This window comes from Fringilla coelebs (genome assembly GCF_963513975.1).
Source record: "Fringilla coelebs genome assembly, chromosome: 14".
NCBI classification, from domain to species: domain Eukaryota; kingdom Metazoa; phylum Chordata; class Aves; order Passeriformes; family Fringillidae; genus Fringilla; species Fringilla coelebs.
In genome coordinates, this window is record NC_140040.1 from 19,988,890 (window position 1) to 20,059,967 (window position 71,078).

The 71,078-nt window shown below is 46.5% G+C and overlaps 1 protein-coding gene across 1 annotated transcript; it reads right to left on the reverse strand.

Annotated features, from left to right (window-relative positions):
- Positions 1-701: 701 nt before the first annotated feature.
- On the reverse strand, positions 702-27,937 carry CDH5 (cadherin 5). Its single transcript, XM_084215027.1, has 12 exons — positions 27,778-27,937; positions 13,138-13,339; positions 11,187-11,475; positions 10,983-11,099; positions 10,145-10,309; positions 9,587-9,774; positions 7,600-7,853; positions 6,881-7,023; positions 6,218-6,342; positions 4,713-4,821; positions 4,110-4,355; positions 702-3,345 (listed from the first exon to the last, which is right to left on the reverse strand). Exons 2-12 carry the CDS (start codon positions 13,324-13,326, stop codon positions 2,852-2,854), a joined length of 2,319 nt encoding a protein of 772 aa, XP_084071153.1. The 5' UTR covers positions 13,327-13,339; positions 27,778-27,937; the 3' UTR covers positions 702-2,851.
- Positions 27,938-71,078: the final 43,141 nt, after the last annotated feature.

The following is a 71,078-nucleotide window of genomic DNA, read 5'->3' on the forward strand; positions in this document are numbered from 1 at the left end:
CTGTACAGGTTCTGCACAGGTTCAGGTTCTGCAAAGGTTCTGCACAGGTTCTGGTTCTGCACAGGTTCTGCACAGGTTCAGGTTCTGCACAGGTTCTGCACAGGTTCTGCACAGGTTCTGTACAGGTTCAGGTTCTGCATAGGTTCAGGTTCTGCCGAGGTTCTGCCCAGGTTCTGCACAGGTTGTGTACAGGTTCTGTACAGGTTCTGCACAGGTTCTGCACGGGTTCTGGTTCTGCCCAAGTTCTGGTTCTGTACAAGTTCTGGTTCTGCCCAGGTTCTGCCCAGGTTCTGCCCAGGTTCTGCCCAGGCTCTGCTCCCTGCTGCAGTCTGGGGAGCAGGACAGGGTGGGTCTGGCCAGGCTCAGCCCCTGCTGCCCTGGACCCCATTCCCAAATCCCCTGGGGCTGCCCTGCCCAGGGCTGTGCCAGCGTGGCTGGGGCTCCCTGTCCCATGCAGGAGAGCAGGGCAGGAGCTGGGGGGGTCAGAGCCACGCTGATTCCTGGCTGCTGGCACCCCAGGGCTCTGCTGGGACTGCTCTGTGCCTGCAGATGTGCCCGGGGAGGAGAGCACTGCCTCCACAGCAGGGTCTGGGTCAGCTGGTGCCTGGGCTGGGCTCACTGCAGGGCTTTATGGCTGGGCTCACCGCGGCACAAAGCCTGGTGTTGTCTGCTGAGTGGAACTCGTTAATGCACAGAAAATCCAAACTTGAGATTGGCTTTTATGTAGTAAAAAAACAACATCATACAGTACAGGAATATAAAAAGAAACCGTCCAGTGCAAACATCATAGGCATTGGGAATGGATACAGTGTTCCTTAAAATAACTTTAAAAAATCAGGCTTAAAACCAGCAATTCCAGGTAATAGAATATGGCTGATACCTACCAAAGTACTTGAATTACTGCACTAAATAATTTCCTAACTAACTTTACCTGCTGATAGCCAATACCACAGGTACTGACAAAATCATTAAACTGTAAGTATTATTAGTTAGCATTCTTTATAATACACAAATATGTGGAACCCCTAGAGCACATACTGCTGGCTGGATTAAGCTAAACACAATGAGCCCATTCAAAATAAAACCAAGGCTGTCACCCCAAAATGTACTTTTTAAAAACAAAGGGTAAGACCTAAGGCTGATTTGCCCAATGGAAAGAATTCTCCTCAGTTTTCCTTTCGTTCATATTTGAAAATTTGAGTGATTACGTTGTTGATGTTGTATTAATGTCCAGCCAAGTCTTGTATTGGACTTCTTACAGCGGTGAGGAGCAGTGTGAGACCATTATTGTGCATTGTTATTTCCTGCCAAGAAAACATTTCAGGGGAAGGGAGTGTGAATAGTGTGAATTGGAGATGATGTGAACAAGTAAAAAGGAAATTGGAGAGGTTCCACTATACTTGTTTAAGGAAAAAAAAAAAAAAAGATTTAGTATTATTTGGTTAGCTACCAGATTTAAATAATCAAATCAACTAAACTAATACATACAGCTCCAGCACAGATCCTGCACAGTGGAGGATCTGTGGAGTAGGGCTCTGTTCCTGTTGGAGGCAACAGGACTCTGCACTGCTGGAAGCCAGAGACAGGCCATGGTCCCAAGGGACCTGCTTTTCCCAAAATGTGTTTGGCTGGGTCCCTTCCAATGTGGGAAGTTTCATTCTGGTCATTCTGTGGCTCTTCACAGGTGGGAAACTGAGCACAGTGCCTTTCCAGAGACGTGGTGGCTGCAGCTCCAAACCTGCCTTACATTTGTGGTGCTTTTAAGCAGCCCAGTCTGTGGGTGTGTAGCATTCTGGTATGGGAGTCTACAGTATTTTCCTAGGTGGAAAATACTCCTTTTACAGTACCTGCTTAGAAAAAAAGCACAACGGTTTCACAGTAATGAGGCCCTTCATTTTTTGTCCCTGAAAAAATGCTATTGCTTTAATAATGCTGAATAAACCCCCTATTCAACCTCTTTAGAAATCTAGAGAGACCTGTATTTCCATCTAGAGAGATTTACAGTGTTGGAGTCTTGACATTCCCCTGATCTCCACATTTCCTGCCCTCCAGGACATGTTCCATTGAGTAACACTGAGATCCTATTTACAGAGAGAAAAAACAATTTTGCTGCTAGCTAGAGCAAATTCTAGCACGCCAGAAATGTGCCCGAAATTGTCATCAGGCTGTTAAAAATGACAGATGAAACCAGATTGTGTGTCTAAAAATCCTGTCTAATTTTATCTTGAGTAACTCATAGATGTAGTAGAAGGCCATAAAGCAAAAATAATTAATAGAAGGGGAAAAAAGGAAAAAAATAATGCCTCTTTTTGAAAGTGATGGAATAATTTCTAATACTAAGTGATAGACCATATGTTCCTCCTCTCTGCTGCTGGGTGAGCATAAGTGTGGAATATCAATAAAGATGTTACAAGAGGGGCAGGCAAAGCAGCCAGCTGGAGATCCAGGGGGGCTAAAACATCCCTTCCCAATGGCACTGAGCCTCTCTCTCCCAGCAGAGGGTGACCTTGGATGCACGTGGATGGAAACAGCACGGGAGGAGAGGACTGAGGGAGAAACTGGGGACAAAACCAGGAGAAGTGGGGAAGAGGGGGAGAGGAGGCGTGTTCTGGAAGACTTGAGCAGATCAGTGAGCAGGAATTTTGGGGCAAAAAATGAATGTTAGTGCGGGCAGTAGTGCTGGGGGAAGTTAATATAGGTGATCTCTGTGTGTCTTTTTGACCCTACTGCAGGTGTTTTCCATGCCTGTTTGAAATCCTTGAGGGAAGAGCTGTGAGTTCCTCTTTGGCCGCTGGCAGTCTCTTGGTGTCGATCTGTAGCGGGAGGGAGAAAACTCATGGCTAGTTTGAGCTTAATACACGAAATCTTCACTCGGCTCTGATCCATACAGCTCAGCTAACATCTTGAACCTGGGTCCCCAGTCATTGAGAAAGTCATAGTCAATGTCTGAGTCTGAGGAGCCCGAGCCCAGAGAGCTGAGCGACTCCGCGATGGACTCGGCGCCTTCGTAGCCGTAGATGTGCAGGGTGTCGTAGGGCAGCAGATCCCTGTCGTTGTCAGCCTCGTCCTTCTTCACCTCAATCATCATCTCCATGCCCCCAGCTCCAGGGGGGATGTTCCCAGGAGGTTTCTGGACCTGTGCATACGGAGAGGGAGCGGGCTCTGCCTTGAGGCCGTTCTTGCGGACGGAGTTGAGCACGGACACGTCGTAGCTGGTGGTGTCCATCTCGCCGCCGCCCTCCTCGTCGTAGGTGACCAGCTGCTCGTGGATCTCTGCCACGCTCCTCCCCAGCCCACTCAGGTCCTTCTTGTGCCTCCTTCTCAGCAGAATCAGCAACACGATCACTGCAAAGGAAACTCAGATGAGCGCGTGTGAATACAGAAGTAAGGCACTAAAGCAAATTGCAATTAAGATATGTAACCTAGTCTGAAGGTTTTGGGGGGGTTTTTTTGAGTGTTTTTTGAACACATATTTATTTAAAAAATTTCTGTTTAACTGTAGGATCTGTTGAAGGAGTTCAGTCTGGACAGAGATTGTCCCCCTGACTCTTGAGCTGGAATCACAAGTACAAATACATGGTGTCACAAGGTCATTGAATCAGCTACTGCCTTGAACTCTTAATGCCAAGCATCAGATGCTGCTTATATGGTACTTGCAAAACAGGCCAGCTCTCAGGCAAGGAAAAGGTACTCAGCCTTCTCTGATGGATTTCAAATGCAGCAAACAGGTACTGGTCTGCTGATTTGTTACAAATGTATTTATGTTCACTGTACTGCTTCAAGGGTTTCCAGACTAGTTCCTGCCATAGGAACCAGGAATCCTGTTGTTATTACCCCAGCCCAAATTTCCTATTTTATAGCTGTGCATGAGGCTGGTACCAGTAAATCAAGTATATTATACATGTGTGCAGTAGCCTTTCTACAGGGGCAAACAGCTTTGCAGCTGAAGCTGTTCTAACAGGTCAGGGAGGAAGAGTACATGAGATGAACCAAACAGGTACAGCATTTCTGGTTTTGTGACCATTTCATAGCCACATAGCTTTTGTAGATCTCAACAAAACAATCCTCACACTGCACTGCAGAGAACATTCCAAAAGTCAGATACTCACCAATGATTGTGAAGATGCAGATAAAAATTGCCACCAGAGCCTGTATGCTGACGCCAACCTGCTTTGCCCTCTCCTCGCAGAAGGTGAAGTTGCCTTTCTCGTTGCACTTGCAGACACTGATGAGCAGGGTGTTTGTGCTGGTGAGGTCAGGGTCACCATTGTCTGAGATGAGGACAGGCAGGTAGTGGAATTTGGCAAGCTCCCGATTGAACTGCCCGTATTTGACAGTGATGTTAGCCGTGTTGTCTGGAAGAAGCAAGGACAGCCCATTAGGGGACAATCTCCACCAGAAGTAAGGACATCCCATGAGGTGACAATCTCCACCAGAAGTAAGGACATCCCATTAGGTGACAATCTCCACCAGACTGTCCTCACAGGTTACCAGTCAGCCTCTTCCCCTTAGACAGTGCCAGCCTTTCGGGAACCCAGTGAAACTTTGGTTTCATTAAACATAGATTTTTTTTTTTCAATATGTTGAGCCTTTAAAAATAAAGAGTTACTTAGCTCAGCTAGACCAACCACAGTCAGTGCTGCAGGTTTTCTTCCCTGAGCCCTGGGGCCCTGCTCTGGCAGCTGAGGAAGGGCATTGCAGGGATAGCCTACCGTAGTTCTCAATCAGGGAGAAGTTGCTGTCTTCTGTGGCCAGTGAGTATCTGAAGAAACCTCTGGGTGATGTTTCATCCTTGTCAACAGCTGAAATCCTGACAATCACCTGCAAGGATGGAAGAGGTCACAGTTTGCAGTGTGCATTGCCCCCAGTGATAAAGCATGTGGAGTGTTTGAGCTGGGCTGTGTTTCAGGGCGGGACACAGACATCCCAGGGTACTCCTCTTCAAGTTTTTTCAGTTTCAGTTTTTTTTTTGTGGGTCTTCAAAAAGACCAGTTTTGCCTCTTCAAATTTTGTGTAATGAAAGCATGAAAAAAGCCTCATTTTTAAAGACATGTGGCTTGTTGAAGTGTCTAAAATGGTGTCTTTGAAAGTCTCCAGCCTACTCTGAGGTGTGCCTGTCCTTCTTGGAATGCCTTTGAGACTGCCATGCCTGAAGGACACGCTTGGGCTTTGAAATCTTCAACCCGATGTACATTAGATGCATAATATACAAAAAAATGTGTCTGATTATGTCCCAAAGGTATTTTATAAATTAAACTAAAGGGGAAATTAATACCTTGCGTGTTCTATCAGATAGTTCAGGCAGTGACAAAATGTCCTGGTTCTGGCCAGGAAAGAGTTAATTTTTTTTTTCCAGTAGCTGGAAGGGGGCACAATGGTTATTCTTGAACACCTCATGTCGTTTCTGGGAGAGGAAAGGGACTCTCTTCCTGGAGAAGGGGTTCCTTCTGTTTGAGCAGGTGTGGTGGGATAATGCTGCTGCTGAGCCAGAGGGAGCACGTTGGGTGGTGTGGCTGCTCTGCACTCTCTCTATGTTTTTCTGTATATATATTTCTGTTATTTATATTTTTGCTATTACTGTTCATTTTCTTATCTCATTGCTGTTTCCAGTAAATTGTTCTTATCTCAGCCCATGATCTTTCCCTTTTGTGCCTCCAGTTCTCCTCTCCATCCTAAATACACTAAACTGGGGAGTACCTCCCCTAAACCATGACTCAAAGTGTCTTAATCAAACAAATATTACAGTATGGGCTGAACACTTGTGTCTGAGGCCAAACAAATAAATCCAAAATACCAATACTGTGCCAAGTTGTGACAATTTGGATGTGCAGATCTGTGCACTCTGTGACTACAAAATAATGTTCCATGCAGCCATGTTTCTCTTACTAGTTTGGAGTGGTTTCCTCCTCAGTATCACATTCAAGCATCTGTGTGACAGAACTGAGTTGCTGATTCTTGCTGTGCAAAGCTTGACTGTCCTTCATGGCTCAACTGTTAATACACAGATGTGAGAGCCTGGGGGAGAGGAGCATTGCAGCCCATGTGTGCAAGCAGATAAAAGTCAATATTCCAACAGTGCAATATCCTTAAGAGATATTCCTGATGTTTTGGAGTAATTGGGTGTTTTGGCATGGAAACCTAGACTCACTTTTATTTAAAGACATCCTGTATTTGAGCTGACAAGCAGTAATTCAGGGAACCGCTCTCCCTGTCTCACCTTTCCAGGCGCAGCATTTTCACACACTCGGGGTTCCTCAGGAGAAACAAGCTCTGGAGCGTTATCATTCACATCATCCACGATGACGTGGACGTGGGCGTGGGACTCCCTGTCGGCAAGGCGGCCTGGAATGACAGCAGGGCACAGCTCACAGCCTGGAGGCCAGGCTGGCTGAACTCCCACCCCACACCTGCTGCCCCCTTCTGTGCCTCCCGCATGAGGAAGATTTTCCAGCTCCATCATAACTGAAACTTTTCCTCTGAGATGTAGATATTTTCCTAAAACCTCTCGTAGTGGTTAAATCATCAAGGATTTTTTCAGGAGTAAAATGACAGTAGATTATGGCTTTCCTGATTCGCCCCACTGCATGCCATCGTTCTCTGGCACTAAAGCAGCAGGCACAGAACATGTCTCTATTGTGAAATATCAAACCAAGATGGGACTGGCCTGCCCCACTCCCTGGAGCTGAGCAAAGCCAGGGGTCAAATCTTAAAATGATCTCTGACCTGTTGGATTGGGAAGATGATGATGCAAACCTTGAAGCACTCCTTTCGTTCCTGGCTCAGCAGGAACAGGCTGTCAGGTTGTGCCTTTCCTTTTTGACAGCCCTGCTGGAAAGGTATACCTGGATTTCTTTCAAACTGGGAAAGGGGTGGCACTTACCATCTTCAAGGATCTCCACAGCTGCCACAGTGATGTTGTATGAGGAGCTGAATTCTCTGTCCAGAGGCTTGGGAAGTTGAATAACTCCATTATTGGATACCCTGACGTAGTCTCCATTAGGATTTGCTCTACGCTGAATATATCTGGATTTTGTTTAAAACAAGATATATCAATGCACGGCTGGTAATGCTGTGTTTCATTTCATTCCTTCTCAGAGGAAGGTCAGAGAGTTCTTGTGTGACAAATTACATTAATATCTTGACCAGGAGGGCTGAGAATATTGCCCTAAAACTATGCAAGCTGTGAGAGTGAAATCCATCTGTTGGAAGAGTTTCTGTGTTATGGTATTTTGCTCTTTCAGAAATCTATTCGCTAAACACATGATTGAGAGAGCTCTTACAATAAAAACATTAATTATAACCAGGTAAAAATATCCAAGTTTATATTTTTTTCCCTAAATGGGCAAATGTTTTATCAGTAAGTCCATGTGTTAATGACATGGGTAGATGAAATTTATATTCAGCTTTTGGTGAGCATATATATCCATGGCTGCAGTGCTGGAAAAATTGAATTGGATTTTTTTTTTGTTTTGTTTTGTTTTGTTTGGCATACAGTTTCTAAAAAAATAGGGCCAAAGTCTGGGTTCTTTGTCAAACTCTTGGTGCTGTTAATGGATTCTGCACTTTCAAATAGAACTGCTAAAGCTGGTGCTGTCTCACCTGATTTTCCGTTTAGCCGCGTCGGGGTCCTCGGCGTGAACCGAGCCGAGAGTTTTCACCTCGGCGTGGTTTTCCCTCACTCTGAACTCGTAGGGGAGTCTGCTGAAGACAGGGGGCTCGTCCACGTCCGTGACCTCGATGACGACGGCCGCCACGCTCCGCGGATTGCCGGGCTTGAACACCCGCAGGTTGACGGTGGGGTCGGTGGCCTCGATGTCAAACCTGTATTCTGACACTGTTTCGAAGTCCAGGGGCTAAAACCAAAAAAGACAGTTACAGGTATTCTTTCTTTGGTGATGTCTAAGCAAACTTTCCATTGGCTCTCTGTGCAGATTTAAGGTCTGTGCTCTTATTCTTGTTTGGCAATGTTACCAAATTTCATCTTGGCTGGACCCGTGGGAGAGCATTTCCCAGCTGAACTTCTCTATCATAGTGTGGCTAAGGTACCTCTGGTGTAGAACAGATTCATCCAGTAGTTTAAGTTTGGCAAAATAATTTTATTTTGGGTTAAATAATTGTCTTTTTATAATGCTGTAACTACCAAAACTTGGTGAGCACCTGTCCCCCAAAGGCTGGGGAAGAGATTCTCCTCTCGGCTGTGCTTTGTGTTCTGAAGGCTCTCAAGGCAGATTGCAGATCTGCACTGGCTGACAGCTGGGGCTTTCAGTGAGAAATGACATCCTCTTCCCTGTTTTCCCCTTGCCTGAGACTACAAAAGGAATCACACAATGGGAGGAAGGCCAGGAGCTCAGGCAGTAAGAAATTCTTCTTTCAAAGTTTCCTTTGTTCTACCACCTGAGATTCTAAAAGTGCTGAGATACACAGCAGTTATGGTGACTCTTGTTTTCCTCTTTGGGTAGACATTGCAAGGGGAAGTGATGGGACTTTTCCAGCAGCTGACATTTTATCTAACATGGCTGTGTATTTAAAATTATGATGTGTGTATGGCCAAAATCAGATTGAGAACAGGGTGAACTTTGCCCACTGTGTGCTGGAGGAAGAGCTGGTTCCAAATCCCTCTGGGAGGGTGTGTGGGGTCTGTGGCTGCTCCTCCTCTGGGCAGGCACTGCATTCCCCAGCTCCTGGGAAGTTGGGGAAGAGCTGCACCTGCTGAAGGAGAGCTGCTCATACCCAGTGTGACCACAGCCAAGGATTTGACTGCCAGTCTTGAAATCCTTGGTACTGTTTTTCCTGAAAGTTTTCTCTTCTTAATGACATTTTTAGTCTTAGCAGTTACAGAGAGGCATTTGGAAGGGAAAAACACATTCCTGTCAATCTGAGGATTACAGGAGCTGATTTATAGCCCTTTCTCCTCTTTTTTTTTTTAAGAGCAAGTCAATGAAATCAATGAAGTCTTGGTTTGGCAATGCTCTGCAGCAGTCCCTTGGTACAAATCATGTGGGTTTGAGAATTAAAGAAAAACAAAGAACAGACCCTAATAAAGGCTTTGGAGAGTCTTAAAAACATAAGAAATTAGTGGTGAAGCTCTTAAAAAAATGCTTTTTCCTCACCCTGAGAAAAGTAAGGGAACTGTGGCTCAGATTGGAGCAAATGCCAAACTGCAAAGAGACTTTTAGAAAGGAGGTCAGGTGGACTTGTTCACATTTTCTGCTTTGGTTTCAGGTGGGCTTCAGAAGGGAAGGATTCTTTGGCTTGGCCAGTTGGTTCAACTCTTAAATCACTGTCTCTTTGAAGCATCCAACCACTTGAAGTTTGAGAGGAACCCAAAACACCTAACCTGAATATCTGACACAGCCCCCACTGCCCTCTGCAGTAATTCTGGAGTTTTTCAGGTCTGGAGGTTGAAAAGGACTAGAAATCACCAGCTCTTCTTCTCCCAGAGCTCGGAGAACTGGTGTTCAGGATCAATATATTTAATGCTGACTTTCCTGTGTTTCCAGTTTTTCCTGCTGCTAGTCCTAAACCAAAAAATCACTTGTTACACATGGAAAACCACAATAATCATCTTTGTTATGGGGAAAAGTACCTTCTTTGGCCTAATGATTCCTTCATTTGTGTATGGGTTTGCTACAATGTCAAAGGTGTCCCTGAACTCTCCTTTGACAAAGCTGTATCTTGTATTTCTGTGCTGTGGTTCATCAATATCTTCTACTTTGACTCTGCCAACTTCTCCTCCTACTGAAACGTTTTCAGGAACTTTAAAGTGAAATGATGCTGTTAAAAAAAAGAAAAATACATAAGGACTGTGTACATGGAAGTTGGGACTCAGTTAAAACTGTTCTTACTTGACAGATGCACATAAAAATATTTCATTGAGAATTTAGCATTGTATATCTCTAAGACACGTGAAAGCATAAATAATACCCCAAATTGTCAAGATCTTTAGCAAAGGGATGAAATTAATACTGATTTTTGTTTTCTGCTCAGGAAAAGTGGCTCTGGCTGAAACACAGAAGAGCTTCTGAACATGTCAAGTTCTTTTGGCCATTTTTAAGGGAAGCTGAACTGTGCAGGACCGTGAGCTGAACTGGTTGTGCTGTGGCAGCCCTTGGCTGCAGGGGGTTCAGGGGCTCGTGGCACTCACAGTGCTTGAACTCTGGGGAGTTGTCGTTGATGTCAGACAAAGTGATGATCACTGTGGCTGTGCTGGAATCCCCAGAGAAACCCGGAGCATCTTTGGCTTGAACAACAATCTCATACGTGGACTTGGTCTCTCTGTCTAAATTAGGCTCTTTTATATAAATCACACCTGTGAAAAAATAATATTGGATGCAATTAGATTTTGCAGCACGTCCAACATCTCAATTTTGGTGGCAAACTTTTAACTTTTTTTATCTCCATGCATTCAGCTTTAAGTACCAATTTTACAGTGGTATTTTTCAAGAAATGTTAGAAATTTTTCTGCAAGATGGAATATTTAGGAGAGCTGGTGCAGAATATTCCTCTTAATGGATCTTTAACCTCTTTACCTGCGTTCTTTGCTCTAGCAAACTAGTGTGGTTACAAGAGATACTAACATTGGTTTTAAAACTGGGCAAAATTTAAGCTAGAAAGTTTAGGAAAGCAAATGATTATTGATTACTGAATGCTGCTTCAGAATTTGTGTATTCCCTTTTCATGTTTGGTCACTGGAACAGTATCTATGCTAAACTGAAAACATCTTTCCATAGCTGGGAAAAAAATGACCTTTTATCTTCTCATTGTGTTCATGGCAGCTGATATCCTGGTTTTATGAGTTCATTTCCAGATGCAGACAGTGGCATTGTGGAGTGTGAATGAAAAACCTTTTTAATCATGTTTAAAATGATATTTTTGAATGATTATTCCTCTTTCCCAGAATGAAAAAAGCAGCATTAAAACTGTGTTTTCTTCAAAGGGTAGGGTATGGACAAAGTGTAAGGACATTTGTGTGTCTGACTTACCCGAGTCATCAATGGTGAAATATTCTCCTCCCTTGGTGACCTCGTAGGTCACGGTGGCATGACCTGACACCGTGGGGTCATCAGCATCCACAGCTGTCACTTTGGTGACTGAGGTTCCTAGAGAAGGATATTCAAGGTGCATATTAATACAAGAGGTGCTTTCCAAGGCCAGCCCCGAGGGGAGGTGAGTGCTGGAGGACATACCCACTGGGGACATTTCTGGGACGGAGCCGTTGAACACCTTCTGCACGAAGACGGGCGCGTTGTCGTTGATGTCGTACACCTTGATGAGGAACCTGGAGGGGCGCTCCAGGGACCTGTTGTTCGTCCTGTCGATGATGAGGGCTGTCAGCTCGTACTCTGCCTTCTTCTCCCTGTCCAGCCTCTCGAAGGCGTAGACGTCCCCCGTGGTCTCCTCCACCTTGAAGATGGTGTTGGCGAACTCGCCCTCGATGATGTACTTGGCGTTCTTGTTGCTCACGCTGGACGTGATCTGGGAGCAAAGGGTCGTTCAGGGAGGGCAGGTGGGGCCTGGCAGCTCTCTGTCCTCTGTGGGGTGCAGCACTCTGTCCTGGAGGATTCACACAGCCAGGAATTCCTCATCCCGCTGAGAACCCTCAGGACTTTTGCAGCACCACAGCAGGAGCAGGATTGTGGGATCACACTTGCACCCACACTGAAACTTGCTTGCTTATACAGGACAAACCTTTTTAAAAATCATTCCTCTTGTTGCCTAAAGCTTTAAATTGTTCATGCAGCCAACACTTACAAATAATTAACTGCATTATGTCTAAAATAACATGAGCCACCTTCAGCCTGAGTTACTTTTGTTTGCAACTTTCTGGACCTGCCAGGGGTTTTTGCTCAGTTTCACAGGATTACAGGATGAAATCTGTATTCACAGCTCCTGACATTATTCAGCATTAGCCTCTATTCCTTAGCATTTAGCAGAATTCCTGCCACAGCAGACAGCTTTCTTGTGCTCAGTCACATACAGTCCCTTAACAGGCAGTCTTCAGGCTCATGGCATGACAGGAAGGTTACATTTCTACCCCATAGATTTTAAAATTTAAGGTTATTTGCAGTGAAAAAGGGATGTAAGAAGAGGAATGAGAATGAGCATTAATCAGTTCTAAAATATAATTTAATCCAATTCTAAATGCTTTTGCACACGAGTTGATCTGCAGATAATAATTCCTTTTCTATACCCTCACACATACAGGGACACTCCTAGAAGATTTAAACCCCAATTTTCCATGCTCTATATCAGTATTATTAATTCAGCCAGTTAATTATTGCTGGGTTTGACCATTTCCATCCTTTTGTTACTGATGTTATTATAAATGTCACCTGTTGGGTGTTCAGGATTTGATTTATCCTGTGATTGTCATTTACTGTTGAGCATTGTTTAAATTTTGGTTTTCTCTTTTGAAATGTGTCATTAATATTTCCACCCCTCATTCCTTAATCATGCCTCTGGCAGCTGGGGCTGCTGGGGAGCAGTTCCCAGCTCTGGAGATGCCATGTGAGAGACAACCCCACCCTTGTGCTGCAGTGCTCCTGTGCATCCCTGTGAGAGGCTGCCCTGGGACACCCTTCCCTGGCCATGTGCAGCTGATGGCAGGCTTTATGAGCACTGCCCTGAGGAAAAGGAGTTTGCAAGCAGGTCAAAGCCCGTTAGTTTCTTTGCTTTCGCATTGTGCAACAATATTTTTGGTTGTGTAACAGTATTTCGAAACGTAGCACTCCTGTTCTGAGTGCAAGCTGAGAGATGTAAAATGTTGGTTTTTTTATTTGCTGATCTCTGAGGTTTCTGAAAGAATCTTGTGCTGCCAGAAAAATCCTGACATGCATCAGTCACCAGACTTCCTTCCTAACAATGCACCTGCAGGTAATGTGGCTGTTCCTGCATTTGGAATCTCCAGAGCTGCTATTCCCTTAAATTTACTTGTGTTCTTCAAAGGAATTAAAATTCCAATGGCACTGTTCTTCATTTACTCTCTGCCCACATTTTGAAGATTTTAACATGTTAATATGTAGGTATTAAGTCCCATTTCTATTTATTTTCATTTCTCCTGCCTAGACTGCAAACAAATACTGCTTTTCAAGATCCTCATGGGCTATTTTTAGTCATTGCTGACAGGTTGCTGCTTACCTTGCCCACATGGTGTGGCAAAGGTGTGTCAAGCTCTTCTTGGATGTGCAGCTGGTTCCATATCCAGTCTCTCTTCTGGCGTTTGTGGCTGGCATCATTTGAACAAAGGCTTTGGGTTGATTTCTGACTTCTTCCATCAGCAAATACTGGGGCCAAGAACAACGAGAAAAGTAGAATAAGGTGGCTCATCTTCTTCTGTAGCCTAGAAATTAATACAGAAATGCAAGAATATAAATAACAACAGAATCAGATCCAGCAGAGGGAGCACACGTGGAAGTGCAAATGGACATCCCTTCTGCAGGGAAGTCTGACCACTTGGTTCATTTGCCCCAGCACCAAAATTTGAAGGCTTCTTCCTTCTATGAAATAGTTTTAGCAGGATGAAAGCTGTAAAAAAACACCACAAAGTGTTTCAATCCAATAAACAGTGAGCTTTGGATGCTGGTGTGAGAGCCAGCATCCCCTGAGTGCCTGTCACTGCTCTGAGGAGCACGTTCAGAGCTGAGCTCCCCGTGGTGCCCAGGGCAGCCAGGGCTCAGCTCCAGGTAACTCCCCTGGAAATGGAATGCTCAGGCCTGACACAAAATATGCTGTAGTCAATATCTGCCTATGGAAAAGATTGATTTAGAATAAAATCTGGTTTTTTTTTTTTTTTTTGTGGAAGAAGTTCTTAGTGGGAAATTTTCAATCCCTTCCAAGTACAATACAGTAAATTATCTTTCTTTAAGGGCTCATCTATTGATTCAACTCCTTGTCTTCTGAAGCTTTTGGAGACTCACATAAAGTTCCTTTATCCCTTATTTCCAGACTTTAACATCTACAAAATGAGAATTTGTGAAATGATTTTCAGGTGAAACCATATTTTTGCATCCTGTGTTAATATCAGCAAACTTTAGGCCTGACTTTCATATCAGAGGAGTTATTTTAATGTTATCAAAGCTGATTCATTTTCTTCCTAAATTTCCCATTCCCAATATAAAGGACTGTCAGGGAACTTTAACACTCAAGTAATCAGACTTTAAATTGCACATAAATGACTTTCCATTAGCTTTTAGGAGCTGTCAGCATGCACATCAAAAATAAACCCACTAATTGTGATGAGAAGTTGACATCACACAGGCTGCTGGATGAGAGATTAAATTAATATTTTCATCAGGAAGGTGCTGAGACGTTTCCAAAATTACTCTTTGGCAACCAGGCAATCAGTGTTATCCCATGGTGCAGCATCAATGTCAGTAAAAAAGATTTTATTTACCATGAAATGTTTCTCTGCTGTACTTTTCTCTCTCTCACATTGTTGTATGTAACCTGAGGAATGTTCCTCCTTTGTGGCTGGGTAGGAAGTGAAGAAGGTGCCTTTGAATTTGCTTTTTGGTAGATAAGCTGTGTTTGAGACAGTTTTCTGGATTCAAACAAAGATTTTTGATTTAACTAGGTTTTTCTACTCTATGCCCTTATCTTGACTTTGAATATTTTTACAAGAAATGAGTATAATTTAGTTGTTTTTCTATACTTTATTTGTGTAGATGGACGTTTTACAACTGGAAACTGGAAGGCAGCGATATGATTCTGCTGTGATTGCAAAAGTCTGACTTTTATCCATAAAACCACAAAACACAATGACCAAAGGAGGCCTTTGGCTGATGCCAGCCAGCACAGGCTGTGGTTTGGCCAAAGAGCAGACTGAAGTGTTTAAAGAGCCTTTTTCTCTGGTTCCTGTGCTGAGGGGAGCTCTCCTGTAGTGCTGAGCTGCTGCCTGGAAGTTTTAAAACAGAAAGTGCTGACTGAATCTATTGACATGAATGTGCATTTCAGCTGGAATTTAGCTGCCCCTTTCACTCAGCATGTCCATCTTCGTGTTTGTAGATTTTAAGGAGGCTTCAATTCCTTTAACCCCTGATTAATGGATCCCTTGCTCATATTTGTCCAACCTCCCTGGAGGTGGAGGCTTCCTTTGGCAGCAGTTTGGAGTCCTTGGCTGCCCTCTGGCACAGCAGCTCAAACACAGACAGAGCTGGGAGAGCCTCCTGCAAAAACTCATCTCTGCTTCACCTTTGGCAACTTCCAAGCTGCTCATTTTGGGAAAATGACAGTGCACCCTGGAGCTCTGTGCTTGCTCCTCTGCAGGGACATGGGAGTGCCTTGCCTCGTAGGTCAGGCTGGCCCTGAGGACCCTTTCCCCAGGGCACCATGCCCACTTTCCACATTAAATATGATGAATCTTAGGATTCAGATTTATTAGGTACCCAGGAATTTACCTTGGTCTACTATTAATTTCCTTTTGCCATTTTTGCGATACCTCTGCCAGTCTCTGTCTGCAGCTCCTTGATCCAATCTCTTCACAGGAGCAGACTCCATAATCTAGCCCAAGATAATTTTCCATTGCAGAAAGCTGTCAAAGCCCTCTGTCTGGGCATCCTGGTCAAAACACAACTGCCAGCTCACCTTTCTTAATAGAGCACTCAAAATAATACAGAATAAAACAAACGACAGTATCGAAAGAGCACCTTGTTTGTTTTTGGTTTGTTTGTTTGTTTTTTAAGGCATCACACCCACAGAAGGAATTTAATTATAAAACTCCCCTCTCTCTACTTATGAAGAACTTTTTTCCTTCATTCTGATTCACTGGAATGTGTCTGAATGCTTTCCATTCTGTATTTATTGGGAAGAAATTCTTCTCTTTAAGTTGTAATTCGGGATGCTCAGGAATGCCCTTCCCTGGCGGCGCACACTGAGCAGAGCCCTGTGAGCCCTGCTGCCATGGGGGCTCCCTCCTGCTGCCCAGGCCCCTTTCCCTGGCTGCCAGCTCCTGGCAAGCTGTGCCAAATGCTCTTTTCTGACAGTTTTCCTCCCCAGCAGCTCCCACCCCAAGTGGCAGAGGCAGCAGCAGAAGGGGACATTGCCATGCCTGAGCATCCCCACGGAGCCAGCAGCAAGAATGCTTCTGAGGGATAACAGGGGTTGTTAACAGGTAGGATCAGCTTTCCCTCTTTTTCCTGTAGGGATCAGCTTTTCCTTTCTTCTGTGTCTGGGGGGCAGCCAGGACTGAGGGATGGGGATCAGGTGCATCCCAGTTTCCAGCCTGGTGGGATTGCAGGTGGATTTCTGGGATGCTGCCACGAGTCCCTGCCCTGCTCTGCCCCCACACAGCCCCTTATCCTCCATCCCTGGCTCATTAGCCCAACAGCTCCAGCCTCTTTCAGTCTAATCAGGCACCATAAATCCTCCTGAAAGTTAGCAGGGAGTGGTTTATTCAAGCAGCTGAGTTTCTTGCTTTGCTCTTAAATTTTCTTCCAGCAAATGATGGGTTCTCCCACCCATATTATTCATTTTATGTGTTGAATTATTTTAGTGAATAACTCTTGGTCTGCAGGGTACTATAGACAGTTAACTGAGAAATTCTGGTATTCAAAGTGATTTGTGTGACACATGACTCATGTAGTGCAGTTTCTTCTTCCAGACTGGGAGTAATTATTAAAAAATGTCGGGTGGAGATACAGACAATACTGTACTAATTAAAAGTTTGCATTTTACAGGTTGTTTTGGCAAGTAATCAACTGTAAAGGTGATGAACAGCTGGTATAAATACAGTCTCCACGTAATGAAACCACATTGGATGAAATATTCTTATGAATATTTGTGTGGGTTTTTTTTTTTTCTGCTACTTGCCTCTCACCTAGTTTACTTCTAACTCTAAAAGTGTCTATTAATCCTTATGCAAGGTTAGTAGTTTAGCTGGTAAAGAAATTTGTTCTCGTATGTTAAACAAAAGTTAAACCAGGCTTCTGTACAGAGATTTTAGGATACGAGGGACAGTTGCCTCTGAAATGATTTATTTTCCTGGCTAGTCATACTAAAACCTTATACTTATCTTTGAGAATTTTTCAGCATCCAAAAAACCCCAAATGGATAATGCAGAGTGGTGATAATGAACATTCTGAGAGAGAAATTTGCTAAAAGTGGCTGTCATACACAAGAAAACCAACACATTTTAAAAGGGTCCTGTCCGTGCTGTTGAGATAATTTGCATAACTGATTGAGAGAAAGGCTGCAAACGAAAGATTATTTTCTCTTAGTGGAATCTGAATTATTCCAGTAAGAATCTAAATGATTCATCTAAATGAAAATGAAAAACCCCATACAAAGAAATTAGTCTTTCTTGGAGCAAACGGCGCTGAAAAATTATTTTTCAGATGGAAATAATATACTTTGATTCACTATCTAAACACCTCCAGAATTGCTGTGCTCAGTGAAACCATGGCAGGGACAGAGAGCAGCACCTGACCTGGTCTCAGGGAGCAGAATGACTGCACAGCCTGGCCATGCAGAATGCATTTCAACATTAATTTCTCATCTATAGGGTGGGTAAGACCAAAAGTAAATGTGTGGCTGCAGCAAGACCTCAGGAACAGCGAGTTGACACCCCAAACACAGGAGGGGATAAATGATCCTTTTCCTTTGCAGTGCTGTAGTTTTGTGAGCAGGCAGAACATTTTTAAAAGAAAACAGCCTTGGCAATACTTAATGCAGCCTTTCAGGGGCCACAGAGGGCCGTGCAAACCTGGGCTGACCAAGCTGCTGGTGACAGCCCTGCAGGCAGACAAACCCACTGTCTGCTCCAGAGGGGCACTGGGGCACCCAGCACTGTGTCCGTGGTGTCCTGGCAGGGACCAGGGCCAGCAGGGACAGCGCTCCCAGGGTCTGCTGTCCCCTTCCCCCAGCTCAGAACTCTGCCCATGGCTGTGCCCAGCGCCCAGGGGAGCAGCAGGACGTGTCCCACTGTGTCCCTGCTCTGTCCCTGCTGAGTCCCCACTGTGTCCCTGCTGTGTCCCATTGTGTCCCTGCTGTGTCCCCACTGTGTCCTTGCTGAGTCCCCACTGTGTCCCTGCTGTGTCCCTGCTGTGTCTCTGCTGTGTTCCCACTGTGTCCCCACTGTGTCCCCACTGTGTTCCCACTGTGTCCCCACTGTGTCCTCACTGTGTCCCCACTGTGTCCCAGCTGTGTCCCCACTGTGTCCCAGCTGTGTCCTTGCTGAGTCCCCACTGTGTCCTCACTGTGTCCTTAGCTATGTCCCCACTCTGTCCCCACTCTGTCCCCACTGTGTCCCCACTGTGTCCCCACTGTGTCCCCACTGTGTCCCCACTCTGTCCCACTGTGTCCCCACTCTGTCCCCGCTGTCTTGTTACCTCTGCTCCCGTTCCCCTCCGTGCTGCTGCTGCCGGGGCTCCCGTGGGACAGGAGCTGAGGGCACCCGGTGACAGCAGGAACTGGGGAGCTCCTCAACCCCCAGTGACACTGAGCACAGCTGCCTGAGGAAATTGTGCAGTTTTGACTCAGAGGAATCGTTTTTTTTGGTTTTTTTTTGTTTTTTTCCATTTTCGGATGTGCCGTGTGGCGGGGCAGAACTCGGTGTTTCTGCTCTGTCACATGCCCCAGCCAGGCACAGCAGTGTTCTTTCCTGAGAACACTCTGCTGCTGGTTCCTTGTCAGGTTGTTGAGCTGATTTCAGCAGGCCTCGTGCCTGACTACCTGGGGCTGGAGTTTTGATTGTCCTTGTGTTGATTCTGTGGATGTGAGAAGTGATTTCCACTGATGACTAAATGGTCTGGAGTGCAAATGCCTGCCTGGAACTGATTGGAAAAATGTCATTTTCTACTTGGGATAGTACCTTTGAATGAACAGACACTTGAGCTGAAGCAAACTTTCTTCTTTAAAAATACCAGTGCTGTGAGAGCACTCATGCTGCATTTGGTGCTGCTCAGTTCTTGGTGTTAATGCTGCAGCAGTGTAAAAACACAGGTGAGGACATAATTCAGCACTTCTCATTTGGGCTCCTCATATTTTCTTTCCAGGAAAAAGGAGAATGAATTCTGAAAAAGCTTTGTGATTTAAGCTTCAAGTTTCTGGTAGGCCTGGGGGCAATTTATTAATGATTGTTTTTCCCTCTCTGTTCAGCTCACCAGAAAGTTTCTCCTGGATGATGCAAAATACAACTTCACCTCCTGGGTGGATGGAGTCCTCAGCTAAGACAGATTTCTCTTTTGGAAATGAAGAAATTTGACTTTAAAAGACCTGTAAATACTTGCTTTGTGTACATTAAATGCTTATTGCCTTGTTGGAAAGCAGGCAGCCAAACTGTGCTCCAAGTCTTTCTGTTATCTCAGATACAGAACTGGGAAGAAAATGAGGGAAGCAAGACCTGCTATGGTGGGTTTTTTTCGATTTTTTTCCACTTATTTTTATCCTCCTTTTCTTTTTTTTTTTTTTTCTTTTCTTTTTAAAGAAGCAAAGCCACTTTCCAAGTTAGTGAGTGACAGCCTGTGCCCTAAAGATGGGTGAGCAGCAAAAATGGATCTGCCCAGGAGTCCCCCCAGAGATCCTGACAGCCCTGCCTGTGTTTCAGTTTAAAGTGCTGGTTTAAAGGGCTGCAGGGAATCCTGAGAGAAGGCAGAGTGGGAGCTGAAAATCACAAATGTGTGGTCCAGGAAGATTTTGGTTGTAAACAGAAAGAGTGAGGAAGGAAGATCCCTTCTGTTCCTTGCTGATAAATCTGACTGAGTTGAGAGGGTCCTGTCAGACAGTGAAGCACCAAGGCCCAAAATCTCAAAGGTGGAGGGACTTTTAGCCTCTGCTGGTCTCTCTCAATTTCTAGTTAACCTTTTCTTAGTATGCATTTTCTAAAAGCTTTCAAAAGCATATTTGCAGTTTGGAGGGCGCTGTCTGTGCTCCTACCTGATTTGTATCTGATATGAATGGATACAATTATTTACTGAATGTGTGTTTCTGGTGTAGGTTCACATTCAATTTCCTGTTCACAAATACACATTTGCTTGGCTTAGATCTTGATTTCCCTTTACATAACACCTGCACAGCTCAGAATCAGCTCTGAAATTGGCTTCTGTTAGAATTCAAGAAAACCTCAAAGAATCTCTGCTCCTGGGGATATTTGGGGGAGATGGGCTGATAGATTGTGCCTGGTTGTCCTGTATAAGGTACCTATAGCCTTTTGTGGATAGTTTAATTTAAATATGTTTGGGGATATGAAACTCTTCTGTTTGTGAAAATGAATCCCTTGCATGATCTAATAAAAGAAGACCTGGAGAGTCTGGATAAAAGTGTGCAACTTCCACATAGGTCAAGAAAATCTAGGACTTGTTTTTCTGGGTCATGTCAAAAATCTTACCCAGGAAAATGAGCCACCCCAGAGGGGCTGCTCCTCCAGGTTATGTGCACAAGCTTTGATTCCTATTCTCATTTTTAATCAAATAATTTTCCTGCCAATCTGTAGGGATCTGGACAACACCAATAAGTGGTGTTGTCCACTCATAAAGCCTTTTACTTCAGGTACAAATATGTCAGTCCAAAATACAAAATACAACAAGCACAGTGCCCAGCATAAACACAGCTGCTGAAATATTTGTGATTAAATTGTTAAACCAATTTTTGGTTTTGTTTCATAGCAAATAAAAATATCATCATCATCAGAACATTTTGGCTTTCCCTAAGTTGTTGACAGCATCAATCCCATGGAGTTTAAGGTCCCAACCTCCTCTGCTGTGGCTTTTTACAGCCTCTGCTCCCTGGGAGCAGGCTTGTGAGGGCTGAGTGAGGAGCAGGGGTGTTCTGGTGTTAGGGAATGTGCTCCAACCCACAGGCAGAGTTTGGGGGCTGGCACAGAACATTCTCACCTCATCATCACTGTCACACAGATTCTGTGCTCTCTGGTTTAGAGCACTCCATTTATTACAATCAGAAATCCCACAATAGCTGTGGCTGCTATGATTTATTTACTTGGCAGATGTTGCAGGGGTGAAACAAACCATCAAATGACAGAAAATTTGCTCTTGGCCACATGTCTGGTGGTGACAGTTGTCAAGTGCTTTTGAAGCCAGAGCCATTGTGGGGGTTAACTCTGGGTTAAGCGCAGCCCTTCTGCTCTGAAGTGAGCTGATAAGATGGGTGGGATCACCCTGCACACATAGTTTGGAACTGCAGACATTTCCCTCTCTAAATTCCTTGTCCAAGATAAAGGGGAAGCTATCTCCCATCTGGATTAATTATTGATAAAGGCAGATGTTGAAAACAGTGATGAAGTGCCAGCGTTGCAGGCAGGCAAAGAACTTATTCCCTTCCTTGCATCCAAAAGCAGATTCCAGGGATGATCAGGGCTACTCCCCCTGGGCAGGGGCTCTCTCTCAGTCTCAGTGACATATTTGCCTGGCTGTAGATCCAGCTTTTTTCCCCTGCTTCCTCTGAGCCAATTTCCTCTTGCTCATCCCAAACTGAGGTGGCTCAGTGGGACAGAGAGAGGTGCAGGATTTTCCCTGAGCCCCCCTCATCCCCAGCATCCCCCCTCTGATGCTGTTTGAGGACAAGAGAAACCTCCAAAAATTATTTGTTCATTCCAGTGCAGAAGCAGAATAGTTTGGGCATCTTGGAGGTGCTTGGGATCACTGACAAGATTCCTGCAGCCTCTCTGACCCTACAATAAATGATGTGCACCTTTCAGACTGGCTCTGTTGTGGTGCTTCCCCTGGTTAGCTCAGAGCTGGAGCTGCCACTGGGTGTGCCAGAGTTTGGCCAAGCTGAAAGAATACAAGGTACATATAAGAATAATGTATTGAACAGTTTTCTCTATTTTTTTCCCTTTGCTTCCACACAAATCCTTAATATCAGAGAGATCTCCTGGCACAGAGCCCCAGCTGAGTCCCCTCATTAAGGAAAAGTCCCTCTCCTTTGAGGAACCACTTGTTTTAAAAGCACAATGCAGCTGTGTTTACAGCAGGTAAGATTTTCTTTCCATGTTTTTCTTTAACAAAAGCTCAGGAGCAGAAGCAGCTGTGTGGCACAGGAGCAGGGTGCCCAGGTGCCCAGAGCTGATATTTACTGCCCTGACAGTGATCTGCAGCAGAGAAACCCTGCTCAGCTGCCTGTGTGTGCTCATCCCCTTCTCCAGAACGTTCTCTGGGGTAGCTGAATGCATTAGTATTTCCTCTGGAAATTAACATTGTGGCAGATAAAGAAAGCATGCACATATACATAAATCTCTTGTTTTCTGTCTGGGCAAGAGGCTGAAAAAACCAGGGTGTGTCTGGATAGATTTTGTTTAGTGTTCTGTATTTTCCTCCCTTTTTAGAATGTCTCATTCAAATGTCAGTTCATTCTTCTTTATTTCCTGCCCTTATCCAGCAGATCCAGCAGATTGTAGACCGGGCTTAATTAACTTTAAGACCTTTTATGTCCATCCCTATAGTTACAGTCCCTTCCTGGAACACTTCCATTGTATTATCTCCATGTGTTGTGAGATGATGCAAATGATATTATTACTGCCCTTGTGAATTTACAATGAGTCTTCCAATAGTTTTAGTTACAGCTTAGCTCTCGTCAGGAAAATTCCATCTTTAAATCAAAATAAAACTAGGGCAGCAAATTTCCTCTTTAATGTGCTGATAAAGGAAAGCTGGAGAGCCTGAAAATTCAGGCCCCAGACACAGGAAAGCTTAAAGAGAGGAGGAAAGCTGTTGTAAGCTGTGTGACTCTCTTCTGTCACACAGAAGATTTGTGGATTTGTTTCTTGGTGGGAGTGGTTGTGATTTAACAGAGATATTTCTTAAGCTGAGGTGGAACCTATTTTTTCTCTTCAGAGTCTGTATAAGTGGAACATTTATTTCTAATCACAGCCACTGAAAAGCCCTTCTGGGGTGAATAAACCCTTTCTCTTCATCTGAAGAAGCTGCAGGTCAGTCCAAATTTGGCAGGTGATGCAGCTCATCACTTCACAGCAGGGAAATGAGAAAATATATTCCACAGGGAAATGAGAAAATGTATTCCACAGGGAAATGTGTCCCTTTCTTCCTGTTTGGGACCGAAGTCGTGTCCAAGTGCAACTCAGTAATTCAGAATCTGTTCTAATCCTAATCTTTTTCCAAAGCTGCTGCTGGCAAGTCCAGGGTACAAAGCAAAGGTGTTTGTGAAATGCACAGAGGATGGAGCTCTGGGACAGTTCTGTCCCTGTGGAGCTCACATTTTCTCTGTAAATGAACCCACTGCCAAAAGCATTCCAGCTCTCCTGCTTTCTGCCCTGCCTTCCTCATCTGTGTGCTGGGGAAGTGCCTGGAGTGCCCTGACCCCCTGAATGATGCTAAAATGTGCCATCATTGTTTATGCTTTAATGAGAGCCTACTCAATTAACAGCACTGAGCAAACAGCCAATATACACAAATTCATTGTAGCTTTGGGCTCCTTGAGGAGGTGCTGAAAACTCTGATACATTATTATCAATATTGATTGCTTGGCCTAATCCTAACATAGAATCACAGAATTGTTCAAGTTGGAAAAGGCCTTTAAGCTCATCAAGTCAGGAGTAAACTGATTTTTTTGCAGACAAATCATTTATATCTGAAAGACAATGACAGCAAAAGCCAGAGAGAGAATGCAAATCCCTTCTGAATTCAGGTCTAGGGCTGGAGGTGGAGGCAGGGACTGTCCCAGAACAGAAAGGAGAAGCCAACTACAGCTCTGTGCTGGGGGATTGATGGAGCTGAGCCCATCCCAGGAGCCTTCCCCATCAATGGCAGGATTTCCTATCACTGGCAGGGCAGCAGCAGCAGCCTTGCTCTCCCCAGGCTGACACTGCAAGGCAGGCTTTGTGCTCCTGGAGGGCTCCCAGGGCACAGATTCACAGCGATAGCATCGCCAAAGGAAGGGGAAAAGGAAGACTGGAGCTACCAGAGCATGGCTCAGAAACACGGACAAAGGCAGGAGAAGGAATGGGGTGGAAGTGGAATTTCCCTTCCCACTGTCCTGCACAATGAGGCCAAGGGCCCCCCTTGTCCCTTGTCCCCTGTCCCTTGTCCCCTGTCCCTGCTGAGCTCTGCCAGGTGTCAGGGCACCTGCAGGTGGGGCTGGGAGGGATGGGGATGCAGGGAAGGGACAAGGGCAGAGGTGCCACTGCTGCTCTGTGGCTTTGTACCACAAGTGGGACACAAACAGAGGCCTCTGCTGCCTCCAGCTGTGGCACAGGATGGGGGAAGTGGACAGGAACAGAAGGGGACAATAACAGTGGCATCTTTGGGTTTCAAAAATGAGGAATTGAAAACATTTTTGCCTTTTTGCCCACCTCTAACTACGATGGTGCTCTGTAAGTCCTTGCAGTTCAGGTAGCAATGTGGGGGCAGAAGAACACACTTTTCTCTCTGCTGCTCTTTGGGAAGGCACCTGTGCCATTTCCCAGTTTGTGCAGGTAACCCTGTGCCATTTCCCAGTTTGTGCAGGTAACCCTGTGCCATTTCCCAGTTCGTGCTGGCCTTTCTCTAAAATATCTGTCATTTTTCACCATAACTTCTGGACTTTTGTGGCTAATACTTGACACAGCTTTCAAATGCAGCTGCTAATCTAGTGTAAGAGTTTTGCTCTCACACAAAAATACTTGTCTGGAGAAAAGCCTTCCAGAGTGTCTGTTCAGCTCTTGACTGCTGGTCTGTTCTCAGAGCACCCAAACTGAAGTGTAGGCAGTGCCATGGAGGGACAGGCTGCCCTTGTGCCCTTCTCCTGTCTTTGCCAGCCCTGGAAATCCTGTGAACACCCTAATTATCACCTGGGAGGGCTGGGCCCCAAATCTCCCTGCCTGCCCCACAGATGTGTGCAGCAGCACAGGCACAGGTCAGACCCATGGCACAAACCACTTCCCTTTCAGGAGATGACAGAGCTAACTTAACACATTCAGCAGAAGCTTGCATTCAAAATACAGCCAGTTCCATTCTTATTGACAGATCAGAAATTCTGGTGCAGATGAGTGAAAATCAAATGAAAGGGGCCAATTTGTATTCCTGCACTCAAGAACTGCAAACAGGTTCTTCTCAATTTTTTATTGGTTTTTCATATTCCAAGGCCAGGCTCACTGCAGAATTCAGGGGGTGCAGTGGTGTGGTGAGGAATTCACTCTGTGCAGGTCTCTGGGGCAGCTCAGGTGGAGTCCTGGGGGTGGTTGGAGCCCCAGGAAAGGGCCCAGCAAAGGGCACAGGGAGTGGGGCACAGCCAGAGAGAACAGGGAGAGCCGGGCTTGGGCACCCCTGGACTGGGAGGGGATAAAAGCCCAGGGGCTCCTTGGCTGGATCCCTCCTGGGAGGCAGCAGCTGGGGCTGTTCTGTGCTCCTGCACTGGGAATAAATCCTTTATGGAATGGGACTGCCATGGGAGAGCTGGGCTGGGGCTGGGATGGGATCCTGCTGGGGCAGAGGGTTTGTGTAGGGACCTGCTGGGTCTGGGGCTGGGAAGGGGCTGCAGCCCCAGCAGGGACAGCCTGGGCTGGGCTGGGGCTGCCTGAGCCCCCCTGGATGGCAGCACAGGGGAGTGCCCTGGTGTGCCTTCATTTCCAAACCAGGGCCATCAAAGTAATTTCGTGCCCAAGAAATTTCTCACAAAGGGAACCTCTTATTTTCTTCTTGGCACCAACATTGGAACCTCTGAATTAAACTTGTAGAATCTGAGCAAAACCTGCAACTCTGATGGACAATGAAGATTCCTTACAGAAAGCTCAGGTGCCAGAAATAATCAGATTATGTGAACCTCTGCTCTTTGAGAAAACAAAAAGTATTCTCTGGCCTGATTTAATCCTGTAGTTCTGTAGACACATACCCAGAGAAGAAAATAGAGTTTTATGAATTTTTTTCTGTTTAAATTTGAAATATTAATTGAATGAATTGATTTATGGAGGGACAGTGAAGTCCTTTGTTCCATACGTGCTGTTTTCAGAGCAGTTCCTGAGCCATGTCCTGTGATGTTTATCCTGTTTTCAGAGCAGTTTCCCTCAGCAGAGGCAGGATGTGAGGCAAAGCTGGCAGCAGAGCTGTTAACTCTGCCCTACCCGTGTGCCCCACATCTTGTGAGCTGCACCCTGCTCAGGGACTCAATTTCAGTGTTCACATTTGTTTTAAGAATGTTTAAAGAACAATTTTATGGTCTTCTGTTAACGAGCTAAGCTTTGGGAAATGCTTCCTGTTGCATTGTAGTGCAGCTGTAGCAGTGTGAAAAATAACCCAGGTTTGGGGCTTTGTGGGAAAAGCAGGAATGATTTTTTAATTGAGTTTATCCTTTGCTTTCAAATTAATTTGTTTCATTACTTGTAAATTCCCATTCTTCTCTCTAGCATACTGTACCATTTAAGGCTTTCCTATGCTCAATGCATCCTGTGTCCTTTTCTCCCCTGGGTCACCCCTTATTTAAGGATAAAAAGCACCTCCTGGAGATACCAGAGATAAATTTCAAGTCAGCATTTCTGTGATTTGTTTCTGGTATATGGGTTGTTGTTACCAGGCACAAATTAACCTAAGATGAGAAGCTTTTGTAAATCATTGGAGCATCCTTGCTTTTGTCTAATATATTTTCCTGCATGAACATCTATAATACTGTGTGCTTTTACAAATGCTGATCTGATGATTTATATTCACAGGAGGCAGGGACACATTGATTAACTCTACCTTTGTTAACTGCAGGAACAGCCAGCTTGGAATGTTTTTGGGAGCTGAGAATGGAGGGGATTTTCCCACAGAAATTCATCTTCTTCCCTATCTTTTTTTCCTTGCATTTCTTTCCTTCCTTTATCTTTATTACAGTGTGACAGCCAGCACAGTGAGGTGCTGTGCACACTGACAGTCCCACTATTGCAGAATAGATTTCTTACAGAAAAACCACTATCACTTCATCTCTTATGCATAAATGCTTTGTCTCTGCAAGCTGCACAGCGAGCTTGTTAGTTCAGGGACCTGCTACACCTGCTCTAGGACAAGATAAAAGCCTTTTCAAACAACTTTTTGTGTCGAGCCACTGCTCATAAAATAACCCATCAGAAAAAAGATGGGTCTTTTTGAACCATTGAGATCAAGGAACCTCTGGAATAGGAATTGCTGGTCTTTTAGAACAGGGTCTGTAAAACCTGGCACTCCAGAGTTAGGGACACTTTAAACTTGGGAATTCAGAGACCAAACCACTGACCTGGGTTTGTATAAACTCCCCTCTCAGTTTTTAACAGATATGCCAGAGCTGGCCAGGGCACACGGTGGCTGTCCCCTCTTGGCCCTGGGCACAGGAAAGCCACCCACCTTACAGACAGACCCCCAATCCACCCCACTTCAATGAAACATTTGCATCAAATCCCAGCCCAGAGCACCTCTGCTCACTGCAAACAGCCCTGGGGCTGCACCTGTCCACAGCAGGAGGGAAATCCCTCCTTAAAGGCTTTGCAGGGGCAACTGGCAGCACGATCTCCACCTCTTTGCCATTATGAATGAACATTGCCATCAATATTCATTGCCATGAATATTACAAACCAACACTCAAAAAACCCCCATGAAATGTCTCTTTTTAAAAAAAATAATCTGGGAATATGGTGGTATAGCCCACCAAAATCCAGAGATTTTTCTCTTCCAGTGTCAATTATAAACAGCTCTGCTGTTTGTACTTGGTGTGGGTGCCATCAGTGTAAGGCCCAAAGGATTTGGTAGATATGTATAAATTTCATAGCCCTTTTGCTGGTATTCCTTTAACTATTTCAGACATTAAAGAAATAATCTGAGTGGAGGTAAAAAACCCTCTGAAATGAACTTGATGGCTGAAGGACAGAAAATAACATTTGTCTCTTACCAGAGTCTGAGGTGGCCGAGCTTCGGTCCGGTGCCAAACCAGGCAAACTGAACCCAACAGAATCCCAAAATGTTAGGCAGAATTCAAAAAATGAAGATCAAATAGAAAAATCCACTTCTCTTTTTGTGAAGCAATACTGGGAGTGTTCAGCTCTCCAGTCTCCAAGGTTTTCCAGCTGGGAGTCAGCCTTTCCCATCCTGCATCCCGGCATCCTGTTATTGTTCCAAGCCTTAGTAACCCAGGGAGAAAAGGGAGTGGAGGAAACAAGATAAACTTAGCCTTATTATTGCTCTATCTACTTATTTGTTGCTGACTCTAATGAGGGGACTGAATGAAAGGAAACTGGCTCTGAAACACCAGAGCTGGTCTGTTATTTGGGATGGTTTTAGAGTTTTAGCAGGAACTTTTGGTGACTGACACTTGATCAGCACAGACTGTGTCTGCTTTGCACAAACAGGACTTTCAAAGCAGTTTGGAAGTGTCCCACCTATAGGAATTTTTATACCTGGAAACCAAAAAGGTAGAGCCCTCCTGTTAATGAGACTGGACTCCTACTAAGCTCTGCCAGTGCTGGTGCAAAGATGAAATTTCACAGTATTTTTCACGAGTAAAGTGAAGAGCTGAGGAGCAAGGCAGTGTAGGTAGGCCTTCCAGAAGGAGAAAATGTTCATAGCATCTTGATTATGGTGAGTTTGAAGTCTGGAGGCCACTCAGGAGGGGAAACTTCAGTGTTAAACTGAACACAAGGGTGTAGCTCTTGGCATTGTGCACTACAAATGAAAGAGGATTTTTTTCACTAAATAACGCAGAAGAAAACTGAGAAGTGCAGGGCTTACTCAAAACACACTCTTTGGAACCACTTATAATAAATGTAGGCAAATGTTCAATGTATCCTAAGTATGACTTTAGTAATTTTAATTGTTGAATTAAATTTTAAATATTATTCCACAGTTAAATACTCTCTCGCCCCTATTTGTCATTACAGTCCAGCACAGGTGGTGGGATTGATTTCCTGCCTTGCCAGAAGGCTGAGGTTGGTCAGACTGTTTCACTTTTTCTGGTGTACAGCAGTGAAGATGAATGGCTTCTGAAGGAATTTGTTACATTAATTATTAAAAAAAAAAGGAGACATTTTTCAAAGTCCTGTGTAAGGAGCTCAGAGAGCCCAGTTTCCCTGCAGGAAAATGAGCTGTTAAAAAGCTGTGTCACTGCTGGGAGGGGAGCAGGGAGATGCTGATAGGGCTTTTCCAGCCCTCTGTCAGGATGCAGCTCCCTGATAACCTGGTGCCCACAGCAGGCTGGGGGCTCCAAGGACTGACCCTCACCATGGCTCCACCTGCATTCCAGCCCCTTGTGCCTCTGCTGTCCCCATGAGGGGCTGGGACTGAGGGTGGCATTCAGGAGAGGAGGGAAGGGAATCATCCCTCTGCTCAGAGGGAAGGGAGGAGACCCCAGAGCTCTCTCTGTGTGCCCTGAGGCCCCACCTCAGGCTGTCCAGGTCGGTTTCAGTGCCTGCTAAATTACCTTCCTATTATCTGATTTGCTTCATCTCCCCCTAAAAGTTCAAGGTAAGAAGTGAAAAAGTTTCTTTACACATGCTCTGCTCCAGAGCTCGATAGAAAACTGAAAACCTTTTGTAAGTTTAAGAGGAAAATAATTCCACTGAAATTTTAGAGACCTGATTTACCATCTAAGACCTTCCTATGATGCTTTACAGAGTTCATCTCTGCTGAACTGGCTCTTTAGGTTTCCTTTCTGGCTGTGAGGAGAGGTCCACTGAGATTCCATGGAAAGCAGAACCAGCTCTTGCAGCCCTCTCCCAGCAGCAGCAGAACTGATGGCTCAGGGTGCCCTGTGCCCTCTGGCTGATCCCAGACATTTGCTCTGCTGTTCCTCCTGCAGTGAAAGCCACCATGTGAAAGTTTTAAATGCTGGCAAACAGGATTTCTTGTAGATCTCAGACTTTCTGACTTTTTCATTGTGGCCAAATCATAAGACTTTGGAAAAATTCCTTGGTGGCTCATGCCTTTTACAATCCAGAGGATAACGTTTCAAAAACATTATCAGTTCACACTAAGTTCTGCTAATGAGAAAAATCCTTTGCATGATCAGACAACACTGTCAGACAAAATTACCTGTTATTATTGCAGAGTCCAGCTGGTGGAATTGATGGGAACAGGTAAAAAGTGAATTAGCACTCACTGTCTGTGTGACTCACGGATGGGGATGGTGGCAGAGCAAAAGGAGTGGTAATTTTTTGCTTTTCATTTCATGGTGTTTTCCTGCCATTGCTGTCTCCAGATGACACCAGCCCCTTTTCTGTTCAACTCTGCTGGATGAGTTTTCTTCCATGTTATATCCAGCTGTCCTTACTGGATCATTTGCTTCTTTCCAGTGCTTTTCCCACAGATGTTCATTATCTGCTGCTTTGGGGCTCTGTGGCACCTGGGTCAGACATGTCTGGTTTAGATCAGCATCTCTTTCTGTGAAACTTTGAGTTCAGCCTGTGTTTTTGAAATGCAGTCTGAGCAATTTGCCAGACTAGAAAAATTTAAAATAGCCCTCCCTCTCTTGAATGATGGGGTAGAACTCAAGTTTGATTTACAGGTGCATAGTTTGAATTTGACATTCCTGGAATCTGAAGTAGTAATTGTCATCTTGCTACTGCTGAGAGGAATAATGTGTTATAATGGGCAGAAGCACAGCCCTCACTCACCGCATTAAATCTGTTCCATCTGGCTGTGCTCCCTGTGCACAGACACCCGGGGGGTTTGTGTAAGTTGCTGGGTTGATGGGTGCACAGAATGAATGTCAGATTAAAGCACCTTTCTTAAGGATTAGATTTTATCTGTGGCTGAGGAGGTTGATCAGGAGCTCCAGGTTCTCTGCTTGCTGTGTACCCAGCAGAGCAGCTGACTTGTAGTTACAGCTGGTTTCAGGTTTGCTGTGTTGTTGTTCACTGTCTCATCTGATCAGTGCTCTGGGAAGTTCTCCTCAAAGAATTCATGGAAAACACAGTTGTAGGAACAGATTCATTGCTTTCCTAACCAGCACAAGTCCCAGCAAAGTGGATAAAGCAACCCTGTACTTTTCACCAAGTGAGAGTTTTCCTTTTCTTCACAAGAAATTTGAGTTATGGTGAAATTCCATGTGATAAATAAGCCCTTCTTGATAAGCACAGTCATCAAAACCAGAGACAGCTATTTACACATCTGCAACTAATAATCTTTTAATTCTCATCCTACTATCTGACTCTCACTGGGGAAGGGCTTTACCCTTGCCAGTACAGCCCAAGAATGCTTTTGTAACAGTTTATAAAAGTCAGATTTAGTAGTCTGTCCTGCTAAACCCAGCATGTCACAGGCACTGTGCAAGGGAAGGGGTTCAAGGTTGGGAATTTGGGCACAGCAGTGACACTGTCAGGATTTTTCTGACCAGTTAGAAAATGGAGTAGGGGAGAGCACAGGCTTTCCTTCAGTTACAAAAATAAACCCCAAATGCTAATTTCCAGCAGCTCAGCTAATCAGTGCAAAATCCCTCCCATCTGAAATGTGCAATTGTGTCTGATGGCTGTCTTCAGCCTCTCTGGAAGAACCATTACCTGAAGGTTAAAAAATAACAATTCCTGCTCTGTGTGGAAGGCATAATCTCTGCAGCACGTTGTGTTGTTATTTCTGGGTCTTTAATCAGGGCAGTGCAGTGCTTTTAGTCATTTCCACTTGGTCACTGGTTTCCTTTCTGTCACAGCCTGAGGTGTGCATCCTGGAGCCCCTCTGACTCAGCTTCCTCTGGTCAGGCTTCTTAAACAAAGCAATGGAACTCTGATTTGTTTTTGATTTAAGGTGTATTTAAAAAAAAACTGAGGAATTTCAGTTAAAGCTGGTGGAATTGGGGTGTGTTAGCATCAGCTGAGCTGTTTTCCAGAGCACTGTTCTGGCTGTACCACACTCGTTTCACTAGAGCAGATCTCTCCTGGAAGGGTCAGTCCATGCTCCTTAATGAGACCTTTGGCTTCATAAAGACTAATGACTACAGGCGTTTTTCTTAAATTGTTCAGCAGGGAAAGGTCCCAGCTGATCTTGTTGCCTTGTTTGGAAATGCCAGGGAAGAATAGATGGCACAAAATGCTCCCATATTGAGCTAACACTCTGAGCAGAAGCCATCAAATGGAACTGTGTCAGCCCTGAGCTGAAGGGAGGAATCTGGGATCCTTTTGATGTGCTCATGAAGGAACAGTGCACAGGGGTTGGATCAACAGGCTGACACTGGCTAACACTAACCTTTACACAGCTTCCAGGTGCAAGAGCAGGTCAAGTGTAGAGGTGTGAAACTGATACAAAGTTTTCCACAAATGTTTTTGATTAACAATCTTCATTTCAGTGATTTTTTTTTCACCTGATGAACATGCCTGTTTTAATTGGAATGCCCCTTAAAATAGAAACCCAAACCAAGGCAATCTGTTCCTAAACAAGAGCAATGATCATTGCCACCTTTCATTCCTGAGCTCTGTTGTTTGGTTGCTGAAGCAGCCCAGCTTTCAGCTCTGACTGCTGATGGCAATGGGAGGCTCCTCTTTTGGTGTACAAGAGGCTCTCTCTGCTATGCAAGATCTGAAAGCAGAGGAGCCTCCATCCATCCTCATTTCTGGTGAAGTCTGCAGTGCAAACATTCTGATGTGGGTGGCATTAATTTAAACAACCCCAGAGGCAGAGTGTGCAGGGGATGGTGTGGAGCTCCTGAGCTGCTGAGGTTCCCCTCTGTGAGCCCCACCTGGGGCTGCTCCAACCCCTGTGCTCGTGTCCTGGCTGTGAGGGATCAGAGCCAGGGGTTTGATGGCCTCTTCCCTTCTCTTCCTGCACTGTTTACACAACTGTTTGCCCATCCTGGCCCTGGCTCTCCCATGGCATTCTGCCCATTAATGGCTCAGCCTGCAAGCTCCTGGCTTCAGCACTGGGGGACCAGGGGCAGAGGTCCCTGCACTCAGCACTACTGGCTCTTGGGTTGTCCTGCTGTTAAATGTCTGCTAGAAAGCTCTACAACAGAAAAAGATTTTTAACTGGCTGAAATAATGTTGATTTTTCTTTCAAAGAAGTCTGAGAGCTAATTTTTATGCCTCTCACTGTTCTATGAGAGCTTCAGGGGGCATAAAAAGTCAGATTATTGCTTGAACTGCAACCTATATACTAAATAACAATTCCAGGCAGAGGAGAGCTGTCATCCCAAAAGCTGCAGCACACGAATAGCTCTGCTGTGCTGGGATTCATGTGGCTACTCAAGTGCAGAAGCAGTTTTATCTTGAGAGGAAGATTTTACAGTAGTGGGGTGAAAAGAGCAGGGTGCCACTACAGGCAGGTCACGCACTTTGCTGGGTTTGCTTTCAGGGCTGCTGCTCACCCCCCTGTCCCTCCCTCTGAGCTGTGTCCACTTGTAAACTGCCAGAGAAGGGATGTGGCTCGCTGGGGCTTTGTTCCAGGGAGTGCCCAGAAGCAGATCCTGAAGGGCAGTGCTGTGTGCAGGACGTGACATGACCCACGTCTCAAATGTGCCCCTTGAAGCCTCCAGGTTTTCCTCCCTGTGAGCTGCCTGAGCCCTGCTGATCCAATCTCCATGTGTGCATTCCAAGTGAAGTGATGGCACTGAGGCTGCTGGGTCCTGCTCACAGCTCATCCTCCTCCCCTGGTGGGGCCACACGGGGCTGGAACACAAAACACACACAAACACACAAAACCACAAAAACACACAAAACCACACACACATACAAACACACAAAAACACACACACACAAACACACAGAAACACACAAACACACACAAACACACACACACACAAACACACAGACACACACAAATCCACACACAGACACAGAGTCACAGAGTCAGCCTTTGAGATTATTGAGTCCAGCCTGTGACTCAACACCACCCTGTCACCCACACCAAGGCACCAAGTGCCACATCCAGTCTCTCCTTTAACACCTCCAGGGACAGTGACTCACCCACCTCCCTGGGCAGCCCATTCCAATGCCCAGTCTCCCTTTCTGTGTAGAATTTCTTCCTAATGTCCAGCCTAAACCTCTCCTGGTGCAGCTGAAGGCTGTGTCCTTTTGTCCTGTCACTGTTCCCTGGGAGAAGAGCCTGAACCCCTCCTGGCTGCCCCCTCCTGCCAGGGAGTGCAGAGAGTGATGGGGTCTCCTCTCCTCCAGGATAAACACCCCCAGCTCCTTCAGGGGTTCCTCACAGGATTTGTGTTCCAGACCCCTCTCCAGTCTTGCTGCTCTTCTCTGGATGCATTTGAGCGTCTCAACGTCCTTCCCAGCCTGAGGGTCCAGACTGGACTCAGCACTCCAGGTGTGCCCTCCCCAGTGCAGAGTGCAGGGGCAGAGTGACCTCCCTGCTCCTGCTGGCCACACCATTCCTGATCCAGGCCAGGAGCCCTTGGCCTTCCTGACCACCAGGGCACACTGCTGGCTCATGGTCAGCCTTCACACACTCACACTCCCACACTCACACTCACACTCACACTCACACTCACACACACCTGCCTGCCCCGCTGTGCCAGCCCAGCCGGTGTCACCTCGCTGTGCCCACCTCTCTCTGCCATGTGTTCCCTGTGTTTCCCTGGCTGGGAATGGCTGGGACACCCTGTGATCCGTGTGGGAGCTGGGCTGGGCAGTGCCAGCTGTGGGCTGCAGCTGCACACAGACCCTGTGAGACCCCAGGGGCTCTCCCCACTCACCCCACTCCCAGGGTGTGCCGCCCTTCTCCCATGGGCACGGGGTTCCAGATGGGTTTGTGTTGCCCAAAGGCCCCTGGGGTTAGGGAAGGAGGTGATGTTCCTTCCCCAAGGCTGCTGGAGGTGATGTGAGGCTGTTGGAGGTGATGTGCCATCTCCAGAGCTGCTGGAGGTGATGTTCCTTCCCCAAGGCTGTTGGAGGTGATGTGCCTTCTCCAGAGCTGTTGGAGGTGATGTGCCTTCCCAAAGGCTGTTGGAGGTGATGTTTCTTCCCCAAGGCTGTTGGAGGTGATGTGCCATCTCCAGAGCTGTTGGAGGTGATGTGCCTTCTCCAGAGCTGTTGGAGGTGATGTGCCTTCCCCAAAGCTGTTGGAGGTGATGTGCCATCTCCAGAGCTGCTGGAGGAGCTGAGCACTCGCCAAAAGCAGAGTGGAGAGAACTGCTCTGGATGAATCCTCGCCCAGGGCTGGAGTGTGAGAGCCAAGGCACTAATGCCTTGTAAATTGGTTCAGTGACTTTTACTCATTTATTACACTCCTTTTAGCACACCCCAGGCTCAGGCTGCCAGTCCTGCTCCTGCTGCCAAGCCCTGTGCAAGTGCAGATGGTTCAGGAGTCCCACTGCCACCCCCTGTGCATTGTCCCTGTGCTGCAGTGGGCACTGTGCCTCTTCAGCCACTGAGTGGATGTGTGAGAGCTCCTAATGGCTTGGAAACCAGTCAGGGTGGATTTCTCCCCCCAGCCATCTGTGTGCAGGCTTTGCCTTTATTTAAACTCTGCAGGCTCTGATGTCTCCTCTGCAGTGAGGCTGCTCTGATTTGTGCTGCTCTGAATTTAGCTGTTGCACTGCAATGTGGAATATAAAAGTTTCAGGCTTTCCCTAGAACTGATAAAATAGCATTTGATTTTTGATGCTGTGTTTATAATTGCATCAAAAGCTTCCTAGCTTTCAAGCCCAGGGGCAGTGCAAATCAGGTGGCAACCTGAGTATTTGGGGTTTGGGTATTGCAGTTTGGAATTCTGGCATGAGGACGTACCCTGTGAATAGCCAGGGAAAGCAGTGACAGGCCTTGGAGGGGTCAGTCTATAAAATGCCAGATTTCAGTGGCTGATCTTTGCAATGAACTGGAAAAATTATTTTTAATCTCCTGTTTACCTGTGAATTGCTCAGTTTGAGGTGTGGGGCTGCTCCCCCCAGCATTTCTGAGCTGTGAGGATCTCACTGCAGCTCTGCAAACCGAGGGAGAAATACAGGATGAAAAATGGGGAATGAATAATGAAAAAATGCAAGCTTTAGGAACTAATGATTCTTACTGAAATATGTCTGCCCTGGACAGTTTTCTTTTGCTGATATTTCATCTTGACCATACAAATGTTTACGCTGTGCCCTGTGCACTTTCACAGAGATTAAAAAGAACGAGAGCTGGTTCCTTACATCCAAACAGAATCTCAAAGGAGAGAACATGTATATTTAAAAGCACAATGGAAAATTTAATGCAGTTAAATCCTGGCTTTGACTTCTCAGGATTTACATTAATTTTGGAAATTCAGAGAAAAGGAAAATGATTGATCTTGCTAGTTTGCTAGGATTGTGCACGAACAGCTCTGTTAGGATCTGTCTTCCTGACTGCTCCTGAAAAAGTGTGTGGCAAAATTAACTTATTCTGTAATGATGTATTTACAGTAAAAAAGAGGAAAGAGAAATGTTTGTGAATTACTTCAAGCAGACTTGCAGCCATTTTGCCTTGTCCCCAGTTTAATGCAGCAGAAAATGATTTCTGATTTAACTTTAATAATCTGCTTTGAAGAGAAAGCATAATTTTAAAACAGTTGCTTTTCAAAATCCCCCACCTTTTATACATTATTTGCACATTGAGTGCAGTATTTTTTAATAGGCTTTGAGTACCTATGAAATAAAAGGGGTGGTAATTCATATTATTTATCCTGCAGAATAACTCTGAGCCTCCTCTGAAGGGCTCCTGAGGTTCAACCAGAGCGACAGGACCTGAATTCAGGGGGATGGGGTGGCTCAGCCAGAGCAGCTCTGACCCAGACCTTGACCCTGCCCTTCCCTCAAACCCAGGTTTTGTGGCTGCTCCTGTGCTCTGAAGCTCAGGAGTCCCTGTGAACACGAGGATGTGGATTTTGGTGTGAACTAGCTGGGTCCTGGTGCTCTTTTCCCTCAAAGCAGGGTAGGGCAGAATTGGTTATTTCAGCTGGAAGGGACCTGCCAGGATCATCTCTCTCTGGCCTCTGCAAGGCTGGGCTGAGTGCTCGTCACAAAAACTTTCTTAAGACACTTCCCGTGTTTCCTGCCCGTGTCCAGATGGCAAAGGAAGGGGCTCTCTGGAAGGGTTTTGTTGTTTCCTCTCGTGGCCTTGGCCGGCAGCTGCAGGTGCGCGGCAGCACAATGGCAAACGCCTTCTGCGTGCTTCCCTCCCATCTTCAGAGGCTGCCTTGGGGAGGCTGGCACGGAAAAGGAGACATTCCCACCATCCCTGAGGGGTGCACAGAGCAAAGGAGAGCACAGGAGGTCTGAAATGTGAGCGTTAAACCCCGGCCATTCCAAAGTGGCAGAGGATGCTGTGAGTCAGCAGCCGGGAATGTGCTCTTGGCTGGGGGATGCTCTTTGGTGCCTCTTCCAACTGGGTGTGGAGGGAAATCCAGAGTGTGGGCCCAGAGAGTGTCAGAGGAGTGGGAGTGAGCCTGGCTGCCTGGCATTTCACTGTCTGGAGGATGCCCAGCAAGGGACAGCCTGTCTGCTGTGAAAATGCAGGAGCACATCTGTGTGTTTGTGTCACACGCGCTCTCTGCCTGTCACAGCAAAGATTTGCTGTCCTGTCTCACCTGGAGGAAAAAAATTAAAATATTGCTATCATTACAAAGAGGAGATTTGTTTTCACAGTCCCATTGAGACTAACTGGATGGGTACCCAATGGCTGCCTTTGTGGGCAGGATGAGGAATTTAATACTCTACAGGAAAGCTTGTAACAAAGTCAAGTTTCTTTTGATAAATCCCTTTATTGGGGCAGACTTGATCTCTGATTATTACACACATGCAAATATAAGCAGCTTTCACCAAAGCTGTCAACAACAGTTGTGTAAATCTTGCATTTTACAATTATTATTATTGTTGATAATAATAATAATATTTGGACATATAATTGTACTTCTTAGAACAACAATAATTGGACATTTTAATGGTAATTGACCAGAGCAGGTGTCTTGAGTTATATGTGAAAGTATTATTATTATTGTTACTATTATTATTATCATTATCATTATCATTATTATTATTATTATTATTATTATTATTACTGTTACTGCTACTACTACTACTACTACTACTACTACTACTACTACTAATAATAATAATAATAATAATTCTAGGATTAGTAGTATTTTGATTTGACAGCCTGGAAGTAGAGGAAAACGAAGAGCAACTGTAGCCACCAAATTGGGCTATTCAGTAAGGGCTGAATGCATCACAAATCAGGCAAATGAGAAATTCCAGGTTTTGTTTTGGCTTTCCAGACAAGAGACCAGCTAGTACATGACAAATGGAGCCTGCTCTGTTGTGTGCCCTGTAAACAGAGATGCACAAATAGAGTTTGCATCATAAATTGGCCGTTTGTGGAACGAAAAGAATTCAGAGGTGGAACAATTTTTGCTTCATTCTGCTGCTGCTGGAGGGTCAGAGGCAGTCTTGCTCTGCAGAGGTTGTGTCTGGCAGAGGAGCAGTGTGGCTGCACGCAGCTCTGTGGGTCAGGGGTAGCCAAGGGCCTGGGGGGCTGCAGAGGCTGGTAGTGGTGGGACATGCTGGTTGGAAGGGAATTGCTGGAATTAAACAGGTGCTGAAGGCTGGATGATCGCAGATATTCCTGTCACAAAGCTGACAATTTGTGTTTTCTGTTGCTGTTTGGGGATTCTCTTCTCACCCCCTCATTTTTCAGCCAGTACACTGCATTTCTTCCTTTTTCCTGCACTCAGCATCCTTGTCCTGTTCTTCCTGCAGCTCCTCAGGTTTTACTCTTGCCCAGTTTGCCCCTGTGGCACCTCCAGGCAGCTCTGTTCTGCAGAACTGTGCCCTCAAACCTCTGCAGAGCAGGAGGGAGCAGCCCCTGCCATGGGGCCAGGGAATGTTGGCTGATTGAATCCAGCTTTCCTGCTTCCCTCATTTTCCTCAGCCACAATAGATACGGCCTGCTCAGTGCCAAAAATATTTCCTGCTGGGATGTGCATGCCAAAAGCCTCCTGGCTGAAGGGCAGGGTAGGCTCTGGTCCCTGTGCTCTGTGTTTCAGGGCTAAACCACCTCTTTTCAGCTTCACCCCAGCTGCAAAGGTGCAGTGCCTGAAGCGATGGGGGAACCTGCTGGGACCATTGCTGGGGAAGTTTATGGTGATGGCCAGGATGGACCAGGGCCCTGTTGGGCTGAACATTGTGCAAATTAATTCTCCAGGCCAGCCTTGGCCTACAGAGTGCTCATTTCTCCTTCTCAAGGCATTGGAGGCAATAGGGCAACATTTTGATCAATTTAGCCTGCTGTAGCTTAATTAAGTTTTAAAAGTGATTTGATGTTAAATTCTGTGACTGAACGCTGCTGAAAGGGTTGTCAAGCACTGGAACTGAGGAACTGGAGTTGTAGCCTGGAGCAAAGGAGGCTCAGGGGGCCCTTGTGGCTCTGCACAGCTCCTGCCAGGAGGGGACAGCCGGGGGGTCGGGCTGTGCTCCAGGGAACAGGGACAGGAGCAGAGGGAACGGCCCCAGGCTGGGCCAGGGCAGGCTCAGGGTGGGCACAGCAGGAATTTCCCCATGGAAAGGGGGCTCAGGCCTCGGCAGGGGCTGCCCAGGGAGGGTTGGAGTGCCCGTCCCTGCAGGTGTCACCTGGAGGTGGCACTCAGGGCTCTGGGCACAGGGTGGGCATCGGGCACAGCTGGCACTCCCTGGGCTGGGAGGGCTTTTCCAGCCTAAATGATTTTGGGACTCTGAACAGGCTGCTCAGGCCAGAGCTGGAGTCCCCATCCCTGGAGGAATTAACAGCCATGAGGATGTGGCTGGTGGAGACATGGTGGCCTTGGCAGTGCTGGAATGGTCGGACGTGGTGGTCTCAGACCTTTTCCAACCTAAACAATTCTATGATTCTGTGAAACAAATCTGTCTGTGAAAAGCTCAAATGTTATTTCCTACTGATTTTCTTTCCTGGCTTTTGTGAATCACATTTCTTCAAGGATGGATTAGGCTTTTCATTTTGGATCCTAATGTGTGACACAGAATTGTACAACAATACAACTTGCTGTGTGCCCCATGGTGGGAAGAATCATCCCATTTCCTTGAATAGTATTGCTGGAATGAGTCAGGTAATCTGAATTCTGGCTTTAATCTTGGAGGTTGATGTGACTTGGAAGTGTATCTTTTGGAAGCAGTAAGAACTACAATGGTGATTTTAAAGGCTTTTATTACCACTTAAAATCAACTGCTGCTTTCATTTTCTGGAAAGCAGAAGCTGACTTCTGGTTTTGAATGGATTGGTAACATTTTGCTCTGTGCATTATGTAGTGTGAGCTGCTTTCTGATGTATAAATGATACAAACACACAAAGAACTCCATCAGCAGCCAAAGAGAGCAAACCACACCAGGGCTCTGCTGGGGTGTGTTCAGTGACCCTCCATGGCCCCTCAGGGCTGTCGTGTGTGTGCTTCTGCCAGGGGCTGCTGCCTCCATCCTCCTCTGCTTGCAGGGATGTGCAAGGGCCAAAGGAGCTCTGAAACTCAGCAGAGCAAAGTCAGGAACAGCCCACATGCAGCTGGGAGCGGGGTGCTCTGCTCCCTGCTGGCCTCCCTGTCACTGTCACTGTCCCTGTCCAGCCACAGTGACACTGGTTTGGCTCTGCTGGTGCTGGGCAGATCCTGTGTCCCAGCTAGGATCTCCCAAGGCATTTTTTGCATGTGCTCACTTACTGGATTAATTATTATATGTCTTGTCCCCTCTCCTTTGTCACAAGAGGAGATTTTTACTGAAGAGAAAATGACCAACTCATTTTTCAGCTCTCTGGAGACATTCAGTGACACCCACCCATCGTGGTGAAGGGACACAACCTGGGTGCCACTCATGCTCTCAAGCACACTTTGAATGGAATAATAGGTGGGAAAGGGAATTCTGTCTGAATGCAGTAGCTCTGGTGTGTTTTCACCCATCTATGCTTCTGTTGAAAGGATTTCCGCTGCTGCAAAGCTTGGGACAGGAAGCACCTTGTGTTTGCACTTTGCTGAGAGAGGGCAGAGACTGAGGTGGAGTGGCAAACTTGTACCTTTGTAGTGGGGCTTTTCTCTTTTGGAACTGTTGGGGTTTTTTTTCCATGCCTCAACACTGGCTATTGGGGAAACAAAGCAGAATGCAAGGAAAGGGAGAAAGTTGTTTTTCTGGGTTAGTGTAGAATTGTAATTCTAATGCATTTTAGAACCAGGAGGTCTTGGAGGAGATCCAAGATACCCCTTCCTGTGTTTATCAGCTTCCTCCAACAGATAAGGGTTGTGTCCCCCTTGCCCATATCTGCAGCCCCCTCCTGAGGAGCTGTTGCCTCAAGATATGGCAATCACCCTGTGTGCTGATAGGAGTTCAGTGGGCACACCCCTTCTGCCTGGTTAGTGCCTCCTCTGGGACTGTGACATCTGTCTCTCCTCATGTCTGTATTTAATGACAGCTTAAAAAAATTATCAGCGTTGGACCATTAAAATCAGTGATGCTAGATTAAATAACAGATTATGTAGGTTAGTGATACATGAAAATCAACAGCAGCAGAAAGATTTCATCTCTAGGGCTTAATTTTTTTCTATGCCAGTGGCTCAGCAAAGCTTCTAGGGCTGAATTCCAAACGTGTTCTGTGATTTTGTTGGTCATTAAGAGCCTGAGTTCTAAACAGTGGGTTTGTTTATGTGCACACAGGGCAGTAGTGATTACCCCTAGAGATGAAAACCCTGAGCTGTGTGACCAGTCCCAAACCCTCAGCTGGACTGCCAAGAGCCAAATCTTCGATGGCCAGGGCATTTCTAGTAAAAATGTATTTCTGTACCATGCAAAGGCAGAGCCTGTTATTAATTTAATCTGATTTTAAGAGGAGATTTCCTCAGTTTTTACATTTAGTCCACCTTGGGAGTAGCTTCGTTATTTAATGTGCATTTTTTACATCCTAATTATTTTTGGTTGTAACATGCATAGTGAGTGATGAGATGTATCTTATAAAGATGTGCACAACTCTGCTTGCAAAGAAAGCTGGTCTTGCTTTCTAAAAGATCTTCTTTGGCAGTAATTTGGGGGAACCATGAGGGTGAGCGTTCATACAGAGAATATATATGGAGAAAAGTCACTGTCTATTAAAAGTGATGTGAAAATTACTTGGAATAGTTTCTGTCTGTGCTGTTGTGTTCATTGTGCAGACAGTATCAATCCAAGCTGGCTGAGGAGCAGTTTTCTTTTTTTCTTTCCTGATGCCTTCCCTCAGCAAGGATAAGAGAAAAGTTTGAAATTTTTGGGCCATATTCCAGATTAATATGAGTGAATCTTAATGCAGGATAACAACTGGAACATCAGTTGAGATTCCAGAGATTTTGAGAGGGAGGTGCAGTGAGCTGCTTGCTGCAAAGTTTTGGGTTTGATAAGGGAGGTTTTTGTGCATTTCTCTGGACTCTTCCCCAGTACTGCCCCAGGCCTGCTTTCAGCAGAGTTTTCCCTTTCACACATGCTGTTTTGTGCTGACCAGCTCTCATTCCAGTGCTTAAAAAATGTACCCCACCTAGTGTGAGGAATGAATCAGCTTTAAAGGACAGGAGGAAAAACACATTGAATCCATCACCAGGCAGAATCTCCTGGGAAGCAAGAGTTCAGGAAGGATGCAAGAATGTGACCTGAAAGCCAAAGTAATCCTAAACACACTTTTTTAACCTTGAGAGCATAACATTTAGGGTTGTTTGGTGGATGGTTATCTGTGGCCAGAGGCTACTGAATTTTTAAGCAGAGCAGAGTGGCCGTGAGAGTTGTTACTGGGGGAGCTCAGCCCTGAAGATTGAAACCAGGGCTGCAGCTTCAGACCTGCACTGGTGGCCTTTTCAATGAAGGAAGGGACACCAGGGTGTGTGGCACTGGAGCTGCTGCCTTTCCAGGGAAAGGGGGCTCCTTGGGCTGTTGGAGTTTTCCATGGGGAGCCAAGAGAGCCTGGGGCTGGCATCCCTGAAACATTCAGAAGCTCAGTTGCAATTCAGGCCTCACATTAAGGTAAATAAATTTGTCCCTTTGCCCAACACCAGGCTTGCTTAATGTGGAAAGAAGAAGGCGCTGTTACAGTACGAAATTCTGTGTAGTCAGAATGATATTTAAAAAGATTAAAATAGTCCATCAGGAGGTATCACAGTAAAATCTGGAAAATGACATCATGTTTTACCCTTGCTAGAGCTAGTTCTGGCGCCCTGAGTAATTTTGAGCAGGCTCATTACAAGTCCCATGTAGTTGTGACTGTTCAGGAAGCTCAAGAAAGTAATTTTCCATCTGAGAAATTACATGGCTTGGCCCCAAAATGCTCTTTGCTGCTGTTAACATAAAGCTCTGATGGTCTGGATTGCTGACTGCTAAATCACTGTAGCTCTGTCATCTTTACTGATGGATTTACTATTAATGTGACAGTTAAATGACACATTAAATATTATAGCCATTATTTCTTATTTCATTATTCTTTTAAAATATAGTCTGGCTTATTAAGGGTAATTTTACTGCAGCCAGACTTGTGTAACACATGATGCCAATATAAATGGCTCTGCTGCAGGTGAAACAGGGCTCTTAGTGGGGTCAAGATGTATAAAGTTTAGCTAGCTGTCAGTTTTTATGGATCTGCTGTGAAATACTCATGCCCCCAGAAAGGCAGCCCTTCAAGAGAGAACACAATTTACTGCTTAAAAAAACTGTTACCAGAATATGGCAATGCTATCCTTAATACTGGGGACTTGAGAATCTGAAAATGAAAATGTGGTGGGTTTGCAAAGGTATGGGCAGAATTATATTCCTGTTAGGAAATCAAATGGATGTGATAGAAGATTTACCCCAGAAATAATCACAAACCCCACACAACAGCACTGGTAAAGGAATGCTTTTGCAGAGGACATAGGATTAGCATAGTTGTTATCACAAATATTATTTCAGTTCTAAGAAGGAATAAGCATAACTCAAACCCATCAGATTTTGAGTAGTTAGGTGTGACATTTCTGACATTAATTCTTGTCCTCTTTTAGCGATGCCACCACAGTAACTCCTAAATAACATGTAAAAACACCAAGAGCTTAAGTCTCACAACACAACAAGGAAGTAGATAAATAGTAACAGTCTTGAAATTTCCATTTGGACTGAGAACAGCTCAGTATTGACTGCAAAGGGGCTTGGGAAGGACCAGACTGAAAGACCAGAGAATGAGGTATTTTAATGTTTCTGAAAGAGCCTGAATTTGTATGTTGGGTTGAAATGAAGGAAATCAAATAAATCCAGATCTCTGTGCCTATAAGGAAAATTAAATTAAATTAAATTAAATTAAATTAATTAATTTGACAAAAATGTTTTTCTGAAGTGAATTCCATGACAAAAATTAAAAAAGCTGTAGTTGCTTATTTCTTTAAGAAACCAAGTATGCATTTTGGGCAATGGCTCTTTGCCTCAATCAGTTATTCCATTTTGAGGTCAGGCTGCTTTTACATTATCCTCACCTCTAAAACATAATGTGAAATACAGACAGTCATAAATTGCCTCTTGTAGCACGAGAAATAAAAATGTAATGGATTCCCATTGGATTATGAACGGCTGTGCTAGGAAGACCTTCATAATTTTGTGGCTTTACCACATATGAATTATAGGCATGATCTCTCACCAGCAGGATGCATATAAATATCTGTAATGATTGTGCATTCATTTATGTGTTCTCCATTATGCTTGTAATGTGCCTGAGGGTAGAAATTACAGCCTGGAGCTGACAGCAGAGTTCAGCAGGAAAATATTCCTGGCGTTTGTGCCACAGTGACTGGTGCTGGAAGGAGAAGCCTTTCACTGGCATCTTGCCCCCTCTCTGGAGAGCTACCCTGCCCTCCCAGGGGCTGTGGGCTCTGCACAGGGGGAAGAGCAGCTGTGAGGATCAGTGAGCAGGCAGCACTCATTGATCTGCTCACCCCACCTGTGCCAATGGCCTGAGGATGTTTAAAGAACATGGTGACACTTCCCAGCACTTTGGCTTTTCCATTTGGGTTTCATGGTTTTTTTGCAGAAGCGAGTGTTTGCTGAGTCTGAAAAGTAAAAAATGAACAAAATTAGAAGATTTCCCAAGCAGAGTCTCATCCCTGCCTGCTCTCCATGGGCTGCCCCTGGGGGCAGCTCGAGGCTGCTGAAGGGTTTCACTGGACCTGGGGAGCAGCTTGGTGGTGTTTATGAGCTTGTCACTGCTTTGGGAATGTCTCCTGGTGTAATTCAAGCACAGCACCGTCCCTGTAGCTGCCAGTGCTAACAGAGACCACCAAAATGTTACACTGCTGGAGCCTCTCCACCTCATCATTCTGACACATCCCATTGCTCCTCTTATGACCTAATTTAGGGGAGACATGCTTGCCTCTCCTGTGCTTCCTGCACGTGGAAGCTCAATGATTCCTGCCACGTGTGCTACAACTGCTGACTAAAATACAGGAGCCTCCTCTCTGCTCTCTCTGTGCACCTCTCTCATTAGCACCAGCTCCTGTGACACCTCAAGAGGAGACAACACTGAACAAAGAGTATTAAAAATGATTTCTTAAAGGTTCTCCATCTAACAAAAATGCTGCCCCAAAGAGAGGCAGGAAATGGGGTTCCAGCCATGCCAGCAGTGCTGGGTTTGCCTGGGCTCCTGGCTGCAGATCCAGCTTCTCCCGTGCTGGCTGCTGAGTTCTGACAGTTCTTTCTGCTCCAAATGATCCAAACCGTTTCTGCAAGTTGGCAAGAGGAGTTTCTGGGTCCAGCACCACAGGACTATGGGGTTTTCAGTGTGATTCCTGCTCTTGTTTATTGAGCTTCCTTTAATGGCCTCAGTATCTTTGGAGCCATTGAGAGATCTGGTTAAATGACAGAGAAGAATGTATTGTATTTCCAGTCTACTGAAAGGTTTGTTCCAATATGGAAACCTTGAATTGCTCTAGTTGTAAGCACATAAAAATGTTCCTATTGGGCCTACAAAAGGGTGTGCAGTGGGCACTGCTGGTCTGGAAACTCAAGACACCTTGAGACTCTCAGATCGGGGCTTATGTTTTATTCCAAGTTCTTTGTCCAGCCTCCACTGTCTGAGGATTTATGTAATGCAGTTACCCATGGAGTTATTTAAAAGCATCTTCTGTTGCAAATCTCCCTAAAAGGATTCTGCAAGTGCTGTACTTAATTATTTCAAAGAATGGAAATGACCTTTAATATGTTCTCCTGCATTAACCTTCTTGCCTGCAGTAAATAAGACGGTGCAAAGTATCATTTTCATGTACTAGGCATTGCATTAAACAAAGAGATAAATGAATATTTCTACAGGTTGTACTATATAAGCCTGTTACAGGAGGTTGCTGCTCTAGTAATCTGGATAATGCTTTTTGCTTACTTTTGTGCATGTTACTGGCAATTCTTTGGATCATATAAACTGCATGTCCTCCACAGCTAAGATGGGCAATCATTTATTACTTCTACTGACAACAAAAATTATTATCAGGATTTGCTGGGAGGGATTGTGAACCACAATTTGATGGTAAATCTATTTTTTTTAAGAAATATGCTGGGTTCAGTTTTACTCTAGGACAAAGTATGATTTTTTACATTTGAGATCAAATATAATCTTAGTTTTAGAGAAAGAGGTATAAAGGGGTTTTTAATCTGTTTTCTCCAATGCCAACTCCAACCCAACAATTTCTCCATTTGAATTCCCAACCATTACAGGTCCTGCTGTTTCCACGGACTGACATTTCTCTGCTTCACTGCAGAGAACCACAACACTCAATTCATTTAGCAATTTTAATTTATGTCATTACTCAGACCTTCTTAAAGAGTATAGAAAGGCTCTAACCCTTAATTTTTTCCCCTGGGAATGATTATTGTTAATATTACAGCTGAGACCAGAAGACAGGCTTTTGAAAGCTGTCCCCGTCCCTGGGGATTGGTGGGCACAAAAGATGTGGTGCACAGGCTCCTGCTGAGCACACCAGGATGGCTGTGTCTGCTCCCTGGAAGCTGCCCAGGTCCCTGGAATTGCACTGGGCAGCACACAGGGACCTGGGCTGTGCCACGTTAGGGGGGGAGCATTTGAGTGCAGGAATGAAGCAGCTGCAGGTGCAGTTTTCAGCTAAAACCACAGAAGCTGCAGGTACAATGGGCTGGCCACAGGCTCGTAAGTAACTGCCACAGTTAATAAAGTCTGTGGCTGGGCAAGTATCCATCCATCCATCCATCCATCTATCCATCCATCCACTCATCCCTCCCTCATCCCACAGTTAATAAAGTCTTTGGCTGGGCAGATATCCATCCATCCGTCCATCCATCCATCCATCCATCCATCCGTCCGTCCATCCATCCATCATCCATCCATCCATCATTCATCCATCCATCCATCCATCCATCCATCCATCCATCCATCATCCATCCGTCCATCCATCCATCCATCCATCCATCATCCATCCATCCATCCATCCATCCATCCATCATCCATCCGTCCATCCATCCATCCATCCATCCATCCATCCATCATCCATCCATCCACCATCCATCCATCCATCATCCATCCATCCATCATCCATCCATCATCCATCCATCCATCCATCCATCCATCCATCCATCCATCTATCATCCATCCATCCATCCATCCATCCATCCATCCATCCATCCATCCCTCATCCATCCATCCATCCATCCATCCATCCATCCATCCATCCCTCATCCATCCATTCATCATCCATCCATCCATCCATCCATCCATCATCCATCCGTCCATCCATCCATCCATCCATCCATCCATCCATCCATCATCCATCCATCCACCATCCATCCATCCATCATCCATCCATCCATCATCCATCCATCCATCCATCCATCCATCCATCCATCCATCATCCATCCATCCATCCATCCATCCATCCATCCATCCATCCATCCACATGGCTCATGGACAGTGTCCTCCCAAGCACAGGCTCCAGAGCTCCTGCAATCTGTGTCCCTCAGGATGCTGCAGTGCTGTGGATCTGTCCCATTCCACGCTCAAGGCCTCCCCAAAGAACCCCAGTTACCTCTGGCTGATTCATTGGGAAATCCCTGAGTTGGACTTCCCAGAGCTGCTAAGTGGAAGTGAGCAGCCCTGTGTTCCCCCAGAGTGTTCCACCTCCCAGATGAGGAACTGCTCCCCCAGAAGTTTTGGTGAGGTGTTAAAGCAGGGCAAGGAAGGCAGAACTGGGAGCTGGAGTTCCCCCTGTGCAGGATCACTCAAGTAAATCACTTCCCCAGGCTGGGAAAACACCACTAGCCCTTAGAGAGGGTCAGTTAAATGGCCATGAGTGACTGAGCACTAGCTTTGTGTGAGCACACTTGGTACCATTTCAAGTCATGAATTCAAGTGCATGCTAATCCATCTAATGCATTAAATTGATAGTTTTTGGAGTCTGGATTTCAGAAATAACTCTGTCATGGAAATTAAATGGTACCCAGAGAGAGTTTTTCTCTATTGCAGCTATAACTAAAGATTTTTTTTAACTGTCTCTGTCATTCTTAGCTAAAAAAATCAGCCCCAAACCCAAATAAATAATCAAGTACCTTAGAAGTAAGAAAAACCTCCATGTAAATGAATACTTTCTGAAACCTTTGCTAAATGTTACTCAGTTAAAATTTGAGAAATAAAGCTGTCAGCCCAGTAATTTTGACTGCAAAATGATGCAGTCCTCGCTGGTTTAAATGCTGGGGATTTGCTGTCTACCTTGCATTTTGGAGTTGAAAGATTCACTTCTTTCCTTTTCTCTCCAGCTTTCAAGCAAGTTTGCAATTTCTTTAAAACTTTGCTGCTTCCTTTTTTATGCCCTCAAAAGAGAGCATAGCTTTCAGCTGGTAGAAATACTGATAGAAAATCAGACATAATCTTGTTTTTAGAAGAAATTGAGGTAATGCTTATTAATTTTAAACCTTTAAGGGTTTTTGGATAATTTGCTCACCAGAATTTCATAGCTGAAGTATCTGAAAGGGATGGCAACATTTCCATGTGGGCAATAATTATGAATTTGAATGAGTATTTCAGCACCTTTAAAGTAACCTTGCACTGTGTCAGGTTGCACATATTGCAAGTAAGTTGTCAGAAAGTGAGCAAAAGTATTGTTCTTGTTCATGGGATATGGAGGCCTGTTCTAGTTCAGATATTTGCATTTATTTCTTAAAAGGTCTAACCTGTTTTAGCTGTATTTAGCTTCTGGAGTTTGTCTTGTTCTGTTTAAGCACTTCAGGAATGTCAGGGTGATGTTCTGCCTGCAGGTAAAATATCTGGAGTTGATCTACTGTCCCCCCTGTAAGAAATATCTTCAGTTTGTTCTGCCCAGGAACCTTGAACAAAAGCAGAGCAGCTCAATGTGACATCACTTTGTGTTCTCAACAGGACCTCATGGTCTTTCTTCTGCAGGCAGTGTTGAAAACACCTCACTCTCAACATCCTCTGTGTACTTCTTAAATGTCACAGCTTTACTTTGAGAGAAGGAATCAGGGACAATTTTCCTTGAATTTGCCTCAGGCCTTTTTCCAATTAGAAAATCAAGATGGGGTGAAGATTTAATCTGGGTGCTAAATCAAAAGCAGTTTGTACCTAGAAGTGGTGTGAGGGGAGAAACAAAGCACCTGTCTAACTCAGAATGATGGAAGCACTGCAAATCTCCAGAGCAGGATGAGCAGGAGGAATGGCTTTGTTTCCCTGAGTGACTCCCTGGGAAAGGCTTAAGCTGTGATTGATGGGAGGCCTGAGGAGCACTAACAGCATCAGTCAGCTGGCATTTTGTGATGCTGAGAGCAGTTGCTGAGCCAGCCCAGGACTGCACCCCAGGGAGGCTGGCTCTGGGTGGAAGTGTGCTTTCATCCTTCATAATTCAGCATGGCCTTGGTGCTATCGTTTCAGAGCCCTGAAAAGAAACTCTTGGTGCTTCCCCTGCCAGTGCTCACCTTGCTGCAAATGGCATGAGGCAGTGGGAGTGAAACAAGAGACCAGACTTTTGCCACTCCTCTGCAAAAGGAACCCTTAACCTGCCCTCTGAGCTTCATTTAGCAGAGAATTCCTGAAAGAACTGTCCAGAATGTGCCAGAAAGAAGAACTGTAACAACCAAGACCTGATCTGCTCATTTGCAGAAGGAATTTAATTACACTTTTGTTTTGCTCATGTAATTTCCTTCTTCCTCCCCTCCTGTCAGACCCTGTTCTCATCAAGGGATGTCTGACAAGGAAAAGATGGGAATAGGATACAGCTGAAAGCTTCTGAGCTCTTGGGACTTGCTAGGGAGTGCAGACCCTGATCCAGAGCCTCCTTATCTCCTTGCTGCTGGAGTTCCCTCCAGCTCTTTGAAAGGAGAGAGGGAAGGTGCTCAGGAAGGCCCAGAGCCAGGGCACAGGCACAGTGAGCCTGGCTGGCTGCACTGCAGGAGGGTCTCACACTTCCCTGTGGGCTCCAAGAGAAGGGCAGCCAGCCCAGTGCAGGTAAATTCACCCACCTTTAGGGCTTCCCTGGTGAAGAAAATCCTGCTTGCTCTGCCACTGCTGGCTGGTGACACAGCTCAGGGCAGTGGAGATGCTCACCTGGGCCAGATCCAGCTGTGAGATCCAGCTGTGACTCCCTGAGAAAAAGAGACCTCCAAAACTGCCCTGATCTTTGATTGCAGGCTTACTCAAGGTAAATTAACTTCATAATTTGATACCTGCTTTAATTAGTTTTCTAATTGTGCTTATACATCCTTTTCCCCTATTCCCAAAATAAGGAAGAAGTTTCTGTGCCCAGGGCGTGATGCTAAGGCTGGGCAGAGGTTGTGATATTTGGACACACATTCTGCTGCTCACTAACCCAAATCCTTTTTGAATTCCTTCCCTTTCAAACAAGCCCATTCTCTAGGTGGTTGTATCCGAGCACAGCCTGTGCTCCTCTCCTGTCTGAAGCCAAAGCCCTGCTCAGGTAATCCTGATTTTCCTGTTGCAGTTACTCAGCTCACCTGCAACGCCTGATACAGAGTCTCCAGCTCTGATCATCAACAGTCTTCCCTCCTCACATCATCCACACTATTTTCCTGGCTCTTCATCCAATCCATATTTATACTCCATGGGCATGAACTTATAAAGTGATTTCAAAATCAGGCAGGTTATCATGAAAACTAAAGCTGTTTTTATCTTTGTCTTCTTGCTCCCCAGTACTTGCCTTATCTGCAAGTAAAAAAGGATCTTGGAAATAATAAAAAAGTATCCTGATCTTAAAGTAAAATATTGGTGAAAATTTGTAGTTAGCCCGGGTAAAATGAGCTGGTTCTTCCTTCAGGGACCTCCCCAGAAACAGCAGAGGTGTTGAGCTTGAAATGCTCACACCAGATATGTCCCTTTGAAGTGCCATAACTGGTTAAGATTTGACAAGGTTTCCACTGCAGCTGATGCTCTGCAGTTCCAAGTGCCCCCATGGATGGGCTCTGCCCTGGCTGTGGCTGAAGGATTGGCTGAAGGATTTTCCCCAGGATCATGATCTCCGTGTGCTCCCATCCCTCTGTGGCTCAGCAGAGCTGTTCTGCTGTGTTCATGTCTCAGCTCTGGCAGCTAAATGTGTTTCTGTTTGCCACCCAGACACTGCTCTCCTTCTGCAGCGTGTTTAAATTCTGTGTACCAAGGAGCACAAAGAAAATCTGTTGATAGATTTGTTAATTGTTGGTACACAATGGTATCTTTTGGAGAACAGCACCTGGCCAGGCTGGAATGTGCTGCCAGCTGGCACTTTGGGGATACCTTAAAGTCAGGACAAAAGCTCTCTGTGCTGCAGCTGTGTCACACCACTCTCACAGTGCAAGGCACAGAAGAGGCTCTCTGCAGCATCTGAAGGGCAAACAAAGGGGAAGGAGCCTGGATTGGTGAGCCTTGGATGTATTACACAGGGATCAGAGGAGATAAAACACAGGCTAGTGCACTGTTTGGAAAATAAAGATTCCAATTACACAAGGTGTTGCTGCATCTGTGCCTCCCTGACAGCTGTGAGGAGAATGAAAACCACAGCTCTCATTACATTAAGATATTAATAATTAATTCTTGGAATTGTGCATGCTTAGGCACTGTACAGAAGACTGGTTTGGGTTAAGGCTGAAATTTTTAAATCTGCCACCTTCCCCTCCTTCTAATTTTCAAAGGACACAAGTATTCAGAGCCCAAGGGTCTGTCTCCAGTGATGGGTGCAGAGAGACCAAACAGGCTCAGGGACAGAAAGTGACATGAGGTCCAGCTGGGGAATGGGTGTGGGACCCTCCTGAGCCAGTGTGGATTACTTTGCTCTTGCTGGGGACATGCAGGGACAGGTAAAGCTGCCTGGCAGCTGGGGCTGGGACCCTGGGGCTGGAGGTCCCCTGAACCCCCAGGAGCTCTGTAGCTTGGCTGTTCCCTTGTGCCATTTCCCCGTGGAATTTCCTGAACAAAAAGGGAATCTGGGCCTGGGTTGTTGCTTTGAGGAAGAGCATCCAAGGCTCGGTGATTCTGAGGATTGTTTTGGGAAATGAGCTGCACCTAAAAGAAAATATTTCTTCAGCTGAGATGGAGGATTACACGGGCCTCTGAGGTGCTCACTGGGATCAGTGGGATGTAGGGCTTGGCCTGATTGTCCCAGGGCAGGAGTGTGAGCTGTGAGCTGGCTGTGGGCTGAGCTCCCTCCCAGCACTGCTCCTGCCCTTGGTGTGAGCTGGGACCTGAACTGGGACCTGAACTGGGACCTGCTGCTGGCCCTTCCCACCCCAAGCTGAGCATGGGGCTGCTGAGTGCCCCCCATCACCTCCTGCACACTCCAGTGTGGGGCTGCTGAGTGTCCCCCCCATGTGCTCCTGCACACCCCAGTGTGGGGCTGCTGAGTGTCCCCTCCATCCCCTCCTGCACACCCCAGTGTGGGGCTGCTGAGTGTCCCCTCCATCCCCTCCTGCACACCCCAGTGTGGGGCTGCTGAGTGTCCCCTCCATCACCTCCTGCACACCCCAGTGTGGGGCTGCTGAGTGTCCCCTCCATCCCCTCCTGCACACTCCAGTGTGGGGCTGCTGAGTGTCCCCTCCATCCCCTCCTGCACACCCCAGTGTGGGGCTGCTGAGTGTCCCCTCCATCCCCTCCTGCACACCCCAGTGTGGGGCTGCTGAGTGTCCCCCCATGTGCTCCTGCACACCCCAGTGTGGGGCTGCTGAGTGTCCCCACATCACCTCCTGCACACCCCAGTGTGGGGATGCTGAGTGTCCCCCCATGTGCTCCTGCACACCCCAGTGTGGGGCTGCTGCGTGTCCCCCCATGTGCTCCTGCACACCCCAGTGTGGGGATGCTGAGTGTCCCCTCCATCACCTCCTGCACACCCCAGTGTGGGGCTGCTGAGTGTCCCCCTCCATCACCTCCTGCACACCCCAGTGTGGGGATGCTGAGTGTCCCCCCCCATGTGCTCCTGCACACCCCAGTGTGGGGCTGCTGAGTGTCCCCACATCACCTCCTGCACACCCCAGTGTGGGGATGCTGAGTGTCCCCTCCATGGGCTCCTGCACACCCCAGTGTGGGGCTGCTGAGTGTCCCCTCCATGTGCTCCTGCACACCCCAGTGTGGGGCTGCTGAGTGTCCCCTCCATCACCTCCTGCACACCCCAGTGTGGGGCTGCTGAGTGTCCCCTCCATCACCTCCTGCACACCCCAGTGTGGGGATGCTGAGTGTCCCCCTATCACCTCCTGCACACCCCAGTGTGGGGCTGTGAGTGTCCCCCCATCACCTCCTGCACACCCCAGCATGTCCCAGCCGTGTGTTCCCTGCAGTGCTGGAGGTGCAGCAGTGCCAGGGGGGGTTGCTGCCTGCTGCAGGGAGAGCAGCTCCCTCATTTCACTGCCAGGCCAGCCCAGCAGAGCGTGCCTGGCTTTGAGGAATGCCTTTATTAGCTGGCTGTGATCTGTTGGCAAATTAGGCCACACCAAATGTGTCTGCAGCCTCCTGCTGTGAGGAGGATGCTGCTCAGATCCTCAGCACACCTTGGAGGTGTTTGCACATTAGAGTGTTTGCAGTCTATTTGTCCTGCCTTTGATCATGTCCTTGCTGAGTGTATTCTGCTTGCATGCCCTTCCCTCTCTCAGCATTGATCCTTTTTATAGCCTTTCATAACAACTTGGGTTTCAATTCTCTAATTAGAGTTCTTTTCTTCCACTGCTGAGGCAAAGCCTGGGTCTGTTGTAGAGGCTGATATTGTGGCTCAACACACATTCCCTAATCCGTGGGTGTGAGCATTATGTAGTGCATTATATGTACTCTTGTTACATTTGGCATTTCATGCATGGTTATGGGGAGTGTAGTAATGCCATTAAAGGGATTTCTGGAAGGCTTGTTTTTGATGCCTCAGATTTTAATCACACAAACTGAATTTGCTTGTATGTCATAGCAGGGGATAGAATTAGACTTGATGCTAAACTTTAGATGAAGGGGAAAACTGAATTTTAGGATAGGTGTATCACCCCAGCTGTCAAAAATCTATTGGCCTGTAAGGATTTGCTCTGCTGGCTGTGCCACAGTGAAGGTGTGATCTGCCCATGCTCTGTCACAAGCCATGTCTCTGCATTTCTGGGCACACCTCCTGCCTGGGCTGGCTCCCCTGCCTGCTGCCAGCAACAGAGTGGCCGTGTGCTGTGCTTGCCAGAGATTTACAATGAACACACCAAATATCTCCTCTCAAGCTGTGCTAGGAGACTGTGTGTGTTTAGACACATGCTGGATAACAGCACACCATCCCATGCACGCTTCCAAGTTTTGCAAAATACCCCCTCAGCTTCCATTTCTTTTCCTGGAGAAGTTACCAGATGCTTCGTTATTGTTTTGCAAAACAGGCTGCATATTACCCATATGTTTTCCTCCTTGTTTTTCAGGAGACAAACTAAACGTTGGTGCCTGTTTCAAGCACTCATTAAATATTTTAGATAGGTTGGGAGTGAGCTTTCCAGAGCACAGAGCAGGCAGAAAATCTGTGCAGTGGGGCATCCCGGCCATGGCAGGCTGGGGTGGGGCTCCTGGGTGGCACAGGCTTAATGGGAAAGGATGAATAACCTTCATGCACTTAAAAGAAAGGGAATATTTCAGGGTGGTAGCCAAGCCTCCTGGGGAGAGGTGCTCAGAGGTTTTTGATCCTTTAATCTCCTTTTTGAAGAAAAGGAGATGAGGTTCCTCTGCTGGGTCTTGGAAGGTTGTCAGCAGCCAGAGGTGGTGCAGGAGCAAGGGGGAGTTGGGGAAGGCTGGAGGTCCTAAAGCCAGGCAAAAAAGGGAGAGGGGCTGATCTCTGGGGCTGCTGGAGCACAGGGGATTGAGGTGAATGACACTTAATTACAGGTCTTTGTTTTATCTTCTGCTGCTTGACAGAGGCCACTTTAAGGGCACAAAGCTGTAGCTGCACATCCTGTAAAAATGGGAATTCTGGGATGAAGGCACCGTTCAGACAGTGCAGCTATTCACGTGAGTTTAGGTCTACCCAGAAAACGAAGACATGTCTGAGAGTGAATGTTTATAAATTAAGTGTATCCCAGAGCAAATATTAGTCAGAACCAGGGGACAGATTGCTGTGAATAGTGCCTTACTTCTCAAGTATTCCCTGAGGTGCTGATGCAGCTGTGCTGATATTCAGGGATCTGAAGGAATTTGGATGGAAACTGGCAGATATCCATGTTTTGCTATGTTGAATTTTCAGGAAGAAATCACTGTTTCAAAGTTTCTGATAAATATTTTGCTGGGTAAAACTCAGCCAAATGGTGCATAACTCAAAACATTTCCCCCTCATCAAAGTCCCTGGTAATTTCTACACTATTTCATCTTGATTTTGTAAATGACTTTTTGTTAAACTGCTTTGGGGAAAGGGGACAACTTTGCCATTTTTAATATTTCTTTTTGCACCTCTTCATCTCATGCAATACTGTAATAAAAAGTTTGCCTAGCAACCAGTGGATCCACTAAGGATCATGGAAAAACTTATTAACATCACTTATTGATGCAACCTTGACAATTCAGCTGTCAAAAGGTTGACACTTCAATGAGCGACGAGTGCAAGAGATTACTAATGGTGTAATTTCTGATGTGTTTCATGTCAGGGTGGAAATATCAATTGCTTAGGAGCTAAATCTTGGCTGCTCTGAGATCAGCTGAAGGGACCAGAAGGCAGCAGAGACCACAGGTTGGCCATAGGTACTTAGAGTCCCTGATTTGCTGTCAAGGGAGAGATGGGCTCATCCAGAGTGGGGTTTCTTTGGAGAAAAGACTTTTCTGTGAGAAAGCTGGAGGTGTTCCTGATACCTCACAGGGATCTATAGCTGAGAGGGAAAAGGTCTGTGATCTGCAGGCTTCTCTGCCTTCAGAAGCTTCCAGACATTTCTGTTTGCAGCATGATTTAGAATGGAATGACCTTTCTCCAGAATACTTCCCTAGCGATGCTCTGTGACTTTGGCTCCAGCTGTCTGTGCTATTTTACTCTAAAGTGCCACAGATTTCTATTTCACTTGAACTCCACCCTGAGCACTACCTGCTGCTTTGCAGATGGCAGCACAGCCTCTGTATGAAGCCACCCCTGCTTTGGTGCCAGGCACACTCAGTGTCCCTGTGGAAGGTGAGCTCTGGTGTCACTCCATGGCCACGGCTGGTTTTCCACTGGCAGGAGCTGCTGTGGATGGCACTGGGCACCCGTGACCTCCTTCCCATACCTGCTGGAAGAATGCTCCTGCTCCAGCTGGGCACACATGAGACAGGAACAGGCAGAAGAGGAGCTCTGCCCCAGACTTTCTGGGAGCAGGAGCTGTGAGCAGAACGCAGCTCGGAGGATGTGTACTCATCCCTGAGGCTGTGCTCCTGCTCTGTGCAGGAATAAAGCTGGTGGAAATTCTGGCTGCTCAGACTGGAGGGCTGTGCTCTGCCTCTCCTGCCTGGGGAGGTTTGCAGTTGGAGCTGAGATAGATGCTCTGGGTGTTTATTGTGGTGTTCCTGTGCCTGTTCCCTGCTCTGGCCACGGGGGCCTTTGGAGCCCAGCCCTGGGGGCAGCTGTGGGGTCTCCACGGCCAGAACCCAAACCCAGCAGTGCAGGGCTCCTCCTGTGTGTGTGTGAGTCAGGGTGCTCAGGATGGATGGCTCAGCAGACCTGTGCCAGGCATCCCCTGAGCCTGGCTCTGCTCCTGCTCTGGAGGCCAATGCTAATCAGCCATGACTTGGAAAATTTAGTGTAAAAATAGTGGGTTGTAGTGGCTGTGCTGTGCAGGTCTGCAAGGGAAGTTGCACACATGCCAGGACAGTGCACACACCATAAATCTCTGCCCTGTGTTACATATAAAATGTACAATTTAATTACAAGCTACTAAGACTTTACAAGCAAGTGAATCTGATTCACCCACATCATAACCTGCATGAAAATAATCCCTGTACTTCAACAGATGAGGATATAAATGAAAATGTTAAAAATAAAATACTTTATTTCATCCTTAATTTGTGATGGTTCAAGGCAATAACTGTCATAGACAAATTAATATGCTTTATTAGGAAATCAACCTGTTGGAGATGTAGCCTAATCTGTTCTGCAAGGGAATCATGCCAGCATGTAATGACAATACATAATGTATACAATTCCTATTGACTTTTTTCTGCTTAGCAGCTTGAATGAGTAGTAGCTTCTAAACTGGTGAGTGCAGAAGTCTTGCAGAACTCCTGAAGTCTTTGACTAAGAGACAGAAGATTGGAAAACATAGAATCGCTAAAGCATAGTTAGTAACAATTTTTAGCTGAACAGGAAAATGCCACAGGGATGTTAATTATTAAGTATTATTAAAAAGGATTATTTACATACCTGCTAATGAATTTCTTTAACTTGTATAAAAGAAACCTCTCAGTGTCTCACAGGTCAGGAGATCCTGGTTCTTCCCAATTATCCACAGCTTGTTAGACCTTCAAACATTGCACAATAAACACAGGAAGCTCCATTTCACAAATAACTCTGTGCAACAGTCGATTAATGCTCTGCAGTCCATGGGTGCTCTTCTGTGTAATGCTGTGGCACGGGTGCTCTGAGGTCTTGTTTTGCATGTGTATTTAAAAAATGCTACTCCTGATTGCTGCTCTGCATAGTTGAAATGGCTTTCTTAACTAAAGGTGGACAAAATTGATTGGAACAGCTAGACTGTGGTTAAAGAAATAGTCATAAGTTCCCTGTTAATCGATGAAGAATTCTGTGTAGCAGTAATGAATTCCAATATTTTTCCCTGTATTAAAAGTGTCTGGCAACAGGCCAGAGGTACTGAGGCTGGGTTAGAGTCTGTTTTGGAAACAGCAAACAGGATTTTAACTGCATGATACCAATTGACTGCCAGCATTTACAACACCATGGATTTATGGCCTCAGCTCTGAGGGAATTAGTAATACTCACCTCTACTCTTTCAATGCTCTAACAGCAGGTTTGAAATGTTGGCTGTATTTGACCACTGGCATTCTGCAGGAGGGATAGGTGGGTGATAAAAAGCAAAGCAGGCAATAGTCACCTCCCCCAGAGGTGTTTATTAGCTCCTGAAAGGGGGGAATGTAATTCCCTTTGCTGAGGCTGACTGTACCTGTGTCACTCTGATAAAGATGTGTCTGTACACTTTGTCTGGCAGGGCCTGGGGTGTCTTCTGTGAAAAACCTCCTGCAAAGAAACACAGGAATCAAATATTTCCCTGCATTTTGTGCTTGTGTGTACACAAACAGGGGTAAAAAGGCAGCAGTCTCTGCCATTTGGACAGTAAATGTCCCATTTCCCACCTGCTCTGGGGGACACCACACAGGCAGAAGTCGTGTCCCTTCCCAAGGGAGTGCCTGCCTGACATTGTACAGCAAATTGCAATTTTTCTGTGGTTTTTTATGGTCATCCTTCCATTACTTTGGACCTGCTGTGGTGACCTGCCTGTGCTTGGCTGGGGTTTGGTGGTAGTCACGATGCCTCCCCTGTCAGCCACAGATTCCCAAAGGTGACATCCCAGCGACCACGTGGGGCTGTTGTGGCTCCTGGGCTGCCCCTCCACAGGGACTGGTTTGCTTTGTGCTCCAAACAAAAGGTGACAGGACTGGGGAGTGGAAACACCCCAAATGTCCTCACCCGCCCCCTTGTCCTTTCCCTCTCTGCCTGGGAGGATGGAGCAAAAATTGATCCAGAGAAAAGCACATTGGAATCAGCTTCACAAAAACCCCTTCCTCCTTTGATCTGGTTTTCAGTGGAAGGAAATATCTGTATTTCAGAAGGAAATGAAGGAGACTTGTATCTTTTTGTGTGGCCAAGTGGAGCTGCAGAATTTTGCAGAGCTCTTTGATGAAGAAAGAGTGCAAGACAGCCATCTGGTCCCTGCCCATCAGCATTCACAGGCCTCCCAGCAATTTGCATTCTTCTTTGCTGCCATGAGTGCTGTTTCCAAGGCACAGGGGAGTCTAGAGAGACTTGTGACGAGACCATTTTATTCCTTGTGATACCATTTATTAGGGAGATAATTAAAAATTCACCACAAATGTGCTTTAATTAATACATCAAGATGAGAATATAAAGCCCTTAGGGTGGAAGAAGAAACTTCACCTTTAAATATAAGATGTACCTTACTTGCTTTCAAGTAGACCTTTGAGAATGGCAGTTTTACTTATCTAAGCTTTTTAGAAAGTTAAAATTTCTTTGTAACAGGTAGATAATGGTTTCAGCTGCTTTTTTTAGTAGGCAAGGAAATAACAGCACGTATTGAAGTGGAATACTGGTATTTTCATAGCTGGGAAATTATCTGTTTTACACTTTCGGTAGATAAATTATCTGAGTAGTTGTAGGAGAAATTCAGGCCTCGAATGTAATATAAAACACCAAAGAGAGCTTTTAAAGAGAAGAATGCTTTTCAAACTTTATTTTCTGGAGGTTGGAGAAAAGGGAAAATACTTAAATAGGTGCCTTATATGTAACAGGCAATATTATTCAGAAAAACACAATAGTGTTATAAATTAATTCCACAAGGTATTTCTCTCGAGATCTTGCTCAGTACCTCAGCATTTAACATGTGCCCCCTCAGGTTTGCTGCTGGGCTCTTTGGGTTTAATTGAAACTGTGTTGACGTTAAACCCCCTTAAATATTCAACACAAACTACCTGGAAAACACGAACAAAACAGGAGGCCTTTGCTGGCACAGACAGCAAAACGTTCTGTTGGGGTTTGTGGGCGCCTGAGAGAAATCTCTGAGGATTAAGCTGGGGCTGAGCCTGCTCTGGCCATGCCTGAGCCATGGTGGGGATGCTCTGCTCTGGGCTCTGAGCTGACCTGGCTGCCTCAGGGAACACAGACAAGAAAGATCCTCCCACAAACAGGAGTGGAGCAGTAAGTTTGTGCCCTTGCTTCTATTCAATGCTAACTAGACAGTGCCCTTAAAAAGTTACACTTTTGTGGAATTCTGCACTTTACTTCTAATTAAGAAGCAAAGTCATTTGAACCTGAAGGGAAAGTTGCCCATTGTGTTTGGGCTTTTTTTTTTTTTTTTAATATTCTGGTTGCAGCTGATAGAACATGAAAGAAAAATAAAACAACAAAATGAAAGGCAGGGTCAGATGCTATGAGAAGTTAGTTCACCCAGCTGAACATCTGGTTGCTGTGCACCCCAAAGCTCCTGAGGCTGTGTGCAATGCTGAGGTTATGGGACTTTGGAACTTCAAGCAGTTTGAAGAGGTATCAACTTCCCCTCAACTTCTCCATCTTCAAGGAGGAAGGAACTGGAGGAAATGTTAGCTTCATGGAAAAGCTGTTATATAGAACAGGAGAGAGAGAGTAAGCCTTTTTTGAAAATCTTAGAATCATAAAACAGTGTGTTAGAAGCAACCTCAGGGATCATCTGGTCCAGCTTTTCATGGGAAAAGCCAACCAGGGGGATCAATTTATATTAGACATGGTTGTTTAATGCAAAGGAAGATTAAGGCATTGAATATATTTTTCTTTTCTGTACTTGTGCAGCTTGGACAGGAGCACGCTTTGCTGGGCCCAGAGCTGGCTGGATGGCCGACTCAGAGAGTGCTGGTGAGCAGTGCTGCATCCAGCTGGCAGCCAGGCACCAGGGGCGTCCCTCAGGGCTCTGTGCTGGGGCCAGCTCTGGTCAATATCTTTATTGACCACATGGATGAGGGAATTGAGTCTGTCATTAGTAAATCTGCAGGTGACACCAAGCTGGGAGTCCATCTGTTGGAAGGGAGAAGGGCTCTGTAGGGAGACCTGGAATGGTCGGAGGGATGGGCAGAGTCCAATAAGAGGAAGCTTAATAAGTCCAAGTGCCCAGTTGGCCACAACAACCCTCTGGAGTGTTATAGGCTGGGGACAGAGTGGCTGGGCAGTGCCCAGGCAGAAAGGGACCCGGGGGTTTTGGTCAACAGCCAGCTGACCATGAGCCAGCCCTGGCCTGGATCAGGAATGGTGTGGCCAGCAGGAGCAGGGAGGTCACTCTGCCCCTGCACTCTGCACTGGGGAGGGCACACCTCGAGTGCTGAGTCCAGTCTGGCCCCTCAGGTTGGGAAGGACGTTGAGACGCTCGAGAGCGTCCAGAGGAGGCAGCGAGGCTGGAGAGGGGCTGGAACACAAACCCTGAGAGGAACCCCTGAGGGAGCTGGGGGTGGAATGGTCTACCTGGGGAGGTGGTGAGTCACCATCCCTGGATGCATTTAAAACAAGACTGGATGTGGCACTCGGTGCCATGGTTTAGTTGAGGTGTTGGGGCATGGGTTGGACTCGATGATCTTAAAGGTCTCTTCCAACCTGGTAGTTCTGTGATTCTGTGATTCTATATTGGACTACTGGATAGTCATATTTTAAAGAGACTGAGAAAGTTATGGCTGTAGAAACAAAAGAGAGCATATAAACTGAGAGTACTTCTGGGTTTTTTGTGTGGCTTTGTCATCCATGTGTAAAAATGAAAGGGCATTAACGCCTATTGCAGATATAAAGCTGTATTTTAGCACAGACTGGGTGTTATAAGCACAGGTAAATTGTGATCTTTAGCTTTTAGCTTGCACTTAGCTTGGCATCCAACTATTGGGAATTGAACTGTTAGCAAATGGGGCATCCTTCTGTTCTTCACAGCATAACCAGTTCAGGACTATTTGGACTTGTTTGATTGCAACAACTTAATTACCTCTTCCTGCCCTCAGTGGTTCCAATAATTTATTCTCTGAAATTTAGCTCTGGTTTGAATGATCTCATGTCTTAAAGACTGAACTCCAGTTGAATATTTCAGGGTTGATATTAATAAATCAACACAAAGAGTGCTGTAAAGCTGTTGTGCACATGGCCTTGGCAGCAGGTAAAGTGCTATTCAGCTGGAGCATTGAAAATGTCCTTTATTCCTGTAGACTGATGTGGGCATGGCCATGAGTTTTAACACAGGATTCTTGGTAGCCCAGGGTGAGATTTTTTTTCCTCAGTTTTATTTTGCTAGAACTGGTCTCCAAGCATAAATTGGTGCATCCTTTCTTCCTTGGATCTGTATTTGGCAGCTGCTGGGGAGGGCTGCTTTTAACCTCCATCTGTTTTCAACTGATGTTGCTACCTCCAGTCTTTAGGTGTGTTTTATTTTAGGGCGTGCCTAAATGTTTAGCCTTCAGAATAATTTTTTTTTGTTCCCTATTATGCATTGTTCTGGTAATAAAAAATAGTACATATGCCAGGAAAGTTTGATTTCTACCTCAGTTCTGATATAAAGTTTGTTGTTTTGTGACACCAGTAATTGGTCTGAAAATCAGTGTTGTGATATAATTCCTAAGAGAAGGGGAGGAGCTCAGGGTGCTTTTATGAGCATCTTTGTTCCAGGGAGAAGTATATGTGTAATTAAAGCTAATGTTGCTTAGAGGATGCTCAGACTCCAGCATCCTGTAGTCCCCAGGTGGCCTCAAAGGCCTGTCCCTGATGGGCAAGGGAAGCCAAAATTATGGTCATTCACTCTCTCACAGGCCTGGGAGAGTTTTGCAATCAGAGCCAGCCACTGTGTGTTCCTGCTTTAGCAGTGGTGAAATGAAAACAACTGATTGTTTGATTTTACATATCGAATAGTTTACTTCATGTCCAATCCTCTTGGGCCATGCTGCAGAAGATACAATTTTTTAGCACTGAAATTCAGAAATCTTTAGAGTCACCAAAAGCCCTCATTCTTTACTTTTGTAATTTAAATGAAGAAAGGCTGATGTCTGCAGGAAATGATAGATAAGGAAGGAAACTTCATGGGGTTCTTATGAATGCTTTTGACTCTCATTTTCAAAGTTGAGGCTTTACAGCATATTCTTATTAGATACAATGATAGAGCTGATGAATTACTTTTTAGATCAGAGAAGAATGCTGATAAGTTGGATTTGGTATTGTAGCTGTCATTGTGGTAGAAAACATTATCTCTACTAGAAATGCATTTTGAAGAGCCTTGTTTGCCTTTGCCTTTGTGAATGTCACCCATTGGATGAAAATGTGCATTCAGACAATCAGGATGGATGTGCTTCACCTCAGGCTCCATGCTGGTTCTGGGTGGGGGTCTCAGGAGGGCCCTGTGTTGTTGCTGGCAGCCAAAGCACAGGACTGAATGACACCAGTCCTTTGAGCTCCTCCTGTGCCAGATGCCAGTGCAGAGCTGCTCTCCTTTCCTCTCTCTGAAGCTGAGGCTGTTCCTGGCCCCAGGAGGACAAACAGACAATGACAGGACAGGCTGTGCTGGGCAGCTCTGCTCTGCCAGCCCTGCCCAGCTCTGATCATGCCATGAGCTGCTCCTTCTCTGCAATGGCCTCCTGCCAGTCATTCCAAAAGGTGTTTTCCCCAAATTCCACCCCACTAAGGGTGACTTCAAGCTGGACAGGGTCAGAATACAGACTTGTTTCTCCCAGAGTCTAATTTTCCTCCTGTACCTAAGGACAGACTTGCTGCACACAAGGTATGACACTTCTACTGATCATCGATCCTGACCCATTTCTGGGGCAATGTGTACAAAGCAGAGGGGGCTGATTGAAGCATGGGTCTGTGCCTGTCAAAAACCTTGTGCTGTAATCATGGCACATCCCCTGGGACTTTTAAAACATGACATATGGCACAACCTGATAAATACAGAAGAAGAACGATTTCTAGTTCATGCTTTTAACGGGGGGCTGTGCAGCAGGAGAGCCCTTTGCAGCACAGAGGGCAAATGTTAGTGGTTCCTGCAGACCCTCAGCACATCCTCCCAGGGTGCCCCTCCTTTAATTGAGGGAGAAGCATTCCCTGCAGGAATGTTTCTGAAGGACAGAGGGGCTGCCAGAGCTTGTGGCAGGAAGTGGCCCTGTGACAGTGGATGGGGTTTGGTGAGAGCCAGCCTGGCTTCTGGCTGGGTTTGACAACTCAGATGCTAAAAAGGCTCAGTCTGTTTTGATTAGTGGTGGGGCAAGTCTTGAGCTTTGAAAGGATTGTTCAGGTTCAGAACTTGCAGGCCCTCCTGCTGCCCCCCTGACTGGAGGAATGTAAGGATTTCTCTCTCTGACAGCTCATTACACTTAGCTCAATATATATGTTGTAATCCGTGAAAAAAATAATCACCTTTTCTAATGGCTGGAAAGAGCTGTTGCAGTTAAAAAATATTAAATAATTAACCTCTAGTCCTTAGAAATAAGAAGTTTCCAAATTACTTTAGTGTCTCAAATTTCAACAGAGGGCAGTGTGACATTGCTGTTTGCATCTCCAGAGCATGATTTATGTGAAGACTCTTCCACTCAGTGTCCTCATTAAGCTTATTATAGGAGTAATAGCATTGCTGAAAGCACAGGGAAGATGTAAACCAGAAGAGATTTTTACAATGGCTCGATGTGATAAAGGCAGGATAAACAGAAGAACACTTTAAGGTAATGGATGGAGTCAATTACAGCAGCATCCCAGGGCCCAGGATAGCAAACAGGGCTCTGCAGTGAACACAGGGAGAGGTTATGGCTATGGATCAGCTCCTGGCTGGGGAATATTTCAGGGGGATTGTTTGGTGTGCAGAGCTCAGCCAGAAGGTTCCATGGAGCTGTGCCTGCTCTCCCATCAGCTGGGTGTCCGAAGGGCTCTGCTCTGCACAGCAGCAGACAGCTCTGTCGGAAGCAGCTGACTCAGGTGGTGCCCCAAAGGATGCTCCCTGTCCTGGCTCCTGTCAGCATCACCTGCCTAAGGGTCACCCCAGACTCTTCTCATACACCTGGTGCTGATAAGCAGTGCCTGGGAAGAAGCATTTTAGCAAGAGAAGAGCAGAGAGGCCTTTTTGGGTCGGTGAGTTCAATCTCTTGCTATCACAGAAAGCTGTATCATATAATCCCCTTCAGGAATTTATCACATTTGCCTTTAGAGCAGGCACTGCCTTTCTCCAGAGGTGACTTAACTTAGATAAAGTACAGAGACCCAACCTCCTCTTTGTTCATCCTCTCCAGCGTTCTGCTGGTGGAGACCCTTCTGTAAAATACCCAACAGGAAGTGTAACTGTTTCATCTGTTAACTGAAACAAACCCAAACAATAAGTCTTCCATTGGGATTTTTTGCATAAGGAAAATAATAAGTATTTGTGTACACCCTGTAGGAATGTCATGTTTTGTACTCTGCCTGCAAGCTCTACAGCAGCAGTTAATTAACAAACACAATTCCCAGAGCCCTGTTGACATTAATCATTGTTGCCGGTGCACAAACACAGATGTTTTGGCATGAAGAGGTGCTCTGGTAGTTGAAGTTCTTGCTGTTGCTAAACTTTACAGCCGTGCTCATTTAAGCTCAGTTTAAGAGGTAAGGGAAGAACTGATGTTTATAAATGTATGAGAGGAAAGCATCATGGAGAAGGGTGGCTGCTGTGAGCATCAAGGCTGAAATATTTGGATGTTATTTTGGTAACAGCAAATATTAAATTAAGCAAGGAGTTGTGGTTTGCTAACATGAGCCATAAACGTGCAGAAATCCTTTTAATTCTGCACTGGCAGGGAGGGGCTGCTCAGGGAGGTTTGGAGTCCCCATTCCTGGAGGTGTCCAAGGAACATCTGGACATAGCACACAGTGCTGGGGACAAGGTGGGAATCAGTCACTGGATGGTCTTGGAGGTTTTTTCCAGCCTTAACAATTACATGACTTGAAAGCTCTTGAACTCCTTGGTGTGAGAGCTACAGCAAAGACGTGCCCAAAAGTTGGTTTATTGTCATCATGTTCCTCATGACTCATGAGTTCTGTCTAAATAAAGTCACAGTGTGCATCACTCAATTATGGTGTAACAGCAGAGGGAAAATGCAGTGCTAAGCATGAGGATGAAGAAATGAAACTGGTTTTTTAAATGTCCCTGAAACACACTGTCCTCTGAAACTGATCTGCATGGTGCATCTGTGTCCTCATGAACCCCTGGAAGAAAGATGGGAAAGAATTTGTCACCATTTCAATAGAAATCAGCTTGTAAAGCAGGGCTGGAGCTGAAATCAGGAACCCAAATGAGAGGGGCTGGGAAGAGAGAATATGTGACAGGGAAAAGGAGGAAAAAGTAATTTCAAGAGACTATGTTATGATAGAAAAAATGAAGATGAGTAGTTTTTAACTAGCTTTATTGAAAAGGAAGACTACATTTAGGCTCCTGTATGTCTGGAATGGCTTTTAAGGGCGATATCCTGTGGCCAGTTGGCATGCAGGTTCCTGCCCTGGGCTGCTGTGTGGCTGCAGGGGCTCCAACACCACCAGGCCCGGTGCCCGCAGCCGGGTGTGCCCACACCGGGTGTGCCCACACCGGGAGTGCCCGCACCGGGAGTGCCCGCACCGAGAGTGCCCGCACCGGGTGTGCCCGCACGGGGTGTGCCCGCACCGGGAGTGCCCGCACCGAGAGTGCCCGCACCGAGAGTGCCCGCACCGGGGGTGTCCGCACCGGGAGTGCCCGCACCGGGAGTGTCCGCACCGGGGGTGCCCGCACCGGGGGTGTCCGCACCGGGAGTGCCCGCACCGGGAGTGCCCGCACCGAGAGTGTCCGCACCGGGTGTGCCCGCACGGGGTGTGCCCGCACCGGGAGTGCCCGCACCGGGTGTGCCTGCCGGCTGCTCGGGGCCAGGGCGGGCATTGCCCGCGGCCTATTCCCACTGAGCACTGCTGGGAGAGCGTTCCTAAAGCTGCCCCTGCGGCTGCTCGGCTGGAGAATTGCCAAGCTGTGCCTGTGGCTGTGACCAGGCTGTGGCTGTGGCCGGGCTGTGGCTGTGACCGGGGCTGTGGCTGTCTCTTCCTGTGACCGGGCTGGGGCTGGGGCTGTGGCTGTGGCTGTGCCTCCGTCTGTGTCTCTGGCTGTGGCTTTGCCTGTGACCGGGCTGTGGCTGTGGCTGTGCCTGTGACCGGGCTGTGCCTGTGACCGGGCTGTGCTGTGCCTGTGACCGGGATGTGCCTGTGACCGGGCTGTGCTGTGGCTGTGACCGGGCTGTGCTGTGGCTGTGACCGGGCTGTGGCTGTGGCTGTGGCTGTGACCGGGCTGTGCTGTGCCTGTGACCGGGCTGTGGCTGTGACCGGGCTGTGCTGTGCCTGTGACCGGGCTGTGCTGTGCCTGTGACCGGGCTGTGCCTGTGACCGGGCTGTGCTGTGCCTGTGACCGGGCTGTGCCTGTGACCGGGCTGTGCTGTGCCTGTGACCGGGCTGTGCCTGTGACCGGGCTGTGCTGTGCCTGTGACCGGGCTGTGCCTGTGACCGGGGCTGTGGCTGTGACCGGGCTGTGGCTGTGGCTGTGACCGGGCTGTGCTGTGCCTGTGACCGGGCTGTGCTGTGGCTGTGACCGGGCTGTGGCTGTGGCTGTGGCTGTGACCGGGCTGTGGCTGTGACCGGGCTGTGCTGTGGCTGTGACCGGGCTGTGCTGTGGCTGTGACCGGGCTGTGCTGTGCCTGTGTCCGGGCTGTGCTGTGCCTGTGACCGGGCTGTGCTGTGCCTGTGACCGGGCTGTGCGGTGCCTGTGACCGGGCTGTGGCTGTGGCTGTGGCTGTGACCGGGCTGTGACCGGGCTGTGCTGTGGCTGTGACCGGGCTGTGCTGTGCCTGTGACCGGGCTGTGGCTGTGCCTGTGACCGGGCTGTGGCTGTGGCTGTGGCTGTGACCGGGCTGTGACCGGGCTGTGCTGTGGCTGTGACCGGGCTGTGCTGTGCCTGTGACCGGGCTGTGCGGTGCCTGTGACCGGGCTGTGGCTGTGGCTGTGCCTGTGACCGGGCTGTGACCGGGCTGTGCTGTGGCTGTGGCCGGGCTGTGCTGTGCCTGTGACCGGGCTGTGCTGTGCCTGTGACCGGGCTGTGCTGTGCCTGTGACCGGGCTGCGCCTGTGGCCAGCAGCGCTCCCGGTCCGTTTCCGGGCTGCTCCTCCAGCCTGCGGCAGTCCCGCTCCCGGGGGCAGTGCTTTTCTGCCGATTGCCCATTTCGCCTTGTTTTAAAGGTGTTTTCAAGAAGGGAACGTGGGACAGCCTCGCTGTTTCGTCCCCGGAGGCATCCCCGGCCCGCGCTCCCTGAGCAGAGCGGAGCGGGGTCGGCCCAGCCCAGCCCGGCCCGGCCCGGCCCAGCCCGGCCCGGCGCAGCCCAGCCCAGCCCAGCCCAGCCCAGCCCAGCCCGGCCCGGCCCGGCGCAGCCCGGCCCAACTCGGCGCAGCCCGGCCCGGCCCGGCTGTGGGGAGCGGCTCTGCCCGTGCAGGGAGGCTGCCGAAAGGCAGCCGGGCCCCGCTGCCTGCTGAGCTCGGGAGAGGGCACTGCGGCTCCAGGGCTCGGCGGGGCCAGCCCGAGCCTCCTCTGCATCCATCAGGCACCAGTGACACCGTCAGACCGGAGCGCTCCCAAACGGCAACTAAACACATTTAACAATCTGATTTCACCCCGTCGCCCAACTGCTGCCAGACGCTTTTTCTTGACGAAACCCCTGTTGAATCAAAATTCACTTTGTGGTTTGACTTTAATGGTGTTTTGGGCTGGTTTTCCCTCTGGCTGAGGGGCAGGATCCCAAGCAGGAGTGGCCCTGTAAATGAGAGTTGTGCTGAGCGGCAGAGGATTGTCCCCTGCTCAGTGCTGTGGCACTGCCGCTTGCTGGAACTGGAGCCGTGCTGCCCAGACAGCCCTGCATCCCCTGAGCTTCGGGCACCAGCTCGCTGGGAACAAAGCACCTGCTGAAGGCTTGACAAAAGCAGTGTCTGCTTGCATATTGAGCAGAAGGAGGACAAGCTATTATTAAATGATTGCAGTGAGGAAGAACATTTCTTTCCACCCTTAGGCTAATATAAAATATTCTCAAGGTCAACGGTAAGAGAATATAGAGAAAGACAAGAAGCATAGGTGCTGTCAGTTGTATTTTCTGTTTTCATTTAACTGTAGCCTTAAAATCAGAATTATTTATAGCCGTGATGCAGCTCCCTGTGACCCTGCTTCCTCCAGTTCCAGGAGCATCTCTTGTTTGTGCTCGAAAAGATGCTGCAAGTTCTTCTTTGAGTCACTCCCTTTTGTGCATGCTGGACAATGGGAAATGCCTGGAGTTTTCTTGGCTTCAAGTTTAATTACAGTTTTTCTGCTGCATATGTATGATCTTTTCAGTACCCAGAGCCTGACTGATCTCAGATGATCTATCCTGCCTTGATTGGGATGGATACCTTAAGTAAATGTATTGATGTACTGAGGAAACATCTAGGCACAAACACAAGGAATTTGTACTTTGAAGGCAGATTTGTGCTGCTGACTTGTGTTGAAGGTGGGAATTGTGGGGGTAGGGCTTGCCCTGGGCTGGGCAAGGTGCTGATGTTCTTTAGGGCCTCCTCCCTGAAATGTGATGGTGTGAACCTGAGCACAAGGGGCTGGTGGAACATGTGGAGGTTACAGGATAAAGCTTACCCTTGAATTGTTCTAAATTTAGGTCAACATCACTGGGACCAGAATAACTTTGAAAGGTTTCATTGCTAAATATTGCTTTCATGTGTGTGAACTTTGCTGCTGGTGGGGGGCAAGAGAAAAGAATCACAGAATGCTGAAAAATTCCAATGAGCCATTTTAAAAGCAAAGCCTATTTTTACTCAATTTCAGTAAACATACTTCAGGCTTTAAACAAGGAGTTATTCAGCCACTCTCCTACCCATCACTCACAACAGCATCACTTTGAACCTTTCAGGTGTTCTTGAGTGAGTCACTCAACCTTCCCTTACCTCAGTCTGCCATTCATGAAGGGCATGGAGATAATAATTCTTGTCTTCTGCATATGAGTTACAGGATACGGAGTGCAGGACTTAATTTAAGCATAAATGCCAGCCCTGCTGAAGTCATACAGTCATAAACTGTATGATTTTATACCAATTTTATACTAACCTGTATTTAATTAAATGGTTGCATGGATGTTAGTTCAACAGTGGGATGAATGTCAGTGCTGGGAGTGGCTGTGGGCTGGAGATGTGTGTGCATACACCAAGGGTGCTGGGGGCTTTGGCAGCTGCCTGAATGGGTGTCTTTATTTTCTAAAACAAATGTGGCTTGCTAATGTGTGGGTTATGAGTGCCTATGTAACTGTAGGAGCTCAGGTATGGATTTGTAAGAAAATCTGTGTGGGAAATCCAGCCTGTGAAAAATGGCTCCTCTGTACCCTGCTCTGCAACTCGAGAGTTAATTTTTGACTGTCTGAACATCTTCAAACTTTTTAATGAATGAGGGCGAATCTCAATCAAATCTGAATCCAATCAAGCATGGCCTTCTTTTGAGCCTCCTAAGGCAATTCAATCTTCTTTTTGTTTGCGTTCTTTGCTGCTTTAGATTTTAAGTGTTTCATAATCATTTTTGGATGGAAGTTTCTGGTCCAGCTTGCTGCCTGCCTATGTGCCTATCCTGTTTGTGATAAGCAGTTTCTGGAGGCTGTAGGCACAGGGGCTCTCTGTGTTTATCCCTGTCTGGCAGAGCAATCTGTGGTGTGCTGAGCATGGGGTCTGTGCTGGGGCTGCAGCCACTTTGAGCTGTGTGTGCTTGTGTGCTTCCTGGAAAATAAATGGATTTTAGCAAAGCCATGAAGGCATACTTAATTGGGATTTAATGATGAACTTCCTCTTTATTTGTGTAACAGGCAATAGCAGAAGTGTCATGGTGATGCATTTCCCTGTCTCAGTTTCCCAATCCAGAGTTGCTAATAAGGAGATGACGTTCTGTCGCAGGCGCTTTCCTGTGCTCCGTCTCTCAGAGCTCCATCTCTCCCCACATTTCCATGCCAAACAGCTCAGTGAGAACCAATCAGGGAATGTGACAAGTGTTGAGAATGTTTCTGTCTGCCTTTGCTGCTCGTCGTGTTTGCAGGATGTCAAATGATGTGTGCAGCAATCAGCTCGGCTCACT

What these genes read in the sequence shown, in the direction of transcription:
- CDH5 (XM_084215027.1), bottom strand. Translation starts at nt 13,326, where the DNA reads ATGAGCCACCTTATTCTACTTTTCTCGTTGTTCTTGGCCCCAGTATTT. An exon ending in GCGGCTAAACGGAAAATCAG is followed by an intron (nt 7,024 to 7,599) that starts GTGAGACAGCAC and finishes AACAAAATCCAG; the next exon opens with ATATATTCAGCGTAGAGCAA. An exon ending in AAAATGCTGCGCCTGGAAAG is followed by an intron (nt 4,822 to 6,217) that starts GTGAGACAGGGA and finishes CCATCCTTGCAG; the next exon opens with GTGATTGTCAGGATTTCAGC.